Source organism: Zootoca vivipara, chromosome 6 (assembly GCF_965207765.1).
Source record: "Zootoca vivipara chromosome 6, rZooViv2.hap1.1, whole genome shotgun sequence".
In the NCBI taxonomy this organism is placed as follows: domain Eukaryota; kingdom Metazoa; phylum Chordata; class Lepidosauria; order Squamata; family Lacertidae; genus Zootoca; species Zootoca vivipara.
The window spans coordinates 84,904,676-84,968,349 of NC_142589.1; the positions used below are offsets into that span (position 1 = coordinate 84,904,676).

At 46.7% G+C, this 63,674-nt stretch overlaps 1 protein-coding gene across 2 annotated transcripts; it reads right to left on the minus strand.

Moving 5' to 3' along the window:
• Positions 1-21,795: 21,795 nt before the first annotated feature.
• Positions 21,796-60,465, minus strand: MEF2B (myocyte enhancer factor 2B). Of its 2 annotated transcripts, none has more exons than XM_088672905.1 (9): positions 60,246-60,465; positions 33,793-33,871; positions 33,313-33,516; positions 32,456-32,584; positions 30,333-30,492; positions 29,362-29,501; positions 27,634-27,745; positions 25,512-25,620; positions 21,796-23,168 (listed from the first exon to the last, which is right to left on the minus strand). In XM_088672905.1, exons 2-9 carry the CDS (start codon positions 33,844-33,846, stop codon positions 22,865-22,867), a joined length of 1,212 nt encoding a protein of 403 aa, XP_088529031.1. In that variant the 5' UTR covers positions 33,847-33,871; positions 60,246-60,465; the 3' UTR covers positions 21,796-22,864. The 2 variants fall into 2 exon arrangements, with proteins under 2 accessions (XP_088529031.1, XP_088529032.1); XM_088672906.1 differs by lacking the exon at positions 60,246-60,465 and adding an exon at positions 35,911-36,175.
• Positions 60,466-63,674: the final 3,209 nt, after the last annotated feature.

The following is a 63,674-nucleotide window of genomic DNA, read 5'->3' on the forward strand; positions in this document are numbered from 1 at the left end:
AGGCATGTGGTTTTCAAGCTCTGTGTGTCTCCCATACAGGACCTGACCAGGCCCAGGCCTGCTTAGCTTCAGCAAAGAGGTAGTCCTGTAAAACCATTTCTTTGGGATATTGTCTATGCCGTGGGTAGGAAAACTAAGGCCCGGGGGCTGGATCTGGCCCAATCGCCTTCTAAATCCAGCCCACGGACGGTCTGGGAATCAGTGTGTTTTTACATGAGTAGAATGTGGTGCTTTAATTTAAAATGCATCTCTGGGTTATTTGTGGGGCATAGGAATTCATTCATTCCCCCCCAAATATAGTCTGCCCCCCTCCACACATAATTAAGCCAACTCACAATTTAATCTCATCTACACGTGCATGTCCACACATGGGAACAAGGGACAGGGCCTTCTTGGTGGTGGCTCCTCCCAGGTTTGGGGACTCCCTCCCTAGAAAGGCCAGCCTGGCTCCCTCTTACCTGTCCTTCCGCCAACACACCTTTTGGAACTGACTCCTTTTAAAGGAAAGGATTTTAATGGTCCTGTGCCGCTTTGATTATCTGCCTTTTAATAGCTCTGTTTCTTTAAGATTGTTTTTCTTTCCGTTAGAGCTTAATTGCTTTTTTTAAAAATGATTTCCCTTAATATGTTTTTAGCTTTTTGTATTGTATCTGTGGTGGTTTTAGTTCCAGTCTTGGGAAAATAATAACAATATTCAGGAGGAGTTCTCATGGGGTCTCAAAATAGGTGGGCAACAGGATTGTACCAGGAGACGCTGAGCTCAGTAGGGCTTACTTCTGAGTAGACATGTTGAAGTGGCTGCTTTTAAGTGATCCTGTGCACATTTACTCAGGAGAAAGCTCCACCATGTTCAATCTAACAGTGTTGCTGTTCTTTCACACATATACTGTACAATGGTTCATGTATCTGTCACACAGATATAGATGCATGTGCTTCACATACAATATAGAAGTCACGCTTTTTAGCTGATTATTTTACTTGGAATATTTTATTTCTTGATGTTCCCAGGGTATTCTATTGGCTATGTTTTGCAATTTCAAACTCTCTTGTATATCTGCAGCAGATTTAAATGTTTGTTTTGATGTTAGAAGGGTGCTCTATCTTGTTTTTCTTTGTTTCTTATAGAACGTAGAAATTTTCTGGTTTGTTTGTTTAAATTTAAATACGTTCCCAGCTATGCTGCATATCCTCCAACATTTCTCTGATGAAAATAGGGATGTCCTTAATAATAATATAAAAAATATTATTATTAATATACCCACCTGACTGGGTTGCCCCCGTCACTCTGGGCGGCTTCCAACATACGTATATAAACATAATAAAACATTAAACATTTAAAAACTTCCTTATGCAGGGCTGCCTTCAGATGTCTTCTACTTATTTATCTCCTTGGCTTGGTGGTCATATAACTCCATACCCTCCAATGAAAACAGGGGTGTCCTGTCATACCCTTCAACTGTTCTCCGATGGAAATGTCCTAAGGAAAAGCGGGACATTCCATGATCAAGTCAGAAACTGGGGTGGCTTCTGTAAATCCGGGACTGTCCCTGGAAAATGGAGGTTTTAGGCTGTAAGCCACTTAGTGATCTGTAGAAATATGAGCTATTAATGAGAGCCAGAGTGGTGTGCAGTGGTTAGAGTTTGGACAAAGGCCTAGGAGAGAAGCTGGTCCAAATTGCCACTCCCACCCAAGGAAGATCACTGGGTGACGCTGGGTCACTGCCTCCCGGGCCGGCCTTGCCAACCTCGCAAGCTTGTTGTGAGGATAAATGGGGAAGACTTCAAAATCTGGAGAAATATGGGTTTCCCCATCACTGATCTAAAGCGATGATGAAGCAGCATCAAAGGAAACTTCAAAAGGGGGAACGGTCGTATTATTATTATTATTATTATTATTATTATTATTATTATTATTATTATTATTATTATACCATTCTGGAATTTGCTAGGGTTGTGGGCATCCCCACTTCCCCCAAAATCTCTGTATGCCTAGCAAAGGGAGAACACAGACTGTTATTATTAATTTTATTACCCTTTAAAGGAAGCTGTTTCGTAAAAATCCACTACTGGATATCATGTAAAGTCCGCAACAGAAGAACCAGTCTGTGAAAAATCTAGACCAGAAGGCAGAGGAAGTTGAGACTGACGTGGTGAACAGTTCTGGACTGGAGATCGTCATGCCCATAATTGTCAGTAGGTCTCCTCTAAGTAGGTGTAACACTGGCTGGTTACAACTCAGTATTTTTGTTCTAAATAGATAGCAAAGTACTAAGACTGTGGCCATATCAGAATGTATTGTAAGAATATTGCAATATTGCCTTCCTTTCATTTTGGCTCTTCAGCAAGCCATTTACTGATGATATAACATTGCTTTGTGATAAGTAGTTAAGAATAGAAACACAATGGCTAGGAATAAAAACAGATTGCTGTTAAAGGGATGTGGGTTAAACCACTGAGCCTAGGGCTTACCGATCAGGTCGGCGGTTCGAATCCCCGTGACGGGGTGATATATATGTAGATATCATTTTTGTTATTAATTATTACTAGTATTGATGGTTATTGTTATAATTATTATTATTACAGTTTATTTATTACCTATCCTTCACCAGGGCAGGTTACAAGAATTAAAACACACTATTATAAACACTTCAAAACAAAAAATCTGTATCTGAAGAAGTGTGCATGCACATGAAAGTTTATACCAGAACAAACTTAGTTGGTCTATAAGGTGCTACTGGACAATTTTTTATTTATTTTATTTTTATTTCGACTTCAAAACAAAGTCTCTGTAGCTCCGTCTATCTATATATCCATATCTATCTATATCTATATATCCAGTGGGGTTTTTTTTCCTTTAAAAATGTTTAGGGGTACTCTCATTTTGACTCAAGAAAATCGCCATTTTATAGGTCAAATCGGGAAAAATAAATACAGTAAATGGACAAAAGTACAAAGATTTACAAAATGTTAGGGGTACGCATCCCCCCCCCCCCAGAATAAAGCACTGTATATATCCATATATCTATCTGTATGTGTGTGTCAATATTTCTGTATCTCTGTATAGCTATCTCTCATATGGACGCATGCACAGATTAAAAAAAAACAAGGCTTCTAAGAATCCCTATGGAACATTTACAGTGCAAATATCTCCAGATCTATTCAGAAACCCATGCGAAATTTGCCAGGTGTTGGAGCACACTGGGCAGAGATCCAAAATAAATCAGTTCAAATCCACAATCAGAGAATATGCCTACCAGGCCATTCTAGAGAATTTCAGACATACAAAAGACATTCACAAAGGCGATTGATTGATTGATTGATTGATTGATTGATTGGCTGGCTGGCACATAGGTAGGATACGCTCAACAGATGCCTATAGATTCACCACATAGATGTCCCATAGAGTCCAATGACTGACAGAGTGATAGGACTCTCCTCCTCTTTAAAATACAGTATCCTTATCAATAAAATAAAGTATATATTAATAGATGCCTAGAGATTCAAGACCCTCTGAAGTCAAGACCCTCTGAATTTAATGGCTGACGGAGAAATAGATACTGTCTGTCTTAGTTGAGGCTTATAAATAAAAATGAATAAAATGTGCGTTAACAGGTGTCTGTAAAGGTTAGCCACACAGTCCAATCTTATTCATGCTTACTTAGAAGTAAGACCCACTGAATTCAGTAAGAGTTGATTCCCAAGAATCTTAACGATGCAGTTTGTTAATTTCTGAAGGTCCTGAAATCTCTCTCTCTCTCTCTTAGTGTCTATATAGAGCTATCCATTCATCTGTCTATAGATATAGTGTTGTTGTTATCCTTATATCGCCCTTCACCCGAGGATCACAGAAATCACTCCAATATAAAATAAAAACACAAACATAATAACAAACTAGTCCTTTGCTCAGAGGTCAGTCCCACTGAATGGGACTTACTCTTCAGTAAATGCTTTCTGGGATCGCAGCCTTAGCAGCAACAAGGTTTGGCAGACCTAAAACCAGAACGTTAGAATTAAAGGCAAACAAACCACAAACCAGTTATTATTTCACATCTGCTTCCCTCCCCTGCTGATCCTGAACGGGTCACAGCGCGGCCCTAACCATGGTCTACTCAGAAGCAAATCCCGTGAAATTCAGTGGGCTTACTCCTAGGTAAAACGGGTCAGGGTTGCATCCTGTATCCGAAGTCTGTGTGCTGGGAGGCGGGAGAGTTGGGGTGATTTGGGTTTTTTCTTTAATGGTTGGCACCTGGTAAAATAAGTCATAGATAGATAGATAGATAGATAGATAGATAGATAGATAGATAGAGGGGTGCCAACTTGAATAAAATATTGGGGGTCCACCCTGCATAATCTATCACAAGATGTGGCAATGCCCATCACTGGGGATGGATGGGGAAGCCCTCTCAAAAGGGACCTCCACCCCATGGAGTTTGATCCTATGGATGAAGAGATAGATTGGTATGCAAAACTTCCTGGAATAATTCTGCCTCCTCCCCAGCCCCTTCCTAATAATCAATGTGACTAGATTGTAGTCTGGAGATGGGTTGGGTGGGTTGTCATTCGCTCCAAAATAAAATAAAATATTTTTTTTTAAAAGCAAGATATGAACATATTATGCTCCATAATTTTTCTGTCTGCTTATTATTTCCCCTCTTTAAATAAAGATATTGTTTGCCAAGGACAAAACATAACCAACACCCCCCCCCCCCATGGCAATCTAATCTAAACAGGGAAACTGGATAAAATGCCATAGGGATTTGTCTCCAAAACGGGTTGCAACCCCACTCTGCACATCTTGGCTAGGAAGCGAAGCCCCATAGGGTTTACTCCTGTGTAAGAGGCTCTGGATGGCCACCCTGGCGAAAGGGAGGAGACGGGGTGGGGGAGGTGAGACCCCAGCCAGGGAAACACAGGACACCCCCTTTGGCACAGCCCCCCCCCCTGAGATTGGACCAACCATTTGAAAGAAGGAGAAGGAATTATCTGCAACCCCCCCCAAAAAACAACAACAGTTTCCTGCAGAGTTGTTCGTAATTTCCATCTCTGGTTTGGCTTCAACTATGCAACGCATTTTAGTGCTTTAAGAAAAATTGTTGGTTTTTCTAAACAAGTTTATGGCTGTGGTTTTCTTTCTAAAACTACTTTGAAAGCGTTTTTTTTTAACCCTTAGAAACGGTGCTATTCGAAGCTCTTCCTACACTACTACTAGTACTAGTAGTAATGATGATGATGATATTTGTACCCCGCCAGTCTGACTGGGTTGCGCCAGCCACTCTGGGCATTACAAGTTTGCAAACTGTCACTATTATTGGCCGTGTGTTTTTGTTCATACATACTATATCTTTAAGCCTTAGATGGTACTCTTCTGATATTATTACATGTAGGCATCCATTAAACACTTATGGCATCTCTGTTGGGTTGTGGTCAATGTTAGAGTAGACCTATTGCAATTAAAGGGCATCACTTGCTGAGATCCATTCATTCCGATGAGTCTACTCTGAGTAGAACTTAGCAGGAGACCAGTTATAGCAGTCCTGAATACTGATAACAAAACAATTTATTTAATAAAAGTTAAACGGTGGTACACCTAACCACATCTACTCAGAAGTAAGGCCTATGGAATTCCTTGGGGACTTATTCCCAAAAAAAGTAGAGCTAGAATTCCAGCCTTAATAATAAGAAAAATTGTATTATTTATACCGCACCCATCTGGGTGGGTTTGTAGTAGTAGTAGTAGTAGTAGTAGTAATAATAATAATAATAATAATAATAATAATAATAATAATAATAAAAGGTGTCAAAGACAAAGAAGCTAGCAGTGTTGAGTGATTTGCAAAGTGTGTATGTAGTTTTATTTCTGACTAGAGAATATTATCCTCTATTCAAAATGAACCAGGGGTTGGGGAAATATTTCTAAATGGGTGGGAATCCCTTTGAGGGAGTAAAATCGACTATAATATTTAGTAACAATTTTGTAGTATATTATTTATTGTTATTATTGTTGTTGTTTTAGTCCCACAAGTTATTCAATTTATTTATTAGTTTTATTAATAAAAAATAAACAGCAGAAAAGGAGGGGTGGGAAGTCAAGAAGTTTTGTATGTATATAAAAAACCTGCATGTGATGTTAAGTGGTTTGAAATATCTTTAGAGACTTGATACTATCTATCTATCTATCATCTATCTATCTATCTATCTATCTATCTATCTATCTATCTATCTATCTATCTATCTATCTATCTATCTATCTATCTATCTATCTATCTATCTATCTATCTTATTTGCCAGGAGTATTTCTGAGTAGCACAGCCCTGAGCCCGTCTACTCTGAAGGAAGCCCCGTTGGATTCAATAGGGCTTGCTCCCGGGAAGGGTGCCTATAGGATCGCTGCTTCTCCGGCGGAGGAGACACCATCCCTCCCCATACCAATGGTTGGGAGGAGGGGGAGGAAAAAAAGATATAAAATCGATATAAAGGGAGTAAACAGACTCCCCCCCTTAATACATTTTTACATTTCTTTTTTCTTTTTAGCGGAAGGAACGTTCAACATCAAAGGTTTGTGGGCGGGGAGCAGAAAGGAGGGGAGGAAGAAGAAAAAAATAGAAATAAATAAACACAAAATAAAATAAAATTAAAAAATAATTAAAATAAAATAAGCCCCTTTACTAGGATTTCCTCCAAAGGTGGTGGATTTCGCAAGTTGGCTTTTCCTCTCTCCCGCCACAACGCCCCCCCCTTCTACCTCCATCTCACCTTTTGTAGGCCTAGTAACTTGGCGGCCGTTTTTAAATTATTTTCTCACGCACAAACAGACTCAGCGCCCCCCGCCCCCCCCCTGCAGCCGCCCAGTCCCAGAAAGGCGAAGAGAAAGAGAGAGAGAGAGCATTAATAACCAGCACAGACGACGTCAAGTTCAACAGCATGGGGCTCATTCTGAATTTCCATAAGAATTGAAGCAGCATTTCTATACTCAAACAAGAGAGTGAGATGCGGGGGGCGGGGGGGGGCGAGTTTCATGAAAGCTTCCAGAAATGATCCAATGTATTCTCTCTCACATCCCCCACCCCACTCCAGTGCTTTAAATCATCAGCCAACTAGTTTAGAAAAGCTGGGAGAAGCTTTTAAAAACATTTTTTAAAAAATTAATAATTTTGCCATTCATCAGAAATAATGCTTTTTTTAAAAAAAAATGAAAAACTTTAATTATTTGCAGTCGGGTCCTCTGCGACCACCACCAAAAGAAGCGGGGTGTGTGTGATTTTTGTGTGTGGAAGGGGGTGTGTGTGTTCTTACAATGCAGGATTTGAAAACCAAACGTTGGCAAAAGTTTCCGCGGATTTCATAATAATTTCATAATATATATACAGTTTTGCATTTTGACACATTGCTTCTGAAAAATCGGAATTGTTTATGAAAATCAATTTAAAAAGAAGAGGAAGGAAATCGATGCCTGTTGATGCATCAGCACCAGAGTTTGACTTGCGGCCATCCTTAGACTTTAACCCATTTAATTATGGGATATATACACTTTGTGGAGTAGAGAGTGAGTCCACTTCCTCAGATGCGCATGGTGTGTTTTCTGAGCTGGAGGTGCGCGCGCGTGTGCATACACAAACACGTGTTTTTTTCTGTGGGAGGGGGTTTTGGAAACAGCGGGAATTCAAATGCACGGGACGCTTGGGGGTTTTAATAGTAGCTGGCTGCCCAGCTGCAAAACCAATCCATAGAAATCTGGGCTGCAGAAAATAAAATATGAGTGGAACAAGGTCTCTGCCAGCGATGCTTCCAAAGCGAAACTTGATGCATACCGGTATTATTAATTTTAAAAATTAATTTAAAATGGTATATTGTCTCCTCTGGCTTCCCCTAACACAGAGGGAGAAGCTGTGTGTCGCTGCGTGAGGATCGATCTCGAAACCTTTCTGCGGGTCTACTCAGAAGAAAGACCCGAAGGGAAAATCTCACGCTTCTTTCTCTTCTAGAGCAATATTTTAATTTGGTTTTTTGGCGCGGTCTCCAAAGGGCTCGAACTAGAGCTGGATCGGGACCCTCAGCACTTCCCATTACACGCTCCAATTTTTTCTTGCTCCCCTCCACCCTTCCCCCAGGTTATCTCCCCTCGCTCCCCCGCCTTCCCCCCCCCAAAAAACAAAATTCAGAGTAAAAAGTAAATAAACTCCAGCACTTACTCGGTCGCTTTCACGGGCGCGTGTCTCTTCTTTCGGTCTGCTTGCAAAGCCAAGCATCGTATATTTTTGAGGGGGGTAGGAAGAGAAGTGCAAATATTCCAACCTCCTTGAGGATGGGAATGGTGAGGGGGGGGGTTTGCGAAGGAGCTAAGAAATTCCAGCCTCTTTTGCAATGCGCCACCAAAAAAAAAAAAACTTCATCAGAGTGTCTCATGCTTTGCAAAGTTTTCTTTTTTCCAAAATTATATATATAGGTGGTTGCTTTTGCTTGGCTGGGCTGCAAAAGGAGGAGAGTGCGTGGGTGTGTGTGAGAGACGGGTTATCCCCCCCCTTTTCTCCCCTTTCCAAGTCCAGACAAATTTTCTCACAGATCCAAGGCGTGAGGAAATGGTAAGGGGGGGGGATTTGAGGCTGGACTGAGCGGTGGCTTTTCTGCCCCCTTTTCCCAAACCACCTTCCAACGTGTCTTGCAAACCAAACAGAGAACTCTTCCCCCCCAAATAAAGACCCTCCCCAAGAGGGCATTGTCTGCAGTTTGAAAAGAACCCAATTGTACTCCTGAACGCTGCCTGCATGGACTGAAAAGAGGCGGGGGCGCGGGTTTAGGAATATATATATATATTTCCATCCGGGAGCTCCCTCCCACGCTCCCGAAAATAGAGGGGTGGGGGCACGCACCCCACCAATCAGGACTCCTTTAAACCTTCCCCGCCCTGCAAGAGAAAAGGCTTGGGGGTGGGTGGGGAGGGGGTGAGCAACAACTCAGGAAAAATGTATGAGGCGCTCAGCCCTACGGATTGGTTCCGAAGAGAAGCACAGTAGGAGACGAGGCATGGATTGGGGGTGGGGGCGTCAGGGGGTCCTGGAGAAGTTTCAAGTTCAAAAACTTCGAGGGAGGGGGGAAGCCTCCAAGGGTTAAAAGAAGCGAGGGAGGCAGCGCCACTCTTTTATATAAAAAAATTGAAATGTACACGCACACACAAAACGCACACATCTTTTCCTGAGGTGGTCGCTGGAAAGAAAAGATTATTATTATTAATAATAATAATAGCCAGATATCCTAGAATCCAGCTCTCCAGCCATCAAACGCTTAAAGGAGCGCGCGTGTTGTGTAATAATTCTGGGTATATCCCTCCCAGAGCCATCCGATTCAGCCGCATCCTTTCAACTTGGGTACCACTTTTGAGCCAAGAGGGGGGGAAAAACATGCCAAGATGCTTTCTGGAGAAAGATACTGCTTCTTTGCGAATCTCCCCCCGCTTAACAAGGATGCTTCACCGCAAAGAGACGCAGGGTTTAGATCCGGCGGGAAAGCCTCTGAAATGAAGGAGGCGAGCGATTCTGGGAGATATGATGGAGGGAAGGAGGGGAGGAGTTACGTGGGGTTAGCGACGTCTGAGCTGAGTGTCGTTGCTACATAAAAAAAGAGGAATATATATATGGCTGTAGTCCCTGCGAAATTGAGAAGAGGGATACTTGCTGCCTCATAAAGTTCCCACCCTCCCCAGCCCCTCAATAAATCTATATTACAATTGCATAAATCTCCCCCCGCCTGTTTTTTTTTAAGGAGAAGAGAGGGGTTTTCCTCATACTTTACCACGCAAAGGCACGACGTCCTCGCGCCCTCATCGTTGGATAGGCTGCTCTTTTTATTTTATTTTTAAAGATTTATTTTACACACACGCAAACACTTCACTGTGGGCATTTGTATTCACGGAGGGGAAATCCCTGGGAAAGGAAATTACGAACTTTGTTTGTTTGTTTGTTTTTAAATCAAATCAAAATCTTTATTATGGCCATGTTGTTGTTGTGTCGTATAGTCCTGTCCGACTCTTTGTGACCCCATGGACCAGAGCACGCCAGGCACTCCTGTCTTCCACTGCCTCCCGCAGTTTGGTCAAACTCATGTTCGTAATAATAATAATAATAATAATAATAATAATAATAATAATAATAATTTATTATTTATACCCCGACCATCTGGCCGGGTTCCCCCAGCCACTCTGGGCGGCTTCCAACAAAACAGAAATTCTAAAATACAGAAATCCATCAAACATTAAAATACAGAAATCCATCAAACATTAAAAGCTTCCCTAAACAGGGCTGCCTTGAGATGCCTTCTAAAGGTCTGGTAATTGTTGTTCTCTTTGACCTCTAGTGGGAGGGCATTCCACAGGGTGGGTGCCACTACCGAGAAGGCCCTCTGCCTGGTTCCCTGTAACTTGGCTTCTCATAGCGAGGGAACCGCCAGAAGGCCCTCGGAGCTGGACCTCAGTGTCCGGGCAGAACGATGGGGGTGGAGACGCTCCATGCAATCTGAGAGGGCGCTTCGGAGCCAGACAGTCAATAGCGCTGGTTAACTCCGCATTCCAGCGGGCCACCAGATCAGCTGAAAGGCCATCGACATGGGATAAAACATCCCCTACCACTCTCTGGAAGCCAATTGGATCCATTAAGTAGCGGGGGCGGACCATCCGAATCGGTCCCACCTCCCTGCAGAGGGGAAGGGTTGCGGAGAAGTCCAGTTGCACCAGAAAGTGATCTGACCATGGCACTTCTTTTGTTTCGCTTTTACTTAATGTCAGATCACCAACATCCATAGAGGTAAACACCAAGTCCAAGGCATGTCCGCGGCTATGAGTTGGGCCAGACTTATTCAGGGACAGCCCCATGGTGGCCATGCTTTCCACGAAGTCCCGAGCGGCTCCTTGTAAGGTCATGTCGGCATGGATGTTAAAATCCCCTAAGACAACCAAGCTAGGTGTCTCCAGGAGCACATCCGACACGACCTGAAGCAGCTCGGGCAGGGAATCCTTGGTGCAGCGGGGAGGTCGGTACACCAAAAGGAATCCTGTACTGCCCCTATTGCCCAACTTCCAGAACATGCACTCAGAAAACTCCGTCTTACCAATAGGACGCCTGGTGCAAACTAATGACTTCCTAAAAATCACTGCAACCCCCCCTCCCCGCCCAGATGGCCTGGGTTGCTGTGCATAAGAGAAACCTGGTGGACAAGCAGCGCCAAGAACGGGCCCATCGGCTTCATCCAACCAGGTCTCTGTCACACATGCCAGGTCAAATCTTCCATCCACAATCAGGTCGTGAATGGCAGTGGTCTTATTCATCATCGACCTGGCATTGCACAGCAGCACCTTCAGGTCATGTGGGTATCCCTTGCTGATTCCAATATCCGTCCGGTCAGGACCAGACCCGGAGGCAGGGATAGTCCTCAGACAACGACTAAGTCTGCCTCCTCGGTAATGACATGGTCTGGTCTTAGCGTAACTCCTCCTCCTACCCGTGACCACTGAGATTGGTTGTCCCAGTGCATCACCCCCTGTGGAATCTGCCCCAGCCATTTTGCTTGCTGGGACCCCCTCCCGGGCAGCCCTGACCCCTCCCCTTAAAAACAAAATAAAACCTCTGTAAAAAACAGCAAAGAACAGAACAAAAGAAAAACACAAAAAACACAATAAAACCAAAAACAATAAAAATTACAAATACACTAAAATTTAACAGATTCCCACACCCGACTAAAAATCCCTCCCTAAAACCTATGTAAATCAAAAAATACAGTAAAACAATACAAAGACAGAAAATTACAAACTAAAATGTTCGTAGCTTTGAGAACACTGTCCAACCATCTCATCCTCTGTCGTCCCCTTCTCCTTGTGGCCTCAATCTTTCCCAACATCAGGGTCTTTTCCAGGGAGTCTTCTCTTCTCATGAGGTGGCCAAAGTATTGGAGCCTCAGCTTCATGATCTGTCCTTCCAGGGAGCACTCAGGGCTGATTTCCTTAAGAATGGATAGGTTTGATCTTCTCGCAGTCCATGGGACTCTCAACAGTCTCCTCCAGCACCATAATTCAAAAGCATCAATTCTTCGGCAATCAGCCTTCTTTATGGTCCAGCTCTCACTTCCATGCATCACTACTGGGAAAACCATAGCTTTAACTATACGGACCTTTGTTGGCAAAGTGATATCTCTGCTTTTTAAGATGCTGTCTAGGTTTGTCATATGCTTTTCAATAGACCAGCATAAAGTGAAAGCAACTACATACTAAATAAGCAGAGCATGCTAAATAAGCGATAGGGCAACTATAGAGGCTGCGGTACACATACTCATTCTCTCAATAAGTATAAGTATTTTTATTTACTTTAAAAAGTTAAAATATGCCGAACGCGGAACCCACAGGACTATCTCCGCCTCTATTAATTAAAGTTAATTTATCCTTTCCCAAGCTTCTGAGGCTTGCAAATCTGCCTTGAGATCTACGGATGGAGGGCAGTATACCAATTTAATAAATGACAATAAAAATAATAAGAAGACTGATAAGAAAATAAAAAGACATGAAGTGTACTCCTATGCAACATGGTTGTTTTTTGAACACCCCCCCCCCCGAATTTGCCATCATTGGTCCTACTCAAGAGTCGACTCACTGGGAATCTATTAAGGAACGTTGGTTTCAGTGGGTGGAATTTGGGGCTGCAAATCCTAACTCAATTTACATGGGAGTAAGTGCCATTGGATTCCACAAGTCTTACTTTCGAGTGACATTAGCTGGTTATCAGCAACTGAGATCAATTATGCTTAATCCCAAGTAAGTGGGTTTAGAATCACAGAATTCATGGGCGTAGGCAGGGGGGGGGGCAGGAGGGGGCAATTGCCCCCCCCCTAGAAGCAGGGCCACTGGCCAGCCTGCCCCGCTGCCCGCCCGGTGCCGTCTCCCTTCTTCCTGGCTGGCTGTGGGGCGGGCGGCGGGAAAGCACCAGAGTCGCGCAAAGCGTTTGGCTGGCTTTCCCTCCCTCCGCCCCACAGCCAGCAAGGGAGAAGGGAGACGTCCCTTCTAGCTGGCTGGCTGTGGGGCGGGCGGAGGGAAAGCCAGGCAACCACTTTGCGCGGCTCTGGGGCTTTCCCTCCACCTGCCCCAGCGATTGCAGAGGGGGAGGAGGTGATCGGAGCAGCCCGATTTCGGGCTGATCCTGGCTCCCCCTCGTCCCTTCCGATCGTGGAGGGGGAGGAGGGAGTCAGAGCAGCCCGATTTCGGGCTGATCCTGGCTCCCCCTCGTCCCTTCCTATCGCGGAGGGGGAGGAGGGAGTCGGAGCAGCCCGATTTCGGGCTGATCCTGGCTCCCCCTCGTCCCTTCCGATCGCGGAGGGGGAGGAGGGAGTCGGAGCAGCCCGATTTCGGGCTGATCCTGGCTGCCCCTCGTCCCTTCCTATCGCGGAGGGGGAGGAGGGAGTCGGAGCAGCCCGATTTCGGGCTGATCCTAGCTCCCCCTCGCCCCTTCCGATCGTGGAGGGGGAGGAGGGAGTCGGAGCAGCCCGATTTCGGGCTGATCCTGGCTCCCCCTCGTCCCTTCCGATCGTGGAGGGGGAGGAGGGAGTCGGAGCAGCCCGATTTCGGGCTGATCCTGGCTCCCCCTCGTCCCTTCCTATCGCGGAGGGGGAGGAGGGAGTCGGAGCAGCCCGATTTCGGGCTGCTCTGATGTGGCCCCGCCCCCGCCCCTTGGCCCCGCCCCTTGCTCCCCGCCCCTTGCCCCCCCCTGATTTTCATCCTGGCTACGCCCCTGACAGAATTGTAGAGTTGGAAGGGACTCTAAGGGGTTGTCTAGTCCCAAACCCGGCACCAGGGGTTTGGACTAGGTTTTAACCTGAACTTAAAAATCTCCAAGGAAGGAGAGTCCACCTCCAGAGGGAGACCATTCTGCTGTCTAACAACGAAAGTTTTTCCTGATGTTGAGTCAGAATCTTGTTTCTTGTGACTTGAAGCCATGGGTTCGAGTCCTACCCTCCAGAGCAGGAGAAAACAAGCATGCTCCCTCTTCCATGGGACAGCCCTTAATATATTTGGAGATGGCTCTCCTATCTCCTCTCAATCTCAGTCTCTTTTCCAGGCTAAACTTATAGAAATACTTTATTGCCACTGTACCACTTGTTTACAGTGAGATTAAACGACCCCCCCCCAAAAAAAATATCTTACCCAGCTCCTTCAACTGCTCCTCAACTGCAACCTGGAGTACTGTGTCCAGTTCTGGGCACCACAGTTCAAGAAGGATACTTACAAGCTGGAACGTGTCCAGAAGAGGGCAACCCAAATGGTCAAAGGCCTGGAAACGATGCCTTATGAGGAACGGCTTAGGGAGCTGGGTATGTTTAGCCTGGAGAAGAGAAGGTTAAGGGGTGATATGATAGCCATGTTCAAATATATAAAAGGATGTCAGATAGAGGAGGCTGAAAGGTTGTTTTCTGCTGCTCCAGAGAAGCGGACACGGAGCAATGGATTCAAGCTACAAGAAAGAAGATTCCACCTAAAGATTAGGAAGAACTTCCTGATAGTAAGAGCTGTTTGGCAGTGGAATTTGCTACCAAGGAGTGTGGTGGAGTCTCCTTCTTTGGAGGTCTTTAAGCGGAGGCTTGACAGCCATCTGTCAGGAATGCTTTGATGGTGTTTCCTGCTTGGCAGGGGGTTGGACTGGATGGCCCTTGTGGTCTCTTCCAACTCTATGATTCTATGAAATACGAGGAAAAAACAAGAGAGGCAGATTATGATTCAGTATCAGGAAGAACTTTCAACAGTAAGAGCCTTTCAACAAGAGCAGACTCCCTCGGGAGGTGGTGGCCTCTCCTCCCTTGGATGCTTTTAAGCAGAGGTTGGATGGTCATCTGTCCTGGATGCTTTAGCTGAGATTCCTGCCTTGCAGGGGGTTGGACTAGGTGACCCTTGGTGGTACCTTCCAACTCTACGATTTTATAAGATCAGTAATGCAGCCTGTGGCGATAAAATTCACCATGAAATGAAACAAAGTTGCTTAAAATAAAAGGGGAAGGTTGAGAAATCAGCAAATTAAAAAGTCTTATCTAGATTCTACTGACTGGGAAAATTTGAATTCCAAACAGCAGGAGTTGAATCAATATATTCACAGCTAATGGATGAAAAGAGGGGGGTGACATTAAAGCAGCCCACCTACCCCCAGTTTGTGGCTAGGTGACCCCTCACCTCTCAACCTGCTTTAAAATATTTAGATGATTCAGTAACCAAAAGCAAAAATCCCTCTCATTCACTGGCCAATTCAGATTGCTGGCTGAAATCAGCGACCTCTAGTGGGATAAAGGGGCATTGGTCCAAGCCCGTTTTGGCTTAATTCACTCCATTATTGAGTTTGGTTTGAAAACCTCAAAGGGAATTCCTCCTGAAGAAATCGTATTTTATTAGAACACTTATTTCCAACCAGGGTGCATGGGGTGTTGGGTGAACGGTAGTACCTCTTTTTTTGGGGGGGACACACATTGTGCTCCTTTTGGGGTTGTTTTCCCACCTTTGACCCCCCCACCTGCACCCAACTCTCACCTGTGGCTCCTAGATGCTGTCAGCAGGCGACAGCGGCCACAATCCTGGAACAGCGTTGATTGGCTGGCTAAATCAGGTGAGGGGAGTTGATGGGTCTCAAACCCTCTATGAGTAAGGGGCTTCCCCTGCATGCGAAGCCAGGACAGAGGGAGTGGACAAGACCAAGAGGGGGTCCAATGGTCAAGAAGGCAGTTTCTGCATGTGCTATAGAGGGAAGTGAGGGGCAGGTGGGGCTCGTCCACCTGGGAAGGGTGGAGAGAAAACTCTGATCCTAAAGCAGGAGAAGGAAAACTCTGATCCTAAACCTCCACCGCTTTGTGGGATCTTTTCAGGGAAGCAAAGGCCAAGGATTAAACCAGGGGTCAGCAAACTTTTTCAGCAGGGGGCTGGTCCACTGTCCCTCAGAACTTGTGGGGGGCCGGACTATATTTTGAAAAAATAATAATGAATTCCTATGCCCCACAAATAACCCAGAGATGCATTTTAAATAAAAGAACACATTCTACTCATGTAAAAACATGCTGATTCCTGGACCGTCCGTGGGCCGGATTTAGAAGGTGATTGAGCCGCATCCGGCCCCCGGGCCTTAGTTTGGAGACTCCTGGATTAAACCCTACACAAATCCAGACTGGGGTCCCTAGGGCGGTTAGAGGGGGTCCTGTACGTTTCCTTCTGGCAACTCCCGCAGCCAAGCTGGTGCCAAGCTGCTTTCCTTCAGGCCACCTCAGCAAGTCCAAGAAGCAGGTCTTGTCATCTGGGCAGCCCAGGACTTCCAGACACACGGTCCAAGGCTTGCGCTTTGGGGAGGCCACTTTGGTCCTGCTAATGCAGTTGTTTGACTTCACCCCCGGAGGCACACTCCATTGTCTCTTGAGACAGGCAAATTCCACTGGCGAACAGCTCTTACTGTCAGGAAGTTCTTCCTAATGTTTAGGTGGAATTTTCTTTCTTGTAGTTTGAATCCGTTGCTCCGTGTCCGCTTCTCTGGAGCAGCAGAAAACAACCTTTCTCCCTCCTCTATATGACATCCTTTTATATATTTGAACATGGTTATCATATCACCCCTTAACCTTCTCTTCTCCAGGCTAAACATACCCAGCTCCCTAAGCCGTTCCTCATAAGGCATCGTTTCCAGGCCTTTGACCATTTTGGTTGCCCTCTTCTGGACACGTTCCAGCTTATCAGTATCCTTCTTGAACTGTGGTGCCCAGAACTGGACACAGTACTCCAGGTGAGGTCTGACCAGAGAAGAATACAGTGGTACTATTACTTCCCTTGATCTAGATGCTATACTCCTATTGATGCAGCCCAGAATTGCATTGGCTTTTTTAGCTGCTGCATCACACTGCTGACTCATGTCAAGTTTGTGGTCTACCAAGACTCCTAGATCCTTTTCACATGTACTGCTCTCAAGCCAGGTGTCTCCCATCCTGTATTTGTGCCTTTCATTTTTTTTGCCCAAGTGTAGTACTTTACATTTCTCCTTGTTAAAATTCATCTTGTTTGCTTTGGCCCAGTTGTCTAATCTGTTAAGGTCATTCTGAAGTGTGATCCTGTCCTCTGGGGTGTTAGCCACCCCTCCCAATTTGGTGTCATCTGCAAACTTGCTCAGGATGCCCTCAAGCCCATCATCCAAGTCACTGATAAAGATGTTGAACAAGACTGGGCCCAAGACAGAACCCTGTGGCACCCCACTAGTCACTACTCTCCAGGATGAGGAGGAGCCATTGATGAGCACCCTTTGGGTTCGGTCAGTAAGCCAGTTACAAATCCACTGAATGGTAGCATTGTCTAGCCCACATTTTACCAGCTTCTTTACAAGAATATCATGGGGCACCTTGTCAAAGGCCTTGCTGAAATCAAGATAGGCTACATCCACAGCGTTCCCTTCATCTACCAGGCTTGTAATTCTGTCAAAAAATGAGATCAGATTAGTCTGACATGACTTATTTTTCAGGAACCCATGCTGACTTTTAGTGATCACAGAGTTTCTTTCTAGGTGCTCACAGACTGTTTGCTTAATGATCTGCTCTAGAATCTTTCCTGGTATTGATGTCAGGCTGACTGGGCATTTCATCATCTTCTCCTCTGAGTGACCCCACTGTTTCCTTGTTTTTCCTTTTGCTACGGACATACCCATAAAAGCCCTTTTTGTTGCTTTTAACCTCTCTAGCGAGCCTGAGTTCATTCTGTGCTTTAGCTTTTCTGACTTTGTCTCTACACGTGCTGGCTATATGTTTGAATTCCTCTCTGGAGATTTCCCCCCTTTTCCATTTTTTGTACATATCCCTTTTAAATCTTAACTCAGTCAAAAGTTCTTTAGATAGCCAGCCTGGCTTCTTTAGGCACCTTCCATGTTTCCGTCTCATTGGTATTGCCTGAAGTTGTGCTTTTAATATCTCCCTTTTAACAAACTCCCAACCATCATGAACTCCCTTCCCTTTTAGTATTACTGTCCATGGGATTTCACCCAGCGTTTCCCTAAGTTTTCTGAAGTCGGCTTTCTTAAAGTCTAGAATTTGGACCTTAGTATGCTTGGTTGCTCCTTTCCGCTGGATAATAAACTCCAGAAGAGCATGGTCACTCCCACCTAATGATCCTGCCACTTCTACCCCACTAACCAAGTCATCACTATTGGTTAGGACCAGATCTAAAATGGCTGATCCTCTTGTTGCTTCTCCCACTTTCTGGACAATGAAGTTGTCTGCAAGGCCAGTGAGGAATCTGTTCGACCTTATGCTCTTGGCTGAGTTTGACATCCAACAAATATCAGGATAGTTGAAATCCCCCATTACTACTATCTCACTTCCTTTGGAATGCTTGGCCATCTGTTCCAGGAAGGCATCATCTGTGTCCTCAGTTTGGCTTGGGGATCTATAGTAAACTCCCACAATGAGATCACTGTTGTTTTTCTCTCCCTTAATTTTGACCCAGATACTCTCAATTTGGCTTTGAAGTTTTAAATCCTGGATCTCTTCACAGGTATACATATCCCTAACATATAAAGCTACTCCTCCTCCTTTCCTGTTTGGTCTATTTCTCTTAAATAGATTGTATCCCTCTATTACTACATTCCAGTCATGAGACTCATCCCACCAGGTTTCAGTGATGCCTATTATGTCATATTTAGTTTGCTGTACCAAGAGCTCAAGTTCATCTTGTTTATTTCCCATGCTCTGTGCATTAGTATACAGACATTGAAGACCGTTGATCATTCCCCCATGTCTCTTATTTAAGGATATTTTCGTCCCACCACTAGGTCTGCATGCTGCTTGCTCCATTTGGTCCTTGACATTTGGATGATCATCTTCAGCATTTGATAGACTCCTACCTTCAGGACCACTGTCTCCCTCCCCCACATGTCAGTTTAAAGCCCTCCTGATGAGGTTTTTGAGTTTTGTGGCAAAAACATTCCTCCCAACTTTTGTGAGGTGCAGTCCATCACTTGCCAGAAGTCCATCTTCAAGAAACTGCAGACCGTGATCTAGGAATCCAAACCGTTCCTGTTTGCACCATTTGCAAAGCCAGTTGTTCACTTCCCCTATTTTTCCCTCTCTCCCTGGGCCATGTCGTTCAACTGGGAGGACAGAAGAGATGACAATTTGTGCATCTAATTGCTTCAACTTCCTGCCCAGAGCCTCATAATCATTTTTGATCTAGGCTCAACTGAGAAGTCACCCACAGAGCTTTATGGCCAGTTTGAACCCAGGCTTCCCAGATCCTAATCCAAAACTGTAACCATGCTGGTTCTAACAAAATAAAAAAAAAATCCTCCCAGTAGCACCTTAGAGACCAACTAAGTTTGTCATTGGTATGAGCTTTCGTGTGCATGCACACTTCTTCAGATACCTGCTGGTTCTAATTAGACGAGCTCTTTTGCTGCTGTGTCTTCGTCTCATTGTGTTCATTATCTTACAAGGTTGATGATGATAATAATAATAATAATAATAATAATAATAATAATAATAATACAGTCATACCTCGGTTTATGTAGGCTTCGGTTTGAGTACTTTCAGTTGAAGTACTGCACGGACCTGTCTGGAACGGATTAATCCACTTTCCATTACTTTCAATGGGAAAGTTCGCTTCAGGTTAAGTACGCTTCAGGTTAAGTACGGACTTCCGGAACCAATTGTGTACTTAAACTGAGGTACCACTGTAATAATAATAATAATTTATTTGTACCCTGCCCATCTGGCTGAGTCTCCCTAGCCACTCTGTGAATGGACTAGCAACATATCCTTTAATAAACAAAATGTCAATTGTATTTAGCGGTTAGGGTAGCAGAGAGCTTCCACCCATTTTTTGTTGTTGACGATATAAATTGTTTGATCGTATTTAAAGCCCTCAAATCTACCAACTTTTCTTTTGCATTCAGTTCAGCCACAACAAAAACAAAACAAATGATAATTTTAAAAAATTCCATCAGGGCTGTTTGCCGGTTAAAGACACCCTGGTTGGTTAATTGTAGGTGTTTTAATGGATCAGATCCGGGAATGGAGAAGCAAGGTGTAAGGATCCTCAAAGCGTCATCTTGTCAAACCCACAACAGATTCAGGGAATCGTTAGCTTCTGGTTAAAAAATATCCAGTAGCAGAGAGTTCCCCACCTTCCATTCTACTGTGGAACAGAACACACCAGCAGGAAGTCCTTTCTAATGTTTAGGGGAAATCCACTTTTTAAACTCCAGGCCGGCCTGTGGAAAAGGGTCCCCTCCACAGCTCCAAGGAGATGCTGCCAGTCAGTGCAGGCCATACTAAGCTAGCTGGACCAATGGCCTAACTCAGAATGGAAACCAGCTTTCTATGTTCCAGATCTGATATCATTTAAAATTAAAAACAAAACAAACCACAGAGGAAGTACTGATAGCAAGATTTAGCTTCGATGTAGTGCATTTATGCAGAAATTGTTTTTAATTGTTTATCAAATAGGGTTTCAACCTCACAGTTCCTCTTACACACACACACACCTGTGAACCTCTCTCTCTGTGGTTCTATTCAAAACTGGCTGGTTGCCATAGCAAACCCAGACTTCACGCAAACAAGCCCCAGCCAAGAATTGTGCAGTCTAGGAATGGCCCAATTTGCATATATGCTAATGAGAGGGTGCCAATCAGCAAACCCTCTCTAGAAAACAGGAGATGCCCTGCTGTTATTCAAGGCAACTGGTTTGTCAAATTTCCTCTCTTTGTCATTTCTCCAGGTGTGTACCCGAGGTTTATTTCCCCCAAAAAACATCCCCCTGCTAGCCATTTTTATTCTTAGGGGGTGGGGTTGATTTCATAACATTTATTACACACCTATTTATTGTTTTAAATAAACCTCAAAGAGATTTACAAGATTGTTCACCCTCCTCTGCTCACCTTCCAGCTTGCCAACATCCTTCTTAAATTGTGGTGCCCAGAAGTTGACACAGGACTCCAGGTGTGGTCTGACCAAGGCAGAACAGAGCGGGACTAGGACAGGCACCCCCAAATTTCAGCCCTCCAGATGTTTTGGACGACAATCCCCATCTTCCCCGACCACTGGTCCTGTTAGCTAGGAATCATGGGAGTTGTAGGCCGAAACATCTGGAGGGCCGCAGTTTGGGAATGCCTGGACTAGGACTTCCCTTGATCAGGACGCTAGATTTATGTGGATGCAGCCTAGAATGGTGTTAGCTTTTTTTGCTGCTGCATCGCACCGTGGACTCATGTTAAGCTGGTGGTCCACCAAGACCCCAATATCCTTTTTCCTTATACTACTCGCAAGCCAGGTGTTCCCCATTTTATATTGTGCATTTGTTGTTTTTTCCAGCCTAAGTGAAGAACCTTACATGTTTAGGGAAGCTTTTAATGTTTAATAGATTACTGTATTTTAATGACTGTTGGAAGCCGCCCAGAGTGGCTGGGGAAACCCAGCCAGATGGGCGGGGTATAAATTTATATTATTATTATTATTATTATTATTATTATTATTATTATTAGTCCCTGTTGAAACTCATTTTGCTACTTTTTTACCTGTTCTGATTTTGTCTTCTGTGCATAGGAGCCAACTCCTACGGGCTGAGGTCCCTTCGACGCCCCCCCATAAAATATTTGAGGGGGCTGCCCACCCCCAAAGTTGATGGAAATTGCCATCCAAATAGTGTGTGCATGCTGCATCATGTGATTATGTGGGGTGGGGGTTACGTGTGATTCTCCCCACAGCACAGGACATTTGTTTGTTTATTTACTACATCCACGGACTCCAATGCAAGACACACCTGCAGTGTTCAAGATTTACATGTTCAGTCATTTATTTATTTACTTTTGGGATGGGTGCAATCTCTTCACCATGTTGCAAACTGGCCCTGGTTCCGCTCCTGGCTCCCTGGTCTTCTCCCTCTTATCTCAAAAACAGGAAAACTTACCAAAGGCATCGTCCATTGTATTCTAAGGTATACTGCCCTTGCACAGTGAGGTTCCATTTAGCTGCTGGAGCAAGAAGTCAGTGATAGTCCTCCTCCTTTGTGGATTTCCTCTCAACCCTTTTTCTAAGCCCGGGGGGCCTCACCAGAGCTTGCTGCCAGTAATTCCGCAAGTGATTTATACATAATGGGGTGAAACAATTTGCTTTTATAAACCCTGAAATCTGCTGTCAATCCCTTTTTGTTTGTTTTTTCCGAGGGGGGACTTTCCTCCCAAATCTCTGGAGATTTAGATGAAACAGGCAGTGGGGAAACAACAATCCCATCTTTTCTTTCAGTTGCTTTCCCAAATTGCCCCACCTATGGGTGCCCACGAGGGGTGGGCAATGAGGGGAAGTCCCCCCCCCACGAGCTGTAACCTCCAAATCCCCAGCTTTCATTTTAAAATTGGGAGCATGTTTCTAACATTTGCCGGAGCTGAGCTGAGAGGCAAAATGTCCAGGCTACTCAGAGTAAATCCACTGGGTTTCATCCAACTACATACTTCCTACTCAAGAGTCGACCCCTGCAATTAATAGAACAAAGTGAGCCATATTGATTCATTTCAAAGGATCTGTTCTGAGGAGGACTAACATTGGACGAAACCCCTTGCAATTAAAATGACACGAATTACTTACTGTATTTGTATTAATGCCAATGGGTCTACTCTGTGTAGAATATCATTGGCCAAGCAACCCATTGGCACCGTTTTGATTTTGTGCGTGTGAGCAACTAGCACGCTCCCCCAAATTTGGGAGAATTTGCTCCCCCAAATCCTTGGAGAAAACTCCCCGTGAACGCTCAAGGCCACAGAAAGTCTGCTCTCACACACATTCACACAACCACATTCAGGCAGATGCTCGCTCCCTCGCTCCATCCGTACATGTGAGCCTGCCACTATCTCTGCCACTCATCCATAGCAGGTTGTGGGCGACGTGTGGGGAAACCGGGGTGCCTCTGCTCATCTGCCAGAGGGCGGGAGAGGAGGAGAGAGTAATGGTAAGCCTTGATGTAGTCATCTCGGGAGTGTAGGTCCATGGGGACATCGGCGTGCGAAGGGTGTGCGCCCTGAGAGGCCTGGGGGGCAGTCGAGGCACACGGGGCCGTCGGGGAAGCCCGTTCGGACTTGACACTGATGGGCAGGCGCAGGGGAGGCGAGCCAGATACTAGCGTGGGCTGATCGCCGATTCGACCCATTGCTCTGCAGGGAATACAAGAAAAGAGGGGGGGTATAGTGGTTCCCAACATTCTTATTTGAAAGGCAAGCAAGGCACTTGTTGGCTTTCTGGATTGCTGGCTCCTTGTCCCTAAGAAACGTTATGTTCTGGGGTAGACTGCTCTTGCACATAGAGGCTCCTGTGCAGCTTTCGTGGCCGATGGGCACTGACAATTGGGCCTGGCAGCAAAGAGTTGGTTTCCATTCTTGGTTCTATTCAGAGCGCATGGGCAGAGATGAATAGCTTCGGCCCGCTCATTTCAGGGAGGGTACTCAAGAGTGAAACTTGGCCGGATGAAACCTTCTGGGTGTGCCCCCCCCCCCAGCCTGCAACTTCAGCTTCCATCCTCAAACGTGCAAATAGTTCCAAAGACACACATAAATCTCAAGGGATGTCGCTGAGAACTGGCCCTCTGATTTGTGCCTCCTGGCAGCTTAGAAAATGAGGGTGCAGAATTAGGACCTGAGACTCAGAGGCATCATTGAACAAAGGTGCCACAAGGTGGCAGCAAAACCTCACCCAAGAGGGCACTCCCGGCTCACTGGCAGGGAATGAAGAGGTCGGTTTTTTGCTTGCTTGAGATCATAGAATCAGAATTGTAGAGTTGGAAGGGACCCTGAGGGTCATCTAGCCCAACCCCCTTCAATGCAGGAATGTGCAGCTGTCCCTTACAGGGATTGAACCTACAACCTTGGCCTTATCAGCAACATGGTCTAAGCTGATGAACTATCCAGGCTCACAGAGGCCTTTTGAGAACTTTACCTGTGGTAGACTTCCACATTTCGTTGGTCCAGGGGTATTCCTAAATTTCTCCTTGAATTGCAGAGTCATTCCCCCCCCAAAAAACCCTCTCTCCCCCCCTTTCCTTTTCTCCCACCCACATCCATTGAGTTTGTGTTTTTATTTGCATTCATTTCTTTGACCTTTGATAAAAAGATATCAGATATTTAATATTAACCTTTGCATATATATATTTCAAACTTTAATCAAATCTATTGGGGGGGAGGACTGGTCTTGTCTATTATCTTGGTGGAATAAATAGCTATTGCAGCTCAATGGAAAACAGTCCCAAGTCTTATGCTGGACACTTGGCGCCACTCACTCTGGAAAACGGCTAGAATGGAGAAAACGAGGCGCAATTTGAGATTTCAACATGGCTAGAACCTCCAGACATTCTTCATGTGGCTGGGCTTTCCTTTCTGACATATACAGCGGGAGCATCATTTCTCAAGACAATGTTTGCCGCAAGCCTGGCAAATCTGGAACTCTCCTGCATAATGGGGTTGGACTAGATGGCCCCTGGGGGTCCCTTCCAACTTGACAATTCTATGATCAGCCAACACTAATATCCTTTACTTGGACATTGCTACTGTAACCCACACACAACAGTGCTCATCCTGCGTGCCTATTTTACAGTTTTGCTTTCACTCTTTTGATTTCTGTTTGCTGTTGTCATCGTTCTCTCTGCTTTATATATGTTACAAAAAGGAAATTTTAAAACGCACAGCCATGGGCGGCACTCTGATTTCTTGTTCCGAGTAGCAGTATGTATAAATATCTTCAATATATGAATAAAGTAAATGACTCTTCAGCAGGCTGCAACCCCATGGCTTACCGTATTTTTTGCTCCATAAGACACACTTTTTTCCTTCTAAAAAGTAAGAGGAAATGTCTGTGTGTCTTATGCAGCGAATACGTGGTCCCTGGAGCCAAATTGCCGAAAAGCAGGTCATGCTTCTTCTTCTTTTAATTATTTAAAGAAAGAACTAAAGGCTAACAAGAGGGAAAGAGGGTGTTGAAAGGAACCCACTCAGCAGCTGATTGCAAGAGATTGGGGAGGGAGATAAGGGACGCTAGCTCCCTTCCCGGCCCCACCCCCTTGCCCAGGTTTCCATTGTTGAATGCTCTGCAGGTGGAGGCTGCTTGTTTCCCCAGCGACATGTGACTGGCTGATTAGATTATCTGTCTGGAAACTGTAGAAATGGCTCCTTTTCCTTTCCTTAAAAAGCTGCAGAACTATGAGTTGAACCCCATAAAAACAGGATTTTTTTTTCCCTTTGCAAGGTAAGCTCAACAACTTTGAGCTGATCCTCAAAAATGGAGCTTTCCCCCTTTGCAAAAGAAGCTGCCCAACTGTGAGCTGATCCCCTCCAAAAACAGGGCTTTCCCCCTTTCCTCTTCTAAAAATTAGGTGCTTCTTTTGGAGCGAAAAATATGGTATCTCTGTTGCACACAGTCACACTTCCAGGCATATCTGGAGGTTGTAGGCCGCTGCCTAGGCCCTTTCTCCCAGGTGGAGGGACCGCCCCGCCCCCGTTCTCTCTTACCCCAGCGCTGGGTGGGAGGAGGCGGACATCTCTCGGTGCGGCCAAGTGGACACTGCGCTCGCCTGCAGGCCGAAGGCGTGCGAAGAAGGTCCGTCGCCAGGGGCAAACTCTGCAGGACAGTTGTTGGGGAAAGGAGAAGAGCGTCGGGATTTGAGGGTCTCTGGAGACGGGAGGGAAGTAACCGTGATCTCAGCTGGGACGGGAAACCTCCTGTGGGCTAGCGGAGGGGGAAACATTTTGGGCTGTGGGCTGCTGCGCACCCCTGCCTTTCTCGCTTTAAGACCACCAGAAATGCCCCAGTACCCTGTCCTCCCAGCATCGCTGCCGTGGGGGCAGAACATTGCCATTGTGCTTACTAGCTATCAATAGCTCTCTCCCAATCCATGAATCTGTCCAGTCCTCTTTTAAAGCCATCCAGGTTGCCGCCCATTGCTGCCTCCTGTGGGAGGGAGTTCCACAGTTTAACTATGAAATGGGTGAATAAGGCTCTTCCTATTATCTGCTCTGAATCTTTTTTTAAAAAACCAGTTTTTATTGCATACCCTCCAACGTTTCTCCAATTAAAATAGGGACATTCTCCAACATTTATCTGATGAAAATACAGGTGCCCTATTCCATGCCCGCCAACATTTCTCTTGAGGATTATAGGGAAACACTGCCATTGCCTCCAACATTTTGACCTTGAAAATAGGGATGCCCTAAGAAAAGTGGGACATTCCGGGATCAAATCAGAAACCGGGATGGCTTCTGTAAATCCGGGACCGTCCCTGGAAATTAGGGACACTTGGAGGGTCTGTTACTGGTTTTTAAACAAATCCAGCTCCAATAAACATTAAACATTTCATCCAGCAGAACATCTAATAGTGTTTGTTTTATCCATTGACTCTAGACATAACACATTCAACATTCAAACATATTACATAACGTTCTCCACGGAGAACACTGAGTGGCTGGTAAAAGAAGAACTTGATTTTGGTCATTAGCAGTCAGGCTGGCAAAACTCAATCCTTCCCTTTCCCCTTTAACCGACCCAGGTGGCGCTGTGGGTTAAACCACAGAGCCTAGGGCTTGCTGATCAGAAGGTCGGCGGTTCGAATCCCTGCAACGGGGTGAGCTCCTGTTGCTCGTTTCCGTGCGCTGCTCTGGTTCGCCAGAAGCAGCTTTGTCATGCTGGCCACATGACCTGGAAGCTGTCTGCGGACAAACGCCGGCTCCCTTGGTCTATAGAGCGAGATGAGCGCCGCAACCCCAGAGTCGGACACGACTGGACCTGATGGTCAGGGGCCCTTTACCTTTTTTCCCCTTTATGTTGGGAGGCCTGAGGAAAGTTGGGTTCATTTATTCACATTTGGTGGGGATTCCCCCACGTTTATAACTTTTGGAATAGAGTTTTCTCCATTATATCCACAATTACAGTCCAACTCCTTTCTCCAAATTGGCTCTGAATCTTCCTTCCTTCCTTCCTTCCTTCCTTCCTTCCTTCCTTCCTTCCTTCCTTCCTTCCTTCCTTCCTTCCTTCCTTCCTTTTTCAGCGGGGGGCCGGTCCACTGTCCCTCAGACCTTGTGGTGGGCCAGACTATATTTTTTTGGGGTGGTGGTGAATGAATTCCTATGCCCCACAAATAACCCAGAGATGCATTTTAAATAAAGGACACATTCTACTCATGTAAAAAAACGCTGATTCCTGGACCACCCGTGGGCTGGATGTAGAAGGCGATTGGGCCGGATCTGGCCCCTGGGCCTTAGTTTGCCTACCCATGATTTAGAACAATGAGCACTAGGAACTTTTAAGGGAAGAGCTGCAGTTCAGTGGAAGGGCACAGGCTTTGCACACAGAGAGTCCTGGGTTCTGTTTCCGGCAGTCTCTTCAGGTGAGGCTGGGAAGGTCCGAAACCCCAGAGAGATGCTGCCAGTCTGTGTCAGCAATACTGAGCTAGCTGGGTGAGAGATTTAAGGTGGCTTACTCTGCTCTGCACCCCAAAAGGGCTCGGGAAGGAGGTGACAAACTACAGTTCCCAGAAGCTCACTAGGGGATAGGTCTGAGCCTGAGGGCAGGAGTTCCGCAGTTCCCACCCTGGTGCCCTCAGCAAGGTGACAACTGATTGGCTGACCAAAACCATACCTGGGTGGCTGGAGGAAATGGAGTAGTAGCCCGGCAGCCCATGCCCTGGGAGACAGGTGCTTCCTGTAGACAAGGCGGGACTCGTGCTCTGAAGTCCAGGGTACAAGGAACGCTGTGCGGGGAGATAATCCAGGGTCACAGGAGTGTGCTACTCAGTGGTCATGCCATTCAAAGTTGGAGTGAACACTAAAGGGGACTGCAGGGCCTCTCACAGAGCAGCACTGAAATGTTAGACCAAAGACCCCCACTGGGGGAAGGCCGTGGAGCATGCCCTTCCAGACAGGGCTGGGAACATCCCCTGCCTGAAACATAGCTGCCAAGCCTCCCGTTTTTCGCGGGAAACCCCCGTATTTTGTTACCGTTTCCCGCTGTTATCCCGAATTGATTATATCCCGTATATAGAAAGAAGATTCCACCTAAACATTAGGAAGAACTTCCTGACAGTAAGAGCTGTTCAACAGTGGAATTTGCTGCCAAGGAGTGTGGTGGAGTCTCCTTCTTTGGAGGTCTTTAAGCGGAGACTTGACAGCCATCTGTCAGGAATGCTTTTATGGTGTTTTCTGCTTGGCAGGGGGTTGGACTGGATGGCCTTTGTGGTCTCTTCCAACTCTATGATTCTAAATATCCCGTAAAGCTCCTGCTAGCGGCCATGTCCCGGCTCCCAACTGTCTGCACATGTCTGGACATGCGCAGAAGCGATTTCTGGTGCCCAGACATGCAGACATGGGCGGAGCGGCACCGGAAGTCGCTTCTACGCATGTGGAGAAGCAGCCTCCAGTGCTGCGTGGCACGTGGAAGTGACTGTGCCAGTACTGCACCACAGCTGATCCCGGATTTTTCAATCCGGGAGTTGGAGGGTATAATTTCCTAGGTTCAGATTAAATCAGTCATAGAACCGTAGAGCTGGAAGGGACCCAAGGGTCATCCAGTCTGACCCTGTGTAGTGTGGAATCATGAGAACGGGCAGCTTTAGTGTACACAATGAGAGCCTAGGTGGAAAATGTTGAATGGCTGCATTCACTAGGTGGTGGCCCCCTTGCTTATCAACAGGAACAAATGTGAGAGTTTGCACTTGTCAAAAGGGTGACGCATCCACAGAAGTCTAGTGACCAGATCAAGGGAAGTCACAATCCTGCTCTATTCTGCCTTGTTCAGACCCCACCTGGAGTCCTGTGTCCAGTTCTGGGCAGGCCAGTTTAAGAAGGATGCTGAGAAGCTGGAAGGTGTGCAGAGGAGGGCGACCAAGATGATCAAGGGTCTGGAAACCAAGCCTGATGAGGAACGGTTGAAGGAGCTGGGTATGTTTAGCTTGGAAAAGAGGAGACTAAGAAGAGAGAGCAAGCTTACTTTCTCCTGCTCTGGAGGGTAGGACTCAAACCCATAGCTTCAAGCTACATGAAAGGAGATTCCAACTAAACATAGGAAAGAATTTTCTGACAGTAAGAGCTGTTCGACAGCACAACGCACTCCCTCGGGAAGTTGTGGACTCTCCTTGGGGATTTTCAGCAGAGGTTGGGTGGCCATCTGTCCTGGATGCTTCAGCCGAGACTCCTATATTGCAGGGGGTTGGGCTAGATGACCCCTGGGGGTCCCTTCCAAGTGTACGATTCTATTCTTCTTATCTCGCCTCTCCCCCACACCCCACTGCAGGCAGATGCCCAACCTCGGCATCCCCCAAAAGCGCCCCACCCAGGAGAACGGAGGCTTTGTGAGCCACGATCTACTCACGGCCGACACCACGTGGCTCCTGCCAGCAGACAGGGGCCCTTCCCCTCGACGGGGGTCAGTCCCCAAGTAAAGTGGAGGAGGGGGCTTGCTCGACACTGCCCGACCCAGGTTGCCGTGGGAGAAGAGAGGGTAGCCCATCCCTGCAGGGGCAGAAAAACAGACAGGTGAGGGGATCCCAATTCCAAGAACGTTTACGCTTCATTTTTTATTTATTTCGTAAAATTCATATAGTGTTTGGTTGTGAAAAAGAACTCTAAATGAGCATGTGTATCTGAAGAAGTGCGTGTGCACACGAAAGCTTATACTGTACCCAGAACAAACTTACTTGGTCTCTAAGGTGCTACTGGACAATTTTTTCATTTTTAATTTATTTATTTCTAAATGAACGGTTTTCCAAAAAGAATAAGAAAAGACCAGGAAGAACAACAATTTAAAAATATTTTTTGGGGGTAATTAAAATTAGCAATAATAATAATAAATCAAAGCACATGATCCACTTTCTTTTTTTTATCTCGTGGAATTTATATGCTGCTTGATTTTAATTAATAAACAAGAACAACAACAACAACAACAAATTGCCCTTCATCGAAAGATCTCAGAGCAGTTCACAGAATAAAATAAAAATTTTAAAAAAACCCCAGAAAATTGAAGCAGTGTACAAAACGAAAACAGCAAGGGCATTGGTGAAAACAGTTGAACAGCTATATTTAAAACATTTAGAAATATTTGTTGATTTGTTGCATTCATACCCCCTTTTCCCTCCATGGACCTGAAGGCATCTTATGTGGTTCTCTCCCTCCTTCAATCCCAACAACAACCAACCAACCAACCCGTGAGATTCATGGTTGGGTGAGAATTCGAACCCTGCTCTCTCCCAGGTCCTGGTGTGCCCAGGTGAGTTTCGGAAACACCCGCCCCCCCCCGACCCCAATCCCAGCCCATGAGGGTCTCTTGCTGCGGTTGCAACATACCTGTTCCCAGGGGTGTTGGAGACCGCACTGGAGGGGTGGCGTGCTTAGGCAGGTGGCTCTGCTGGAGAGGGGATTCCCGGGGGCCGGCCGCCCCACCTTCGCTCCCAGAGGGGGGCGTCCTCATCGACCCCCCTCCCAGGCTGGAGAGGGAAGGGACAGACTGAAAGGAAGATGGAGCAACAAAGAGCTTTAAGCAAGGAAAGGTGGCGCTGAGAATTGTGGCTGCCTCTCGAACTCGGAACCCGGGGAATATCCGGATGGGGCGTTCTTCCACTTGCAACCAGCCAGCCCTGGAAGCCAAGAGAGTCTGCGCTCTGGGTTTAAAGAGCCAGGCATGGTCCAGCCTTGCAGTCGCCAAAACAGAAAGTCTAGTTGCCATTTTGGGGCCAGATGGCTCTGAAGTCTCATTTTTCAAATGATGGACTGACTGTGATTGATTTTCAGTTATACATCTGGCTGGGTCAGAGGACAACCTTGAGCTTGGTTAAAAACTTTGAAGACTTAAAGAAGAAAAGCCATTTGCTCCAGCCCACATATATATGGGCCTATTCCGACCTCTTTTTTGACCCTGAGAGTCTCTTGCTCGGGGCCATTTTAATGTTTCGCTTTGCTTTTGTAAACTGCTTAGAGTGCGTCTTTACAATCAAGTGGTTTATGCATGGCGGTGAATAGAGTAAAATGAAGGAAAGGACGAATGGAAGTCTATTGCTTTCAAGGGCTCTACTCTGAGTATAACTTAGCACCTATATTTAAAGCATGTTGTAGTTCAGAAATGTTTAATAATAATAATAATAATAATAATAATAATAATAATAATAATAATAATAATATATTGACCCAGGTGGCACTGTGAGTTAAACCACAGAGTCTAGGGCTTGCTGATCAGAAGGTTGGCGGTTCGAATCCCTGCAACGGGGTGAGCTCCCGTTGCTCAGTCCCAGCTCCTGCCCACCTAGCAGTTCGAAAGCACATCAAAGTGCAAGTAGAGAAATAGGGACCACTCTGGCGGGAAGGTAAACGGTGTTTCTGTGCGCTGCTCTGGTTCGCCAGAAGCAGCTTTGTCATGCTGGCCACATGACCCGGAAGCTGTCTGCGGACAAACGCCGACTCCCTCGGCCTATAGAGTGAGATGAGCGCCACAACCCCAGAGTCGGACACGACTGGACCTGATGGTCAGGGGCCCCTTTACCTTTACCTTTAATAATATATTATTTATACCCCGCCCATCTGGCTGGGCTTCCCCTGCTACTCTGGGCGGCTTCCAACAAACATTAAAATACATCAAATATCACAGATTAAAAACTTCACTAAACAAGGCTGCCTTTAGGTATTTTCTAAATGTCAGGTAGTTGTTTATCTCTCTGACCTCTGATGGGAGGGCGTTCCACAGGGCGGGTGCCACTACCGAGAAGGCCCTCTGCCTGGTTCCCTGTAGCTTTGCTTCTCGCAGTGAGGGAACCGCCAGAAGGCCCTCGGCACTGGACCTCAGTGTCCGGGCAGAACGGTGGGGGTGGAGACGCTCCTTCAGGTATACTGGACCAAGGCCGTTTAGGACTTTAAAGGTCAGCACCAACACTTTGAATTGTGCTCGGAAACGTACTGGGAGCCAATGTAGGTCTTTCAAGACCGGTGTTATGTGGTCTCGGCGGCTGCTCCCAGTCACCAGTCTAGCTGCCGCATTCTGGGTTAGTTGTAGTTTCCGGGTCACCTTCAAAGGTAGCCCCACGTAGAGCGCATTGCAGTAATCCAAGCAGGAGATAACCAGAGCATGCACCACTCTGGCAAGGCAGTCCACAGGCAGGTAGGGACTCAGCCTGCGTACCAGATGGAGCTGATAAACAGCTGCCCTGGACACAGAATTGACCTGTGCCTCCATGGACAGCTGTGAGTCCAAAATGACTCCCAGGCTGCGCACCTGGTCTTTCAGGGGCACAGTTACCCCGTTTAGGACCAGGGAGTCCTCCACACCTGCCTGCTTCCTGTCCCCCACAAACAGTACCTCTGTCTTGTCAGAATATTTCCAGGCAGAGCTGGAATTGCCTGTTGCCTGAAACCCAGATAGTGTAGGCAATATCAATGGTCTGAATCCTGTGCCCATTCTGTCCCTAAAAGCTGTTACTCACACAGAGCTTGGGTTGGGCCAGCGTGAGGTCCACACCCTCGCCAAATTGCCTCAGTTTCCTCGCTGGCTCCAGAGCTTCTTCCAGATCCAGGTCGGGACCTTCAATACCCAAGCCTTTCCTTTTCAGGGTCTATGGAGTACAGGCGACAGAGCAGGAATTGGGGGGGGGGAACAGTCAATCCCCACCGCGACCCCCCTTGAAAAACGCCCAATCCTCCCCATAAATAATACTGACCCTAATTGCAAACGTTTTTCACATCCCACAAATGTGAAAGAAGGATAAGACAGGAAGAACAGGAAAAGTATCTCGATAGAATGGCATGCACAATATTGCTTTTATTTGATTTTTTGCAGTGCCTTAATCAATGCACACTTAAGTAAATAAGAAGGGGCCCATCCAACAGACCTCTAAGGTTATAACGTAATATATTAAATGCAAAGAGAGATAAAGTGAAAAGGTGCCCAGAACGTCGCTGTTTGGCAACTTTCAAATATTTCAGTTTCTTCTCTCCATTAAGACTAGGGAACGCCAGTGATTCAGTTGGCATTTAAAGCCAAAATCTACCTTTCCAGAATGGTACAATAACCAAAAACACAGCCACCCCTTGAGATTTTGCAACCGAAGTTTGCAAAAAATGCATATATTTAGGGGAAAGGGTGCACTGAAGTGGATGGTATTAGTGAACACAGGGTGGGCTACAGCATTAAAGCACAATGGCAGAAAAACGTTTCAAACAACTTTCAAATTCCTGCGTTGCAGGGGGTCGGACTAGATGACCCTCGGGGGGTCCCTTCCAGCTCTGCAATTCTAGGATTCCAGGATTCTATGAAAAGCGAATAGGTAAACATGCAGTTCACCTCCAGGATGTCCGCGTTGGTCCGGCTTTCATGGGGCTCGCTATACTCTGTGTATTTGAGAAGCACTTTGTCCATGTCTGTGCTGGCATACTGGAAGAGCCGGTTGGCGCTGTTGAATATGATGAGGGCGATCTCGCAGTCGCACAGGACGCTGAGCTCATACGCCTTCTTCATGAGCCCAAACTTCCTCTTGGTGAACGTGACCTGGAAGGGAAGAGTGGCGGAACGGCAGAGTCGGACAGGACACCCAGAGGTCATCCATCCCAACCCCACACAATGCAGGAGTTGCGTCTGAAGAATTCCTGCTGGGAGTGGGCGTGGCTATGTGAGGTGTGGCCTAAGGAGATTCATGAGGGCTGGGCAGAGAGCTTTGGGGGCCCACATTCAGACCGTGGGCCTGAGTCTACCTTTCCTTGGTTCACTCTCTACAGCCCCCTTTGTTATCGGTTTTCGCTTTTGTTTTTTTAAAAAAGTGCTTACCTGCCGATTCCTTTGGTCCAAAATCCGACTAATCTGGATCTTTTTCCGGCCCATTGCAATTCGGGGCAGATGGAGGCAGCTTTGTAGGTAGGGCAAAGAAAATAAAAAGGTATGATTTCACAGAGAGAGAGAGAGAGAGAGAGAGAGAGAGAGAGAGAGAGAGAGAGAGAGAGAGAGAGCGCTGGGTTGCTATATTGACAAATTGTCTGAAACCAGTATGGCGTTCAGATTGAGATGCCGGTTCCAGACAATTTGAGATAGGGAGGAAGAAGCAGCCGAGATGCATTCCAGACCTTGTGATTTATCAGTTTATGGAGGTATTTAAGCTGCTGATATATCACGATGTTACCGGATACCGCCCAGCCCTAATAAAGAGGGAACTTCCAGATTGCCTTTGGTTTTTTGCAGGTTTCAATCATGTACTGCGAAATCAGGTTGCCCAATTTAACATGGACTTCTTGCAAAGACACACTTCCTTCCCCCAAACTGGACTTTTGGTGAAAATGGAAAGCGTGGAGTGGCAGTTTGCCTTTACAAGCTCGTGCGGGGTGGGGCCGTTTGTCAGAGCGTCAAAATAATGTAAGAAGAGTTTGTTGGATCAGGCCAATGGTCCACCCAGTCCAGCATCCTGTTCTCACAGTGGCCAAATACCCCAAAGAACCTAGGGATCCAGATAGACTGCCTCTGGACTGGGAGGCTCCATAGGAACATGCGAAGAGATTGGCTGGAGACAGAGCATCACCACTGTGGCTAGTAGCCATCAATAGCCCTCTCCTCCATGAATTAGTCCAATCCTTCTTAGAAGCAATCCAAGCTGGCTGTCGCTGCTTCCTGCAGCAGTGAGTTCCACAGTCTAACTCTGTGCTGTGTGTAAAATGGCTTTCCTTTATCTGTCCTGATTCTTTCAGCAGAACATCTCTGCAGCCGCCATCTAGTCTCAGACTCTTGATCGCTGTCCTCTAGCCCTGCCTGTAGAGATTTGCACCCATAGCCCTGACATGTAGCAATTATAAACCTTGAATAAAGGATTTTTTTTCCTGACTTGCAGTTAACAGCTCCTCTTGCAGCATTCGTGATGGAGCCTTTGCAAAATCTGAAAATTATTATTTCAAATTTCTCTCTCACCCTTCCTCCCAAAGCTGACCCAAGGCAGCAAATGAACAAAGCAATTAGAAACAAAACTAAACAAATTATGCAAACATTAAGAGTATCACAAACAAACAAACAAACATACATCTGTTGTGTCCTGGTACAGCCTTAGGGTGACAAGAAAGGGCTGTACCACAGCAGGAGTGAGTGACTTTCCTTCTTCCATGATCCCCAAAGTGGGGAAAACTCATCGCAAGTAGAAACACAGCACCACAGGGCAGCTGGCACACAACATCTCTCCCTTAGCTGTGATTCCCGCATCGCGGGGGGCTGGACTAGATGAGCCTTGGGTATCCAGTTGAGCTCTACAATTCTATGATTTGAAATATACAAATCTGTTGCAAATCAAACAGCTCCATTTCCGGCGGGGGGTTCCGAATCACTGCTTTAAAAAAAAATCCTCTTCAAGTCCTGTTCTGTCTTATTGAGCGCTGGGGACTAAATATAGCCAATCAGAACTAATTTTAAGTAGATGGGAGGAAGCAGTGACGCCGTTCCCACGACAGCGGCTGTTTAGGTCACCACCCACACAGGGCGCCAAAAGGTAATGAAAAAAAATTTTTTTTGCCCAGAAAAATGCACACGGGAACCTCAGTTTGGTAACAGAGAACTCTGGAAACATTCCGGCAGGGAAGCCCACCCCCGTTCTCCTCCAATAGCATCTCCAGGCATCAAACATTGGAAAAAGTGCTTGTTTAAGTACTAAATTTTCCAATAGAATCGTAGAACTGTAGAGTTGGGAGGGACCCCAGGGTCATCTAGTCCAACCCCCTGCTGAATGGCTCTCACCACCAAAAAGTTCTGCCCAAGGTGTAGCCGATCTGCACCTTCTGAAAAAATGCGCCCAATGAAGAACAGCTGTCCTTCGAGATTCACACTTCTCTGAATTTTGCACAGACAACCAAACCGCTTTTTAAAAAGGCACCTGCCAGGGTAAAGCAGTAAAAAATACTACGTTGGAGAAACCACCTGCTCAGGCTCTGAGATCTTGTGGGGAGGGCCCTTCTCTCGGTCCCGCCGCCTTCTCAAACCCGTTCGGGGGAGACGTGGGACGGGGCCTTCTCGGTGGTGGCTCCTCCCAGGCAACTTAGGAACTCTCTCCTTGGGGAAGCCAGACTGGCTCCTTCTTTGCTCTCCTTCCACTGGCAGGTGAAGACTTTCTCGTTCCAACAGGCTTTGGGGAACTGACTTTTTAATGAGGGGGCTGGTGCCATGCGAGTTTCATTTCAATTACCTGTGTGTTTTAATAGTACACACACAGACACACACACACACACACACAAACACACACACACACAGAGAGAGAGAGAGAGAGAGAGAGAGAGAGAGAGAGAGAGAGAGAGAGAGTTTTAATTCTAATTATTACTTAATGGCTTTTTTATTATTGTTTTTCTCTCTCTAGGTTTTTAGCTGCTTCTGTTTTATCTGTAAGACACCTTGAGTCCCTGTCTGGGAAGAAGGTGGGATATAAATAAATATAATCATAAAATATGGTTGCTAACACAGCTTAGTTGGTGGAGCATGAGACTCTTAATCTCAGGGTCGTGGGTTCGAGCCCCACCTTGGGCAAAATATCCCTGCATTGCAGGGGGTTGGCCCAGCTTTAGTACCAGTATATATACAGTATCCACTTAGAAGGCTTTTGTTTAAGGTTCACTTATGTAGGCTGACAATGGCAGTAAGCACAATCCAGTTGGTGCTGCAACTGAATGTTGCAGCGCATGCGACACTTCAGGTCACAGCCGAGTGGATCAGTTGTACCCTTCTCTCACCTGCTCTTCGATGTTCTCCATTTCCCCTTATTGGTTTATCTAATCTTTAAGGTTTCTTTGCTTTTTTGCTTTTTAAAATCAAGTGTTGTGTACGTTTTATGAAATAGATAAATGAATGAACAAAGGAACCCTGAGAAAGCAGTGTGCAATCAGGCTGAACGACGAAGGAGCAAAGATGCCCTTGCTGTCTTTTAAATGGAAGAGTCGACCAAAGCGAGAGGAAGCTTTTGGTCCCACCTGGGATCCGGATCTCCAATTGCTCTGTAGGGCATACGGCTAACACATTAATATTTAATTTTTTATTATTTGTACGGCAGAAGGCCCTCAGTGCTGGACCTCAGTGTCCAGGCTGAACAATTGGAGCAGAGATGCTCCTTCAAGCATACAGGATCGAGGCTGTTTAGGTTTTTCTTTCTTTTTTATATATATATTTTATTAAATCTTCTCTTTTACAATTTAGAATACTCATTCAAACATCCTTAAAATATCACTGACTTCCCTTCTTCTCTTTCCAGGGTTCATTTTGCATATCATAAATCCTTGCCTATTTTACATAAACTAAACCATTCAGTATGCCATTATTACATCCATCAAAACTTATTTACACTGCTGAATTTATCTTAATGCTGCCCACATTTTCAAGTGTACACAATTTCTCCCCCATATATTCCATTAACATTTTCCAATCTTCAGCTGTTTAGGTCTTTAAAGCTCAGCACTAACACTTTGGTTGGTTGATTAAGGGACGCGGGTGGCGCTGTGGGTTAAAACACTGAGCCTAGGGCTTGCCGATCAGAAGGTCGGCAGTTCGAATCCCCGCGACGGGGTGAGCTCCTGTTGCTCGGTCCCAGCTCCTGCCAACCTAGCAGTTCGAAAGCACGTCAAGGTGCAAGTAGATAAATAGGTACCGCTCCGGCGGGAAGGTAAACGGTGTTTCTGTGTGCTGCTCTGGTTCGCCAGAAGCAGCTTTGTCATGCTGGCCACATGACCTGGAAGCTGTACGCTGGCTCCCTCGGCCAATAACGTGAGATGAGCGTCGCAACCCCAGAGTCGGTCACGACTGGACCTAATGGTCAGGGGTCCCCTTTACCTTTACCAGCACTTTGAATGGTGCTTGGAAACGTACTGGGAGTCAGTGAAGATCCTTTAGGACCGGAATTATATGCTTCTAGCAGCTGCTCCCAGTCACCACTCTGACTGCTGCATTCTGGATTAGTTGTCGTTTCCAAGTCACCTTCCAAGGCGGCCCCATGGAGAGTGTGTTGCAGTAGTCCAAGCGGGAGATAACCAGGGCATGCACCACTCTGGCAAGACATGGTGCAGGCTGGGAGGGTCTTAGATGGAGCTGGTAGACAGCCGCCCTGGATGCAGAATCGACCTGCGCCTCCATGGACAGCCGTGAGTCTAAAATGAACCCCAAGCTGCGTACCTGGTCATTCAGGGGCACAGTTGCCCCATTCAGGACCAGACCCCCCATCCATCCACCCCGTCCCCCAGAAACAGCACTTCTGTCTTGTCGGGATTCAATCTCAATAACGCAGGCAGCAAAAGCTTATGTAAGGAGCTGCCCAATTTCATCAGCTGCATCCTCCCTGGGAAACTCATTAGAGGAGGCAGGAAAGAGGAAGAGAAAGGGGGGGAGAGAAGGAGAGGCAAGAATGGTCTCCCCAATCATTTCCCCTTTTTTGCCAATTAATTTCTCTTACGTGTCAAAATTTCTAACAAATTAACATCAAACAATACAAATTTATAAGTTGACTTCCTTCCCCACCAGACTGATGTTTCACTTCTCACTTTTATTTGCTGCTCAATATAACATCCATTTCCAAATTACATTTCAAAAACTTAAAATATTTCAGCATTTTGTCCTTAATTTTTCTCTATTTTCTTCTTATTCATTTCCCATCGACTACTCTTTTTTAAAAATTCCTGCTAGAGACTTTTACTTTGCTGTAGCATAGCCCCAAATATCAAGAAGAGTTACTCTTGACTTTTAATCCGTCCACATAAAACCTTAGTTATAAATCCACAAATACAACCCATCTCCCCGATCATTTTCCTATAAGGGCTATTAGAAGCCTCAGAAACTGCCTTACAATCATAGAAATGTAGAGCTGGAAGGGGTCCCCCAGGGTCATCTAGTCCAACCTTTTGCGACACAGGAATTTTCTGCACAAGCTGAGGCTCGAAGCCGCGACCCTGAAATTAAGAGTCTTGTGGTCTCCTGACTGAGCTTTGTCGTCAGTGCATCCTACACCGGCTGGCGTGCAAAACTCTGTCCCTGAGCTATGGTCCCTTGATCTATGTGCCATGGGAACTCCACAAGATTCTAGTCCTCAAGAGATGGTTTGAGAAATGTTGGAAGGTATGGAAATGAAAAGTGAAATGAAATCCATTATTTGGAGATAAAATTACCCCTCTATGCTCAATAGAACTACCAAAAAAGGGGAAGTGCATGATCTGAGATTCCCTTCAACATAAAAGCATGGAACATCTTCTCAGGCGCAGAAGAGAGCTTCTACATGACCCTCCTATTGGTATTTATACAGAAGTTAAACTCCTAGTCCTCATGAGGGTAAAGAAATGAGTTGATTGAAAGCATGTGAGGGCAATGGATTTTCCTCCGTTTTCTAAACCGGACAGAGAGGTTGTATATGCAGCTACCGGTAGTCACTATTTTCACTTCTCTTGCTTCTATTTGTAACCTTCTCCCTCTCTGAGGATGTGTGAAACACACATAGGATGAGTTTCAGACCTTCCAAGTGTCCCTATTTTCCAGGGACAGTCCCGGATTTACAAAAGCCATTCCGGTTTTTTATCTGATCCCCGAATGTCCTGCTTTTCCCTAGGACGTCCCTGTTTTCATCAGAGAAATGTGGGAGTGTATGTAAAAGATATGACTTTAAATAAAAAAATATATCAAATAAAGTAATATTCAGCAAGCCATTAAAATATTATAGCACACAACAAAACTGACTGTCAAAATACCAGCAAATAACAATTAAACAGAAATCCGCTCCTGTCTATTTTGTTGTTCCTTCAGTCTGTGTCTTTGCTTCTCAAAATGCTTTGTGTTATTTTATGCCCTGTGACTTGCTGTTATTATTTTATTGATTACAGCTTAGAAATCAATGTAATTGAGGGTGAATTTCTGTTTAATTATTGATCTTTAATTTCATTGTGTGCTATTATACAGTATTCTAATGGATTATTGAATATTACTTTATTCGATATAAACTGTTCATTCTAAATAAAGTTAAGCATCTTTTACACTAGGAGACTGAGTTTGGTCAGAATCGAGTCTGCACTTTTAGCCCTAAATACATTACGTCTGGTAAATGAGCCACCAGAGTCGCTAGAGGGCCATGAAAAATTGTGTCCCAGGATTTTTAGACTTGTCTACCTATGTACTATCCGAAACCCAAGGGGCGCAAGGGTTTCCACGTGTGGATTTCCCCCCAGCTCTCCTACCCCACTGTTGAGGTGTATTTCATCGACGCTACAATTCTATGATTCTATGCTGAAGTACATCCGCTTTTCCAGGCCAAAGGGGGGCCAGCTAGTCCAGAATCATACTTGGAAGGGACCCCCAAGGGTCCTCTAGCCCAACCCCCTGCAAAGCAGGAATCTCGGCTTAAGCATCCAGGACAGAGAGCCATCCAAGCTCCGCTTCAAAACCTCAACGGAAGGCCAGGCCACAACTTCAAAAGGGAGTCAACTTTTTTTTAACGGCAGAAATAAAATTCGATTTCTCTCTCAGTGTGTACATGGTTTTGTTTTGAACTTTCCAAGCAACTTCCCAGGCCCAGAAAATTAGCCTTAAGCACTGGATGAACCTCTCTGCCATATGATTAAGACATTTATGGCTCTTTTGCATCGCGGCAGAGTTTGCAGACTTCCTCCTTGGAGCTGTAATGAGAGCTGCAAGATGAGGGAGGGAAAACTCCCCAGAGATACTTTCTGTTATTTTTTTCCATGCACGGCACATGGGCATCAAGGGATAGGCGGCCATTGTTTGCCCCAGGAGGTGGGTTTAAGGGGTGGGTGGGCTAGATGACCCCGTGCCTTCCAGCTCTACAACATTAGGAAGAACTTCCTGACAGTAAGAGCTGTTGGGCAGTGGAATTTGCTGCCAAGATGTGTGGTGGAGTCTCCTTCTTTGGAGGTCTTTAAGCAGAGGCTTGACAGCCATATGTCAAGAATGCTTTGATGGTGTTTCCTGCTTGGCAGGGGGTTGGACTGGATGGCCCTTGTGGTCTCTTCCAACTCTATGATTCGATGGGTCACCTGGCTGGGTCTGCCTCCATATGAATGCACACACAAATTGACAGGGCCAGGATGAAGGGCTACAGCGCACTGAAAGTTTTGGAAGTGTGGGCTTTCTGTCTCAGCATCTATATCAGGGGTAGGCAACCTAAGTCCCGGGGGCTGGATGCGGCCCAATTGCCTTCTCAATCCGGCCCGTGGGTGGTCTGGGAATCAGCGTGTTTTTACATGAGTAGAATGTGTCCTTTTATTTAAAATGCATCTTTGGGTTATTTGTGGGGCACAGGAAGTCATTCTTTTTTCCCCTTCAAAATATAATCTGGCCCACCACATGGTCTGAGGGACGGTGGGCCGGCCCCCTGCTGAAAAAGGTTGCTGGTCCCTGATCTATATATATACGGATCCCCCGGTCTCTTGAAAATTTTGAGGGGTGAAGGGGAGAAATCCACCCCACCCCCCAGGATGGGAGACATCCTTAAAAACCATTTAAACAATTTATTTAACTAAAAGGGTAACATTATAGCATATGTATCCATGTTTGTTAACTGATGTGGTTAAACATTTTTTTTAAAAAAACCACACACTTTGACTGAGTTTTAGCACACATGAAAAAGTTAAAACAAATCCTTATTTCCTGATGAATAGCCTTTGGACTATAATGTAACTTAAATAGAAGACTATATTTAGAAAGATTTTCCTCCAAAAGCATTTCATTTTAAAAATCTGATTTAAATTTTTTTTTAAAAAAAATCTGATTTAATTTTTTTAATCATTGATTTTTATCCACCCTGACTAGGATATCTGCACGGCATCATTGACAAGTATTGCCTCCCTGGGGACCGGGGGTTTCCAGAGAGAACACCGGCAATGGGGAGCAAGTTTCACACATACCACTCACCTAAATTTTGCCTCTCCAGCGGCAAAAATACCCCCCCTCCATTTCACCACTCACAACAAGGACAGGAGAAAAGGTGTGTGCGAGAATGGCATTTTGGCCCAGCCCTAATTCTAGCCTAGCCCTTTCACTGAAAAGCTAGATTTCTATGTACAGGGATTTTTAAAATATCAAATTAATCCTCTCAGTTTAGTAGTACAGCCCACACACAGGCTACCAACACAGTGAGGCCAGGAGGAAAATCCCTTACTGGATGAGGCTCAAAAGCCAGATCCTCCAAGTGTCCCTATTTTCTAGGGACAGTGCCAGATTTACTTAAGCTGTCATGGTTTCTGATTTGATCCTGGAATGTCACGTTTTTCCTTAGGATGTCCTTATTTTCACTGGAGAAAAGTTGGAGGGTATGGAGTATGCGACCCCCGAGCCAAGGAGATAATACAACCTTTATTGTTGTCCCCTGTATGGGGACATTTTTTATCGTTTAATGTTTCATTATTTAGATATATAAAAATGTAAACTGGGCTTGTGGGTGTGTTTCCACTTTTCACGAAAACCGCTTGACCGATTGAGGTGAAATTTCGACACAACATCACATGCGAATGTCCGAAGGCTATGGGAAAGTTAGCATAGACAGATGTCACACCTGCGCAATGTAAAAAACCCCAGAACACACAACTCACCTGTTATGTACTGAGCTGAATCCTAGAACAATAGGATTCAGAATCAGCGGGAGCTACCCAATCCAACTCCAGGTGGAAGTGAATCCGCAACCTGATTGGCCTGCTGGAGCAGCCAATCAGGCGGCTGGCAGAAGTGAATCTGCTACCTGATTGGCCTGTAGGAGCAGCCAATCAGGCTGCAGGCAGAAGTCAATCCACAATATAATTGGCCCACAGGTGTAGCCCTGAAGTAGCCAATCACGCAAGGCCCATTGTGTAAATAATGTATATAAGCAGATGGTTTTGGGAAAAGAGCCATTCTTCTTCTCCTCTTCTCCTTGATGACTATGAGCTGAATAAAGAGCATGAAATTCACTCTCGACTCCGAGTACATTTCATCACCCAAATGTGCATGCTGGGAAAAAGAAGCCAGAAGAGGTTGCAAAACAGCACCCTCTAGCGGCGGCTACACTGGTACTGCAGCTATAAAACCTTCCCTCTCCACAGCAGCTCAGCTTGCCTTTACAGACTAGGCCGAATGGAGGTGGGGACTCGCCTGGGTGGGTGTTGGGGGGGGGGAGGAGGGGACAGAATAGGTTATGGGTTGGTACAGGGTGGGAGGAATCACAGGGATGACCCGGGGGTGGGGGTGGGGAGGAGACTGGATACGTCATGGATTGGGCCAGGGTGCGGGGGAAACACAGGGATGAGCCACAGCAATGCGTGGCCAGGCCAGCTAGTGTTTTTATAGATGCTGGGAGCCACCTAGAGTGTCTGGGGCAACCTAGTCAGATGGGTGGGGTATAAATAATACAATATTATTATTATTATTATTATTATTATTATTATTATTATTATTATTATTATTATTGAGAATGATGTCCCTATTTTCATCAGATAAATGTTGGAGGGAATGTATCTTGATTTCAACGCTGGGCAGCCAACGTTTCTCCCCAAGCAATTCAAGATGGAGGTCAATGGGGAGAAAAAGGAAGCCCCCCTTTGTGGCTTGTCTCATTCCAAGATAGACTGCCCCTTATTGTGAAGGTTCCACATGTTCGTTGGAACTCAGCTCCTCTCAGTGCAGACCTTGCCCCCTTCCTGGGACTCCTTCTGCTCCTCCCTCCTGAGGATCTAACAGTCCCTCTGGGCTTACATCTGAGTAAACACACAGAGGATCTGGGCTGCATAGGTGTCCCTTGTCACCCTGGCTGCTACCGTAATTTCCCCGGTAAATGTTTCTGGGTTTGGAATTTGGAGGCTGAATCTGGGAGCAGGCCACTTTAATTTCTTTTTGCTTCCAAGCCACATCCAGCTCACTCTCTCCCATCCGCCCCAGTTAGAGAGTTAACAGCACTGCTTGCTTGTCTCACAGTAGGGATAGGATAGCCCAGGGGTCCCCAAACTAAGGCCCGGGGGCCAGATGCGGCCCAATTGCCTTCTAAATCCGGCCCACGGACGGCCCGGGAATCAGCATGTTTTTACATGAGTAGAATGTGTCCTTTTATTTAAAATGCATCTCTGGGTTATTTGTGGGGCATAGGAATTTGTTCACATTTTTTTTTCCAAAATATAGTCCAGCCCCCCACAAGGTCTGAGGGACAGTGGACTGGCCCCCTGCTGAAATAGTTTGCTGACCGCTGGGATAGCCTGTTAATTTCACTTGGTTTCTTGCTTTTCCGTGTTCAATTGAGTGACTCGCTTTTCCCAAAATTGGCTTGATGTTATATTTTAAAATCGCCCCGTGAAAACTAATCAGCATTTTAGTACAAATTACACCTAACCCACACGTCTTTGGATGTGAATTTTGCCTAACGGAAATGTTTTTTTGCAAAGCCATTTCCCCTTTTGACCCTCAATGGGTGTGTGTGGGTGTGTGTGTGGGTGTGATTGTACCTTACTATTGTGATTGTAAAGGTAAAGGGACCCCTGACCATTAGGTCCAGTCGTGACTGACTCTGGGGTTGCGTGCTCATCTCGCATTATTGGCCGAGGGAGCCGGCGTATAGCTTCCAGGTCATGTGGCCAGCATGACAAAGCCGCTTATGGTGAACCAGAGCAGCACATGGAAACGCCGTTTACCTTCCCGCTGTAGCGGTTCCTATTTATCTACTTGCATTTTGATGTGCTTTCGAACTGCTAGGTTGGCAGGAGCTGGGACCAAACAACGGGAGCTCACCCCGTCACAGGGATTCGAACCGCCGACCTTCTGATCAGCAAGCCCTAGGCTCAGTGGTTTAGCCCACAGCGCCACCTGGGTCCCTGTTATTGTGATTGTAAGTTGTTTTAAATAGTTTTCAATATGGTGTTTTAACACTGCAGTCCACCCAGGAACCTTAGGGTAAAGGATACACGATACACGAATAACATATTGCATGTATTTGAGTGCGATTTCTGTGTGGAATCTTCACCCTACTGTTTGAATATTTACAGAAATTACTCGGCTGGAGAGCTGTACCTGCAAGATTTGGCAATGCGTGAATGTCAGAGGGTGGTTTGTGTTCCAGTTTACAAGTTCCTTCTGAAAATGCGGATCATTTTCCTGGATTTTGCTGTTTGTTTGTTTGTGTCTGTCTGCTTCCAAACGCTTAAGCATGGGAAGAAGATAATGTGGAAACAAAATGCAAAAAAAGAGAGAGCGCTGAAAATAAGAATGGAAGGCTAAGCCAAGGTCCCAAAATAAAACAGACGACAGGAAACCGGGGGATGAGGCTGGCCGCGACCACAAAAATAGGTAGCCAGGAAGAGGGGGGGAGGGGGGGTGTCTTGCCTTTGTGTGTCAGGGAGCAAAAAGTCCCACTCTGCCTTGAACAGAACGGACAAGATTTGACTGGTTCAAAGATGCTCGGGGGACCTTCCCCCCTCCGACACACACCTCTCCCCACAAATAGCACAACTGGGCTGCAAATTAGGACTGCATTCTCTCCTTAGAACATAAAGAGAGCTCTGCTGGATCAGGTCAAAGGGGGCTCCTCTAAGCCAAGCATCCTAGAATCACAGATTCATTGAATTGTCAAGTTGGAAGGGGCCACGAGGGTCATCTAGTCCAACCCCCTACAAGGCAAGAATCTTTTGCCCAGTATTGAACCCACAGCCCTGAGATTAAGAATCTTGTGCTCAACCCTCTGGGTTATACCAGAAGGTAGATGTTTGATGAGGGTGCAAAAACAGCCGGTGAGGGAGCTTCAGGATAGGTTCAAGGGCCGCATGGAGAGGACTCTGGGGCCACCCACTTTCCACACACCCCAAATCTCCATTCCTGCTTTACAAAGATGCCCACTAAGTGGATATAAAGATGCGCACCTGGTAACATGGGGTGCCACAGCCACCCCTTCCCAAATCCTTTGCAGCCTCTTGTGAATTTTATAATTTGATTTTTTCTTGTGGTTGTGCTGTTTAATGTGCTTTTAAAGTTGTTTTGTTAATAGTGTTTTGCGGAGTCATAGAATCGTAGAGTTGGAAGGGGCCAAATGGGTCATCTTGTCCAACCCCCTGCAAGGCAGGAATCTTTTGCCCAATGTAGGACTCAAACCTACGACCCCCGGAATTAAGAGTCTCATGCCCTATTGACTGAGCTACCCAATAGCTGTCCTGTTCTCACAGTAGCCAGACAGGTGTCCCAAACGCAAGCAGGATGCGAGATCAACAGCCCCCTCCCACTCTTGCCCTCTGCCGTTCTAAGGTAGACTGGCTCTGTCCATGGAAACTCCATTTAGGAAGCACACATTATTTCAATTTATTTTTAAAATGCTCATGAGCTCTGCTCCCTGTCTCACGTCTAACAGATTCCCCCACCCTCCCCACTGGTCAAAGTGACTTTCCCCACAAACTGCTCGTCTGGAATGCGAAATGTGCAAGAAAATCGCCAGATATCCAACAGCAGCCAGAATCTTATCTGCGAAGAACTGGAAAGAAGTCCAAAGAAAGAAGAATGGCTTCTAAAAATCTCTGCAGAACTGGCAAAGCCAACGGCGTGAATAAGAGATTGGTGCGATGGACAGTTTATGGCAGCGTGGAAGCCTTTGGGGGGATTTTTTAAAAAATATATATAGCAATTGAATGAAATCACGGGCAGGATTTGAAATATGAGCAACGCAGAAAAACGATAATATGTGAAATAGAGGAATGTATATTAGATGGCATGTGCGATGTAATACTGTAGAGGAATATGTAGGACCTGGGAGGGCCAGGTTCAAATTCCACTTGGCCACAAAACTCGGTGAACGATTCTGGAGCTGTTGTTGCCTTGGCCTACCTTGCAGGGTTGCAGTGGGGATTAAATGAGGCTGGAGAGAACCAGAGAACCTGACAGCTCTTACTGTCAGGAAATTCTACCTAAACATTAGGAAGAACTTCCTGACAGTAAGAGCTGTTCGACAGTGGAACTTGCTGCCAAGGAGTGTGGCGGAGTCTCCTTCTTTGGAGGTCTTTAAGCAGAGGCTTGACAGGCATATGTCAAGAATGCTTTGATGGTGTTCCCTGCTTGGCAGGGGGTTGTGGTCTCTTCCAGCTCTATGATTCTAAGTATGCCTCTTTGAGCTCACTGGGGGAAACTTAAATGCAATATATATGACGCCCCTCCAAGCACATTAACAGCTGCATTCCTTCTTTTTAAGAATGATTTACGATCTGAAAAGCTGTCGGTTCAGAGGCCAAAGGCTCGAGAGTTTGATACTTGGGTGTTTGGCAGCAAAACGCTCAGCAACGTATTGGGATTCTGAACTTAAAAACTCATCTTGAGATGATCAGGCTCACCCAAATACATCAGGTTGGGTTTCCCCCCCCCCTGGCCTCTACAGAAATAGTCATTTTTATTTTTATTTTTTAAAGTCCTGCAGGCTTCTGCAACACGCACAGAAATGCCACCTGCCCAGGCTGATTCTGGCTAATTTCTGGAGTGACACAGAGTGAAAGTCGCAGTTTATTTTGGGGGGGTAGCAGTTCCCCATTCACAATTCCGGTCACAAGCCTCCTCTGCAAAGTGGTCGGGGTAGTGGGTGGGAAGGGGGTTTATACTGAGACAGCGGGCAGAGGAGCTGGGGAATCCCACCCAGCCTTGAAGAAAGACAAATGACCTAAATCCCAAAGTGAGATGGAGCCTCCTCAGGCAGGGGAAATCTACCTCTGGACACCAGGCTGGGCTGAGAGAAAAAACATTGCGGAAGTGTTTACATCTTCAGGTCCTGTATACCTGAAGGGGCGTCTCCACCCCCCATCATCTAGCGTAGACACTGAGGTCCAGCTCCAAGGGCCTTCTGGCAGTTCCCTCCCTGTGAGAAGTGAAGTTACAGGGAACCCACAGGCCCTGTCCCTGCCTCCTTCCACCTGGTCTAGGGCGGGGCCTGGAAGGCCTCATAAAGGACTGCTGCCGCTGCTCTGCTGCTGGTGCTGCCCAGGACTCTCTCCTGCTGTGAGTGCCCACAGGCCCTGTCCCTACCTCTCTCCACCTGGTTTAGGGCGGGGCCTGGAAGGCTTCATAAAGGACTGCTGCCGCTGCTCTGCTGCTGGTGCTGCCCAGGACTCTCTCCTGCTGTGAGTGCCCACAGGCCCTGTCCCTGCCTCCTTCCACCTGGTCTAGGGCGGGGCCTGGAAGGCCTCATAAAGGACTGCTGCCGCTGCTCTGCTGCTGGTGCTGCCCAGGACTCTCTCCTGCTGTGAGTGCCCACAGGCCCTGTCCCTGCCTCTTTCCACCTGGTCTAGGGCAGGGCCTGGAAGGCCTCATAAAGGACTGCTGCCGCTGCTCTGCTGCTGGTGCTGCCCAGGACTCTCTCCTGCTGTGAGTGCCCACAGGCCCTGTCCCTGCCTCTTTCCACCTGGTCTAGGGCGGGGCCTGGAAGGCCTCATAAAGGACTGCTGCCGCTGCTCTGCTGCTGGTGCTGCCCAGGACTCTCTCCTGCTGTGAGTGCCCACAGGCCCTGTCCCTGCCTCCTTCCACCTGGTCTAGGGCGGGGCCTGGAAGGCCTCATAAAGGACTGCTGCCGCTGCTGGTGCTGCCCAGGACTCTCTCCTGCTGTGAGTGCCCACAGGCCCTGTCCCTACCTCTCTCCACCTGGTTTAGGGCGGGGCCTGGAAGGCCTCATAAAGGACTGCTGCCGCTGCTCTGCTGCTGGTGCTGCCCAGGACTCTCTCCTGCTGTGAGTGCCCACAGGCCCTGTCCCTGCCTCCTTCCACCTGGTCTAGGGCGGGGCCTGGAAGGCCTCATAAAGGACTGCTGCCGCTGCTCTGCTGCTGGTGCTGCCCAGGACTCTCTCCTGCTGTGAGTGCCCACAGGCCCTGTCCCTACCTCTCTCCACCTGGTTTAGGGCGGGGCCTGGAAGGCCTCATAAAGGACTGCTGCCGCTGCTCTGCTGCTGGTGCTGCCCAGGACTCTCTCCTGCTGTGAGTGCCCACAGGCCCTGTCCCTGCCTCCTTCCACCTGGTCTAGGGCGGGGCCTGGAAGGCCTCATAAAGGACTGCTGCCACTGCTCTGCTGCTGGTGCTGCCCAGGACTCTCTCCTGCTGTGAGTGCCCACAGGCCCTGTCCCTGCCTCCTTCCACCTGGTCTAGGGCGGGGCCTGGAAGGCCTCATAAAGGACTGCTGCCGCTGCTCTGCTGCTGGTGCTGCCCAGGACTCTCTCCTGCTGTGAGTGCCCACAGGCCCTGTCCCTACCTCTCTCCACCTGGTTTAGGGCGGGGCCTGGAAGGCCTCATAAAGGACTGCTGCCGCTGCTCTGCTGCTGGTGCTGCCCAGGACTCTCTCCTGCTGTGAGTGCCCACAGGCCCTGTCCCTGCCTCTTTCCACCTGGTCTAGGGCAGGGCCTGGAAGGCCTCATAAAGGACTGCTGCCGCTGCTCTGCTGCTGGTGCTGCCCAGGACTCTCTCCTGCTGTGAGTGCCCACAGGCCCTGTCCCTGCCTCCTTCCACCTGGTCTAGGGCGGGGCCTGGAAGGCCTCATAAAGGACTGCTGCCGCTGCTCTGCTGCTGGTGCTGCCCAGGACTCTCTCCTGCTGTGAGTGCCCACAGGCCCTGTCCCTACCTCTCTCCACCTGGTTTAGGGCGGGGCCTGGAAGGCCTCATAAAGGACTGCTGCCGCTGCTCTGCTGCTGGTGCTGCCCAGGACTCTCTCCTGCTGTGAGTGCCCACAGGCCCTGTCCCTGCCTCCTTCCACCTGGTCTAGGGCGGGGCCTGGAAGGCCTCATAAAGGACTGCTGCCGCTGCTCTGCTGCTGGTGCTGCCCAGGACTCTCTCCTGCTGTGAGTGCCCACAGGCCCTGTCCCTGCCTCCTTCCACCTGGTCTAGGGCAGGGCCTGGAAGGCCTCATAAAGGACTGCTGCCGCTGCTCTGCTGCTGGTGCTGCCCAGGACTCTCTCCTGCTGTGAGTGCCCACAGGCCCTGTCCCTGCCTCCTTCCACCTGGTCTAGGGCAGGGCCTGGAAGGCCTCATAAAGGACTGCTGCCGCTGCTCTGCTGCTGGTGCTGCCCAGGGGAACTTGAAACAGCACAGAGTCCTTTTTAAAATGCTTTTTAAAGAATTTTTAATGTTTTTATCTTCTTTGGGGTGGTAGGTGGGAGGGATTTTTAGTTGGGTGTGGGAATCTGTTAAATTTTAGTGTATTTGTAATTTTTATTGTTTTTGGTTTTATTGTTTTATTGTGTTTGGGGTGGTAGGTGGGAGGGATTTTTAGTTGGGTGTGGGAATCTGTTAAATTTTAGTGTATTTGTAATTTTTATTGTTTTTGGTTTTATTGTTTTATTGTCTTTTTTGTGTTCTTCTTTTGTTGAGTTCTTTGCTGTTTTTTACAGAGGTTTTATTTTGTTTTTAAGGGGAGGGGTCAGGGCTGCCCGGGAGGGGGTCCCAGCAAGCAAAATGGCTGGGGCAGATTCCACAGGGGGGTGTGCACTGGAACAACCGATCTCAGTGGTCACGGGTAGGAGGAGGAGTTACGCTAAGACCAGACCATGTCATTACCGAGGAGGCAGACTTAGTCGTTGTCTGAGGACTATCCCTGCCTCCAGGTCTGGTCCTGACCGGACGGATATTGGAATCAGCAAGGGATACCCACATGACCTGAAGGTGCTGCTGTGCAATGCCAGGTCGATGATGAATAAGACCACCGCCATTCACGACCTGATTGTGGATGGAGGATTTGACCTGGCATGTGTGACAGAGACCTGGTTGGAGGAAGCCGATGGGCCCGTTCTTGGCGCTGCTTGCCCACCAGATTTCTCTTATGCACAGCAACCCAGGCCATCTGGGCGGGGAGGGGGGGTTGCAGTGATTTTTAGGAAGTCATTAGTTTGCACCAGGCGTCCTATTGGGAAGACCCAGTTCTCTGAGTGCATGTTCTGGAAGTTGGGCAATAGAGGCAGTACAGGATTCCTTTTGGTGTACCGACCTCCCCGCTGCACCAAGGATTCCCTGCCCGAGCTGCTTCAGGTCGTGTCGGATGTGCTCCTGGAGACACCTAGCTTGGTTGTCTTAGGGGATTTTAACATCCATGCCGACACGACCTTACAAGGAGCCGCTCGGGACTTCGTGGAAAGCATGGCCACCATGGGGCTGTCCCTGAATAAGTCTGGCCCAACTCATAGCCGCGGACATGCCTTGGACTTGGTGTTTACCTCTATGGATGTTGGTGATCTGACATTAAGTAAAAGCGAAACAAAAGAAGTGCCATGGTCAGATCACTTTCTGGTGCAACTGGACTTCTCCGCAACCCTTTCCCTCTGCAGGGAGGTGGGACCGATTCGGATGGTCCGCCCCCGCTACTTAATGGATCCAATTGGCTTCCAAAGAGTGGTAGGGGATGTTTTATCCCATGTCGATGGCCTTTCAGCTGATTCCCTGGTGGCCCGCTGGAATGCGGAGTTAACCAGCGCTATTGACTGTCTGGCTCCGAAGCGCCCTCTCAGATTGCATGGAGCCCGGACAGCCCCGTGGTTTTCCCCGGCGCTGAGGGCAATGAAACAGTCGTTGAGACGGCTAGAGCGCCGGTGGCGGAAAACTCATTTTGAATCAGACCGGACACGGGCTAGAGCTCAACTTCGAGCCTACCAAGTGGCAATGGCGACGGCGAAGAGGACCTTCTTCACCGTCTCCATCGCATCTGCAGAAAACAGCAGCAGGAGACTCTTCCAGGTGGTTCGCAATTTAGCGGAACCACCTGCTCCATCCGGGCCCAGTACGGGCCACATGATCTCCTGCAATGATTTTGCAAAGTTTTTTGCAGATAAAGTCGCTCAGATTCGGGAAGAGGTAGACTCCACCGTGGGAGCAGGGCCGGGGCGGGGGAGTGCTAGAGTCCTGTCTAGTCAAGTTTTGTGGGATCAATTTCAATCTGTTACCTCCGAGGATGTGGACAGGCTGCTTAGACGAATGAAACCAACCACCTGTCTCCTTGATCCTTGCCCATCCTGGCTTATAAAAGCTAGCCAGGAAGGGCTGGGCGATGGGCTTCGCGGGTTGGTAAATGCTTCTCTCCATGAGGGAGCCTTCCCAGACCCGCTGAAAGAGGCGGTTATTAAACCGCTTCTTAAAAAACCATCTTTAGATCCGGCCAATATGGCCAACTATCGCCCAGTCTCAAATCTTCCATTCTTGGGCAAGGTGATTGAGCGAGTGGTTGCGGAACAACTCCAGGCACGCCTGGAAGAAGCGGACCATTTGGATCCCTTCCAGTCAGGATTCAGGCCTCATCATGGGACTGAAACTGCCTTGGTCGCACTGGTCGATGATCTCCGGCGGGCTAGGGACAAAGGTAAGAGCTGTTTCCTAGTTCTGCTGGATCTCTCAGCGGCTTTTGACACCATCGACCATAACATCCTTCTGGACCGTCTAGAGGGCTTGGGAGCTGGGGGCACTGTCATGCAGTGGTTCCGCTCCTTCCTCCTGGGCCGTGTTCAGAAAGTGGTGGTGGGGGATGAGTGTTCAGACCCCTGGGCGCTCACTTGTGGGGTGCCTCAGGGTTCTGTCCTCTCCCCCATGCTTTTTAACATCTATATGCAGCCACTGGGAGAGATCATCAGGGGGTTTGGGCTGGGTGTCCATCAGTATGCTGATGATACCCAGCTCTACCTCTCTTTTAAATCAGAACCAGTGAAGGCGGTGAAGGTCCTGTGTGAGTGCTTGGAGGCGGTTGGAGGATGGATGGCGGCTAACAGATTGAGATTGAATCCTGACAAGACAGAAGTACTGTTTGTGGGGGACAGGAGGCGGGCGGGTGTGGAGGACTCCCTGGTCCTGAATGGGGTAACTGTGCCCCTGAAAGACCAGGTGCGCAGCCTGGGAGTCATTTTAGACTCACAGCTGTCCATGGAGGCACAGGTCAACTCCGTGTCCAGGGCAGCTGTTTATCAGCTCCATCTGGTACGCAGGCTGAGTCCCTACCTGCCCACTGACTGTCTCTCCAGAGTGGTGCATGCTCTAGTTATCTCTCGCTTGGACTACTGCAATGCGCTCTACGTGGGGCTACCTTTGAAGGTGACCCGGAAACTACAACTAATCCAGAATGCGGCAGCTAGACTGGTGACTGGGAGCGGCCGCCGAGATCACATAACACCGGTCCTAAAAGACCTACATTGGCTCCCAGTACGTTTCCGAGCACAATTCAAAGTGTTGGTGTTGACCTTTAAAGCCCTAAACGGCCTCGGTCCGGTATACCTGAAGGAGCGTCTCCACCCCCATCGTTCTGCCCGGACACTGAGGTCCAGCTCCGAGGGCCTTCTGGCGGTTCCCTCATTACGAGAAGCCAAGTTACAGGGAACCAGGCAGAGGGCCTTCTCGGTAGTGGCACCCACCCTGTGGAATGCCCTCCCACTAGAGGTCAAAGAGAACAATTACCAGACCTTTAGAAGGCATCTCAAGGCAGCCCTGTTTAGGGAAGCTTTTAATGTTTGATGGATTTCTGTATTTTAGAATTTCTGTTTTTTTTGGAAGCCGCCCAGAGTGGCTGGGGGAACCCGGCCAGATGGGCGGGGTATAAATAATAAATTATTATTATTATTATTAACCAGGCAGAGGGCCTTCTCAGTGGTGGTGCCTGCCTTGTGGAACAACCTCCTGTCAGATGTCAAGGAGATAAAGGACAAAGTTTTAGAAGACATCAGAAGGCAGCCCTGTACAGTGGTACCTCGCAAGATGAATTTAATTCATTCCGCGAGTCAATTCGTTTTGCAAAAAATTCGTCTTGCGAATCGCGGTTTCCCATAGGAATGCATTGAAATTTCTTTTTTTTGCCCATAGGAACGCATTAATTAAATTTAAATGCATTCCTATGGGAAACCGCGACTCGCAAGACAAATTTTTCGCAAAATGAATTTGTCTTGCGAGTCACCATCAGATCGCAAGACGCATTCGTCTTGCGAAAAATTCGTCTTGCAGGGCATTCGTCTTGCAAGGTACCACTGTATAGGGAAGCTTTTAATGTTTGATGTTTTTATGTTTTGGTGGAAGCTACCCAGAGTGGCTGGGGCAACACAGTCCGATGGGTGGCATATAATACATTATTATTATTATTATTATTATTATTATTATTATTATTATTGGCAAGCATCTGTTTGGCCAACCGTGGTGGATGACAGGATGTCAGAATAGATGTGTGCTTGCTTTGACACCCAACAAGACTCTTTATATGACATTCTATTGGGATTGAACCTCCATGTGCAGGGGCAGTCTACAACAAGTTGCTCAATGCTGGACACCAGGAATTCAATGAGGGGTCTTTCATAGAATTGGAAGGGACCCTGAGGAGCATCTAGTCCAACCGCCTGCAATGCAGGAATACGCAGCTGTCCCATAAGGGGATCAAACCTGCAACCTTGGCACAATCAGCACCACACTTTAACCGGCTGAGCGATCCAGTTTCATCAGGCTTGTGGGCTGACCACCGCTGGAGAAAGGACATTAGGTGGACCAGTGAGGGTGCTGGTCACTTGAGACTGCAAGCCTGGGAGCGAGCCCTATTAAATTCTACTTCCAAGTAGACCTGGTTAGGCTGTGTAACAGAGACATTGTGTACTCTGCTCAGAGAATCTCACAGTCTGGCCTCCAAGGCTCCGCTGCCCAAATTTAAGATTCTAGAATCAGATACCTGAATATGCAGAGTGGGTTTTGTTCCAGCATCTAAGGCACAGGGGAGAATTTTGATCCAGTTCACCTCTGCACTATCCAAATTAATAATAATAATAATAATAGCAAGAAGCAAGATGCAGGCATTCTTCAAGATTCGCACTTATCCAAACTTTGCAGTGCAGTTTTCCAAACATGAATATCTTAGTACCTAAAAGTGAACACAAACCTACAAAAATACTTTGCATTAGGAGATATTTCCTCAGGGAAACAGCCTACAAAAATGTGTTCATTATATTTGTTTTTTTTTCATTTGTTGCATTTCAAACAAAAAGATTGTTTTCTGCTGCTCCAGAGAAGCGGACACGGAGCAATGGATTCAAACTACAAGAAAGAAGATTCCACCTAAACATTAGGAAGAACTTCCTGACAGTAAGAGCTGTTCGGCAGTGGAATTTGCTACCAAGGAGTGTGGTGGAGTCTCCTTCTTTGGAGGTCTTTAAGCAGAGGCTTGACAGGCATATGTCAAGAATGCTTTGATGGTGTTTCCTGCTTTGGCAGGGGGTTGGACTGGATGGCCCTTGTGGTCTATTCCAACTCTATGATTCTATGATTTGTTGTCCCAGTTCTTCTCCAAGGAGCTCCGGGTGGCAGGCATGTGGTTCTCCTCATGCAATCTCCACAACGCCCCTGTGAGGTAGGTTAGAAGCTTAGAAGCAGTGACTAGCCCAGGGTTACACCCACTGATCTTCATGCCCAAGCAGATATTCGAACCCTAGTCCTGGTTCAATATTCTAGCCACTGCCACAAACTAGAGAAACTTGTACTAAATTATTGGAGTTTCCCCCCCCCCCAAAATTTTTAATGACAAATTGCTACAGAAATGCAGGGAATAGAATCTAAATTCAAAAAAATGAGAAGCTTAGATTGAAAAATGACAGCAGTTTATAAAATTAAGCTAGGCATGGAGAATATGGACAGAGAAAAGTTGTTCTCCCTCTTTCCTAACATTTGAACTCATGAAAATCCAAGGCAGCTGAATACAGGAAGGTTCAGAAAATAAAGTCTTTCTTCCCACAGCGCAGAGTTAAACTATGGAACTCCCTCCCACAGGAGGCAGGGATGGTCACCAGCTCGGGTGCATTTTTTAGAGGCGGGGGGGGGGGAATCAAGGTTTATAGCCCTCCTCTGATCTAGGCCTCGCTGTCATTTGACTAACGGATACCAAGTTCTGAAACAGCGGCTACAGAGGAAGAGGAGAACTGCATATAATAACAATAATCACAAATTAATTCTTTCGACAATTGAAATGCCTGGGAAAGTTTCCATTGCCAAAAGTGTCAGATCTCTGGGGAGAGAGTCCTTTCCAGAAATTAATTTCAGGTGGGGAGGGGAGAAGCTGGAGGAGCATTTACTGCTTAATGCTCCCTTGTGGGGAAGGAGCACGATTTTGGGGTTTTCCCACTTAAGAAGGTCTCTGCAGCAGGCCAAAGGGGCCAGGCCCATCGAGTCTAGTCTCTGGTCAAAATAAGTGACCAACCAGATTGCCCCCCCCCTCCCTGGGAAAGGGCTGCCATATCTCCTTGGCTCGGGGGGGGGGGTGTCACATAACTCCAGACCCTCCAACACTTCTCAGATGGAAATAGTGACATCCTAGGGAAAAGCAAGACATTCTGGGATCAAATCAGAAACCGGGACAGCTTCTGTAAATCCAGACCTGTCCCTGGAAACGAGGAGCACTTGCAAAGTCTGAATTCTCTTTCCTGCCTTCTGTCTGCCTGGAGACTTCTAACATTCAGCTTCATTGGATTCTCTTCTTGGGAGGGGGGCGGTCAGAGAGGAACAAAAAATTCTCCCTGTTAATTTTATCCACGCTGTACCTCATTTTGTGCACATTTCCCATGTTCGGTGCTCATGATCAGCTTCCTGGAGACACCTTGACTGCCCACTGCTGAAAGTTACCCTGTAATGCTTCAGCCCTGTCTCCACCCCCATCGTCCATCCCGGACACTGAGGTCCAGCTCCAAGGGCCTTCTGGCGGTTCTCTTCATGCGAGAAGTGAGGTTACAGGGAACCAGGCAGAGGGCCTTCTCGGTTGTGGCACCTGTCCTGTGGAACGCCCTCCCGTCAGATGTCAAGGAAAAAAACAACTATTTTACTTTTAGAAAACATCTGAAGGCAGCCCTGTATAGGGAAACTTTCTAATGTTGAATGTTTTATTATACTTTTATATAAGCTGAAAGCCGCCCAGAGTGGCTGGGGCAACCCAGTCAGATGGACGGGGTATGAAAAATAAACACACGCCTTTCTTGCGGGATTTACACTCGCTGCCAATCTGCTACCATGGTCGTAGCTGATGTGGGCAGCTGCCCCCCATTAATCAAAATCAATACAAATCTGAGATTCTGCCCTCCCCCCTCACAAAAGCTTGCTCCCCCCAACAAATATCTTGGCTATGCCCATGTCTGCTACGAAGTTCAAGGCTTGGGCACAACCATATCAAGCTCTAGAGAGCTCGGGAAGCAGAATTCTTCAGAGTTTCTCCGGCAGGTGCCTAAAATATCAGAAGCTCTCTCCACAGTAACTCAAAGCAGGGCTTTTGGTGTGACCTTGTCAGGATATACTGTATAGTATAAGGCCTCTGCTCAGAGATCTGCACTGGTTGCTGATTTGCTACTGGGCTGAATTCAAGATGCTAATATTAGTACAGAAAGCCCTTACAGTACTTGGGACCAGTTTACCTGCGCGATCGTCCGACCCCTTACATGCTCTCTCAATAGTTTGGAACCGTGGTATTGGGACTACTTAACAGGTGCCCACATAATACCCGTTCCCTTTTTGTAAGAAATCAATCTTTTATCGTGGCAGCATCTACACTCTGGAACTCCCTGCCCTGCTAAAACATGTTTGTTTAGGCAAAGCCGATCCGGACACATCAAAGGTTGCTGTATGTTTTAATACATTTTTAGTTTCTTGTTGATTTTATCATTTGAATGTTTTAAAGAGTAGTTTTTACCTTATTGTTCTCATTCTCTTTGTAAACCACTTTGAGGTTTGTTTGTTTGTTTGTTCCCAATCAAGTGGTATATAAATTTTATGAAATAAATAAGTGCTGAGATTTATCAAGGGTCCGCTATCTGTACTTTCTCTTTCCAGAAAGCCATTTTCGTTTTGATGAGCTTTTTCACCTTATGAAAATGTGCACCTGCCGTTTGTGTTAAAACAATCTTCGTTTGTACTTTGGGTCATTTCTTTAAAAAAAACCCTATTCTTAGCCAGTTTTAGGGCGAGTCTGCAAATCGCCATGAAACATCCCAAACTCGTACAGTTCCAGACGCATTACTGATGCGGCGGAAGATTGTAGACAAGAAAAAATACAGTTCGTGGTGATCGCTTTAATTTTTTCCAAAAATATCACTCTTCTCATTGCAAGGACAAGAGAATGCAGGCATCACAAAAACTTTGCAGGTCATTGTCTGCAGACTTTCTGCTGTCCATCAGGCAATGGCTTTTCCCACTTGCCTTGCTCCAGCCTCCAGTCTTAGGAGCCTTTCGGAGACCATGACTTTAGGAAGAACAGCAGCAGTTGGGAAGGGAGGAGTTCAGGGATATTTTAAAAATAATAATTTTGTAAATTGTGTGTCCTTGTTTCTCAACCTTATCCTTTTCTATGGTTTTGTATGTTTTGTGGTATTTTATGCATTGTGACTTGCTATTACTTTTATCGATTAAAGTTTGGTAAATTCTTTATTGTAATTGTTAAGTGTAAACTGTTTGATTCTTATTTGCTGATATTTAATTTTTTCGTTTACTATTATATTCCAATGGATTGTTGAATATTGCTTTATTTGATATGTAGTTTATTTTAAAGTTAAGTTTTCATTGTGACTTTTTTTTGCATTGGGTCAGATTTTTATTAGGTGTGTGATCTTTGCTGTCTATTTTGCTGTTTCTTCAGCTTGCAAATTTTATTTTTATTTATTAAATTTGTACACCGCCATTTATCTGCAGATCTCAGGGAAGTGCACAACAAAAAACATTACAATGTAAAAACCACAGTGTGAGTCAAAAACAGTTTCTATAGTGTATTTTAGAAAAACATGACACCTTTTGAAAGATAGAAATAAATAATGTGTGTGTACTCAGATGCCCGACTTGGGTATAGAAAGGCAGTATACAAATTAAAAGGGAAATGAAATGAAATAGTAATTACAACTCAGTGAAAAACAGCCCAAAATCTGACACACTGGATGCTTGGTAGAATGGAGAAAATTACATGAAAATCTGAGATATTGGCAAGGACTAGAACCTCCAGACTCTTTTTTTATTATTTGACATTTCTCCATGACACATATAGTGGAAGCATCATTTTGAAGACAAACCACATCTCAAGCCTGGAAAATCTGGATCTATACTTGATCATCAGATAACACCAATATTATTTACTTGGACCTTGCTATTTTAACCCACGTGCAACTGTGCTCATTTGACACACCTGTTTTAAAGTTTTGCTCCTCATCTTTCAATTTGCACCTGTGGTTATAACTGCTCTCTCTGTTTTATATACGTTATAAAATGAAATAAAAAATCCTTACGAAGAAAATGCAACGACTCTGCAGCTTGCAACGCTGAGTTGCTATTTGAAACTTCCCACAAATCCCCAAGAATCCTCCCCTTTTTTGTTAAAGAAAGTTGGATTAGATTTTAGAAAGAAGACCCAAGCTTAACAACTGAGTCTACCTCCTCTAGGGAAAGATGGAGAAGATTGGAGGAGAGAGGAGAATTAATATGTTTAATCTTCCCTCACCCCCATTAAGCAGAAGGCTGGATCACTTATCTAACATCCTTTAATTTCCCCATTTTGTCCTTGCAAGAAGAATTTGGATAGATGTCTTTGTGGTGGGACCAGTCTTGATAACAGTCTCGTGCCGCCGCCCCCGCCCCCCGCATGCCTGACACCATAAATAAGAGCAGCACAAAACCTCCATTTCAGAAGGAAATTCAGAGCCCCTGTCTGCAAATTGGGGTCACGACACCAGGTGCGTGGAACACGTAGCTCCGAAAGGTTATTTTGCTTTTCGTCTTTCAATTTGCACCTGCTCTCACTTACTTTCCTTTCCCCTCCCCATTCCGTTTTCCTTTAGTGCCACAACTATTAAGAGGACAAGGCTTCCCGCAGAAATGGCCCAAAAATTTGAATCACTTTATAGCACCCAGCAAATCTCCAGCACTTTATAAATAATGATGATGTTGATCTTATATATACCAGTACAGTATATGCAATCATAGAATTACAGAATTATAGAGTTGGAAGGGACCCCAAGGGTCATCCAGTCCAACCCCCTGCAATGCAGGAATCCCAGGTTCGACCCCAAGTTGAACTCCCAATGTGAAACTCCAGAGAGCCACTTCCAGCGAGTGTAGATAATACCGAGATGCAAGGGCAGGACATCAGGAGGACCCGTTTCCTGCAAGGATGGCAGGCGTGGAGACCTCTGAGCATGTGCAGAGCGCCTTCCCAGCCTTCCAGAGCCCTAAACAAGTCGGAGCAGCCCCTCCAAGCCTTCGAAACTTCCGAGATTTCCCCCACCTCAACAAACACACCTTTCTCTTTAAGCTTCGCCAGCCCATTCATTCTTTGGAGTCCTCGCCTCCCCTGAGGCTTACCTGACGCACCTGTGCTCAGGTGTGCGGTCGTGCTATCCCTCTGCCGGGGAAAAAGCCAAGTTCTCCGCTTCAGTAGCAGATCCTCTGGCCTAGCGCCGCTGCCCGGTGGGGTGCTCTTCTCGCAAACAGCATTGCAAAAACTGAAATATTATTATTGTTGTTGCAAAGCGTCCTTGCCAATAAGCTCGCCCGCTTCCCGCAACAATCCACGCCTCACTCCGCCTCCAGCATTTGGGTTCAGAATGGGAAGGCTCGTCTTTTGCATAGCCGCGCCCCCCTCGCTCCTGATGGGGCCGGATTCGGCCGGGTCATTTGCATATGCAGGCTCGATTGGCTGACAGAGAGGGAGGGGTGGGGTGGGCAGAAAGGTACATAGTCATCTCCGCACACGCCCCTCCCTCAAAACGCCTGCTGGCCCCGCCCACCACGTGGTTTCAAACACGCTTCTGAAACTCCGCTTTCACACGTGAGTCAGATGCGATGCCCTTAAAGATGTTCCCTTTGTAAAGCAAAGAGAAAGGGCAGCAATCACTGCGTTTAAAGATTTGTATTCTTTTTTTTAAGCTCGTTTATTTTATTTGGCTTTTTGTTTTTTAAATAGGATTTGTATTTTATTCTTGGCGTACACCACGCAGAAAACTTGGTTGGATTGCGTGGGTGGGTATGCGAATTTAATTAATGTAATAAATACGGTAGGTAAATGGAACACTGGGATGGTCAGTCAGTAGAGCATGAAACTCTTAATCCCATGGTCGTGGGTTCTAATGACGTTGGGCAAAATATTCCTGCATTGCAGGGGGCTGGACTAGATGGCCCCTGTGGTCCCTTCCAACTCGGCTCCACTCAGAATTGAACCATTGAAATTAAGGTAGCTGTGCCATTGATTTCAGAGTGCGGTGGATCCAGCTTACAGAGTTACACTGATAACATGTAGCTAAGAACTTGGCTCTGAGCCTGCTTATTTCTTTCTCCCTCCCAATCCGTTTTCCTTTTGTGCTGTTATCTTTTTCAGCTTGTCATTTGCAAGCCTGAGGGGAGGGAGTAATTTGTAGGGCCTCGTTGTGGTTTTTAGCCAAAGTGGTTTAAAAATCATTTTAAACCAACAAATTTCTCTGCGCTTGGAGGAGCTTACAAAGAAAAGCCAATAGGAGAAAAATGTAGACAAACTGCCTCCTTTTAAAAGTCTGGTTACACAGTTGGCAAGGAGGACAATGAGGCAATGTCACACGGAGACATATATGGCTTTCTTCCTCAAGCAGTCAAGCGCTCTTTGCATTCTCAGAGACACACACCTCAAAGCACCAGAAATAAGGAAAACGAAAATCTGAAGCCCTGGAGGAGATTCCGCCCCAGAGTAAGAAGATAGCAGGAATGTGACCGATCAGGCCAGTGGCCCTTCTATTCCAGCATCCCTGTCTGCTCTGGTCAGACCTCACCTGGAGTACTGTGTCCAGTTCTGGGCACCACAGTTCAAGAAGGATACTGACAAGCTGGAACGTGTCCAGAAGAGGGCAACGGAAATGGTCAAAGGCCTGGAAACGATGCCTTATGAGGAACGACTTAGGGAGCTGGGTATGTTTAGCCTGGAGAAGAGAAGGTTAAGGGGTGATATGATAGCCGTGTTCAAATATATAAAAGGATGTCATATAGAGGAGGGAGAAAGGTTGTTTTCTGCTGCTCCAGAGAAGCGGACACGGAGCAATGGATTCAAACTACAAGAAAGAAGATTCCACCTAAACATTAGGAAGAACTTCCTGACAGTAAGAGTGTTCGGCAGTGGAATTTGCTGCCAAGGAGTGTGGTGGAGTCTCCTTCTTTGGAGGTCTTTAAGCAGAGGCTTGACAGCCATATGTCAAGAATGCTTTGATGGTGTTTCCTGCTTGGCAGGGGGTTGGACTGGATGGCCCTTGTGGTCTCTTCCAACTCTATGATTCTATGATTCCTACAGTGGCCAAAGAGATGCTTGTGGGAAACCAACAAGAGTACCTTCCCGTCTTGCGGCTTCAGAAGCTTTTCTGCCTCTGACTGTGGAGGCAGAGCACAGGCATCGCGGCTGAAAGCTATTGGCAACCTCTTCCTCCTCCATGAATTTCTCTAATTCTCTTTCATGCCATCTAGGTTGGCTGCCATCACTGCTTCCAGTGGGAGAGAGTTCCATAGTTTAACTATGTTGTGTGTGAAGGGTATTTCTTGGACCCTTGGTATTACACGCCCCCCAAAAGCCAAGTGCTGCTGATTTAGTACAAAGCGACAGGATCCCCCACTTCTCATTTTGTAGACATATACACCAGTTCAAGTTTGCAGCCCCATTATAGCCCTTTAAAATCTGGTCGAATTTGCGGAGCTCATGCTTGAAAGGCCTGCAATCTTATAAAACAGGGACAACTCTGTCCTAGGTGAATTTATCCAGAATAAAGATCGCCCCATTTCCCCCATGCTTCACAACCTCACATTGGAACTCCAGATTGACACACATGGATACCTCAACTGGTAGAGCACGAGACTCTTAATCTCAGAGTTGTGGGTTCAAGCACCACATTGGCAAAAAGATTGCTGCATTGCAGGGGATTGGACTAGAAGGCCCTTGGGGGTCCCCTTCCAACTCCGCAATTCTATAATTCTCTGATTTTAACAGTGTCTGTGCAAGACTTGAGAGCTTCCTTCTCTTTCCATCGTGTAACCGCACAGTAAACCTCTCTCTCTTTCTCTGATAGGAGAGGTCTCTCTGGTTGCTGAATCCCCCATCCTTGGAGCACGAGAGACAGCCGGAGAGTCCCCAGAGAAAGTTTTGTGTTTACAAGCGCTGGAGGGGAAACTGATGCAACCCAGAGCCTCCGGTTACATGCGCCCTGTGTTGGCAGGAAGCCAGGAGGGTAGGAAGGAGCGTTGCGGAGATTTAACAGCCCAGGAAAGGGCTGATCTGGTACCCTGTGTCCTTTGAAAGAGAGATAATGAACTTGTTCCTTTCTCTCCTTTTTTTCAGTACTCCATTTCCTCTTAAATCGGTGCTTTTTTTCTGGAAGAAAAGGTGGGAGAACTCACCACAAAGTTTCTTTGTTCATTGCGGGCCCAGTCGCAGTGTCACACACACAAACACACCGGCAGCGGCTAAATGTAAGATGTGATTAATAAACTCAAGCCGACAAAGATCTGGATTAGAAATGACCGCAACTTTATTGATTACAGTATAGGTGGGTTTTGTGCTCAGGCAATGGGTGTATATCCAGCCCAACCCCCCCCCCCCAGACTATCTATCTATCTATCTATCTATCATCTATCTATCTATCTATCTATCTATCATCTATCTATCATCTATTTTTAAAAGGTAAGGGAACTCAGTCCCGCTTTTAAGTATTTTATGGTGGACACTGGAAGGTAAAATGAAACCAGTCAAACCACTGTGACAGAAAAGGGTTTTTTAATGCTGCA

Bases quoted from the DNA above. Each gene is read 5' to 3' on its own strand.
- MEF2B (XM_088672905.1), bottom strand. From the start codon at position 33,846: ATGGGCCGGAAAAAGATCCAGATTAGTCGGATTTTGGACCAAAGGAAT. The intron at 33,517-33,792 runs GTAAGCACTTTT...CTTCCCTTCCAG, and splicing joins TGGACCAAAGGAATCGGCAG to GTCACGTTCACCAAGAGGAA. The intron at 25,621-27,633 runs GTATGGTTTTGG...ACTGTCCTGCAG, and splicing joins CATTTCCTCCAGCCACCCAG to AGTTTGCCCCTGGCGACGGA.